The sequence below is a fragment of the Hordeum vulgare genome, chromosome 3H, assembly GCF_904849725.1.
Source record: "Hordeum vulgare subsp. vulgare chromosome 3H, MorexV3_pseudomolecules_assembly, whole genome shotgun sequence".
Classification (NCBI taxonomy): domain Eukaryota; kingdom Viridiplantae; phylum Streptophyta; class Magnoliopsida; order Poales; family Poaceae; genus Hordeum; species Hordeum vulgare.
The window spans coordinates 619,335,551-619,407,639 of NC_058520.1; the positions used below are offsets into that span (position 1 = coordinate 619,335,551).

Here is a 72,089-nt window from a genome sequence, read left to right on the forward strand (position 1 = left end):
TTTTTTCTGCCACGCTTCCACAAATGTGATTTCATAATGAAATTTTGCACACAGTTGTTTGTCACCACAAAAATTCACATTTAAAAAAAATTATTTTGAGTTTTTTTGGAATTTACTTTCATCTGAGCTCGGGCTAAGAACCACACTTTTCTAGTTAATCGACCATCCATCAGGTCCTTCCTTCTTCGAGGTGCGATCTCCCACACACATGATTGCTCTGCCGCAGTCATTTTCGACCACACCTATCATCTGATGTTGTCTTGTCTCGATCCCTTTATTGTCCAGACCCCACTCTGCTGCTGTCTCTCTACCCAGTCATCACGAATGCCTCACCATGAACCAAGTGAGCCTTTTGAAACCGGAGTAACCTTTCCTCCCCTTGTCGCATCTACTCTCCTCCAGATCATCTCGTCTTTCCCTCCTTCACTATGTCCAGCGATGGGAACCAAAGAACCTCCTTTGAAACTGTCTTATACTTTCCTCCCACTATGACATCTACTCTCCTCCAGATCATTTCTCGTAAATCGCGAACCTTTTTTGAAAATACATAACATTTTTAAAAAAGAAAAAACATTTGCTAATTTGAAGAACAATTCTTGAAAATCTAGAACATTTTTCGAAAATCCAAAATATTTTTTTAAAAGAAAATACATTTTTCAATTTTGAAGAACAATTTTGGCAAATCTCGAACATTTCTGAAAATCCAGAACATTTTTGAAAATCCAGAATTTATTTTGAAAAAACAGGACATTTTTTAAAACAGAAAGAGAAAAAACATAAACAGAAAAGAATAAAGAAAAACAAGTTCAGGGAACCTTCTAGAAGTTTGCCAAAACAGAAAAAACCTGGCTGGGCACATTTCTAGAAGTTTCTCAAAATCAGGGCGATGAAACGTTAAACGGGCCGGCGCACGCCTGAAGCATTGCTGGATATCCTATGCAAAGCCCCAACACCGCTTCACAATAAGCGACGAATGGGAGCCACAAGCACTCCTTCGGGAGCCTTCGAGCAAGCACTCTCATGCGTCGTCACTTAACGCGTTCGCAACCGTCTTCACTTGTCGCACTCTGAGCACTTCCTCTAGATTTATTTTTATTTTTCCGCACACCTTTTCAACTTTTTAGATTGATCTTTTTCCGATTTGTTTTTGATGTTTCTTTTTTCACATGTCTTTCTTAGTTTTTGACGAAAAAATTTCATTTTTTTTGCATGAAAAAACACGTTATTTTGGCGAGAGGCACGATTTTACCTTCGCGAGAGGCACGGCCATGCCTCTCGAAAACAAAACAAAAACACGTTTTTTGTTTTTTTGCGAGAGGCACGATTTTTGCTTCCGAGAGATGCATGATTTTGCCTTCGCGAGAGGCACGGCCGTGCCTCTCAGGAAGGAAAAAAAACACGTTTTCTGTTTTTTTTCACACGAAAAGCATGGTTTTGCGTCGGCGAGAGGCACAATTTTACCTTAATGAGACGCACGCCCGTGCCTCTCGGAAGAAAAAAACATTTTTTTTTGCCAGAGGTACATTTTTATTTTTGCGAGAGACATGGTTTTGCTTTTGTGAGAGGCACAACCGTGCCTTTCGGAAAGGGAAAAAACATGTTTTTTCCTATCGTCTTTCTAAAAATATTTAGTACTTCAAAAGTTGTTCATTTTTTAAAAAAATGTTCATAATTTTGAAGCATATTTGCTTTTCCCAAAAAAAGTTTGGAATTTAAAACATTATGCATTATTTAAATAATAATGAAAAAATAAACAATGTTCACATTTTTCAAAAAGTATTCGCGTTTTAAGAAAGATACTAAAGTTTTTTTAAAGGATGTTGGCAATTTATAAAAAAATTCATTTTACCCAGAAAATGTCCGTAATTTTAAATATTTTTCACATGTTCAAAAGTTATATTATCACTTTTACACATTATTTCGGGTTTTCAAAAATTGTTCACGCATTTTAAAAACATGTAAAGTTTAAAGTCTCTTCATATTTTCCCAAAAATAATATTTTTTTACAAAATTATTCAAGGTTTTTGTTTACAACTCTTGAACAATTTTTGAATTCAAAAATATTATTTCAAATCTATGAACATCTTCGAATTCGTGAACATCTTTTCAAATCCTCCAACAATTTTTGAATTAACAAACACTTCTCAAATGCACGACCTTGTCTAAGATTCACAAACATTTTTTGATTTTTTGATTTTAGTTAGAGATTATTAACAATTTTGGTATCCACGAACATTCTTTCAAATCCATGATTTTTTTTGAATTTATTCAAATTTATGAAATGTTTCGAATTAAGTAATATTTACAAATGTACTTTCTATTTTAAAATTCTTATTTCTTTTTAAGTCATGAACATTTTTTAGAAGTTCACGAATTTATTTCTGAATTCATGAACTTTTTTTAATATAGGAACCATTTCTAAAATTCATGATCAATTTTGATTTTGCAATTTCTTTTTGAACGTTTTTGGGTCATTGATGCAGTGAACATAAACATGAGGAAACGCAATGAAAAAAACCCATGATCGGAGCTAATGGGCCAGACCATCCTATGCCAGTGAGCCATCATCGACCACGAGGACGTTAGCATGACGCGAGTCATGGTGGTCGCTGTGAGCGGTGCGACACCTATAATTTAGCCTACAAGTGGTGCAACAGCTGCTAATGGCATCCGGCGTTATGGCGAGGGATCTACATAGGTGTAGGGCGAACCGGTGACCCTTTGGCGAGTTTTTGTTTTACCAAGTCGGATGAAACAAGCACAACATACATATTTTTGGAGATAGAAAGCACTAAACTCTGAGAAGTAGTGATCAATATTCAGATATGCAATCACTAGGTCAAGAGAACATAATTAGTAAGGGGTGTGGTGTGGTGTAGTGGAACTATTTTTAGATGGTAAGCATTTTGCATTATAGGGATCAAAAATGGAAATCAGGGCGTAGCATGCTAGCTAATTGGGGGGTTGGCTAGCTATTGACGATTTCATAGTAGCCCGTCACTACTTGCTAGCTAATTGGTTGGTTGGCAGTGAAGTTGGACTCTGGCGTCGGTTGTTGGCTTCCTCGGCTCCCTTGTCCGGAAACGCAGAACACCAATTCATTTGAAGTCCCTAGAGCACATATGAGAGCAACGATGTCATCGTTTTTGATGGTGGAGGATAGTTAGTCTTCGCCATCGACTGATGTGGAAGTATGTCACTGTGCCACCTAACAACAGTCGATGACTTTTAGGGTTGGCGGGCAAGTGGCGGAGGAACATAGTCGCAACCATGCTTTGGTCTTCCAATCACGTGGCAGTAATATATTGAGCAAGAGAGGTGCAACCAAGTGCTGTTGCAAGTTGGAAGGTCACAAGTGATGTGTGCCGAGGGTTGAACTATAAGTGGAAGTTGTAACTGTTTGACTATGATTTACGGTGTTGCAATCGTGGAGCAGAAGGCAGCTCGGTCTGTTTTGGAGGTGAAATGTTGCTCGGTTATGCCACCAAGGTATGCTTGTATTAGAATTGACACATTATTTTTTGCAAGCCTGATTTTAGATGATGAGAAGGAGAAGGAGAGCATGTTGGTTGGATCTAGTTGAGTTGAGGTGGCGATGATGTTGAGCCGGCCGAGTAATTGGTCATAGAGGTCGAAGCCCATGGTGTCTTTGGCATCGCAGTGGCATCGTATGGTGACATGAGAGGATCATACAACGGAGGGCTCATCGTCGGTGGGCGGTGAGATCGATGGTTGAGTGCGTGGAGGGGGTGGCGGAGGCAGGGTGGCGTGGAGGGTGGGAGAGACATCATCGGCCCCGGGGGCAACTCCTAAATTTGGCAAACTCATATTGGGATTGAAGATATACTAAAATTAAATGTATACCAATTTAAAAATACAACAAATTAAGAGCAGTGATATAGTCAGATCTTTTAGATCATATTTAGTGTGGAAGTAAATGTCTCTAGCTACAAGTCTCTATATAAAGATAGCATCATGTATGCTTGTGGACGCCAAAACAGAAACACCAAGAAGAAGAAGAAGAAGAAGTTTGGGTGTGATCTTATGGAGGGGAAACCTATTCTACTTTGCGTGATGATGCTTTTGCTGCTAGGAAATCCCACCCATGCTGGTACGAAATGTCCCTCTTTATGTTTCCTTTCTCCTGCCGACGGGCTATATATATTTTCTAAACTTCACTTCCATCGATCTATCTCAATTTGAGCTTCTTTTATTGATGTATATTCTTCCCTGCAGTGAATTGTAAATCACATATTGCTTATTCAGGCACATCATGCGATGAATTAAGTTGCCGGCTGGCCTGCCAGCATGACGGGGGAGGTCGCCCCACAAATGGTAATTGTGTGGTTGTCAACGCTTCCGTTCAGGAATGTAACTGTGCCGTATGTGACTAGAGATGATGCACTATTCCATCATGTCAAACAACGGACAATGATTTGATCCATAATAAAATCTTCATGTGACATGCATGTGGGAATGTATATATATACTCCATTACTCCTAGATCACTAATTTTGGCCGAAAGTCAGTTATTAGTGCCACATCACCCCAGCCAATGAGAGGCCACCATCAACCCCGAGAATGTCAGTCGTAAATCCCAAAAGAAGAAGAAAAAAGTATGCAAGCCCCTTCGTAGATTCACGCAACACTAGCGGAACATATATACAGCAGTTGGAAGGTGCCATGGAGGCGGCTTCCGCTCTAGGGTTTGATACCTTTTAACTATTAAGCCTACAATTCTTCAAAATTCAATCCTATAAAAAACAGAGAAACCATCAAATCTAGATTCCCTTCGCTTAAGAAATATTCTGAAATTTGGATAGCGAATACACCTTTTTCGACATTTCCCCTTTAAGGCGTCAACATAAGCACATGAAGCTGTGGAGCAACACGAAAAGGAACCCACAAATAAAAAGGTTAAATGATTATAAGAGTACCTACAACTGAGATGGGCAAATCTGGACCCTCAAATGCCCGCCGACGCTTCCGGAGGTGTCCATGGGCACTAACCGACCAGTCCTCAAACTTCCTCGTCCACATCCAGATACCTCATATCCATACAAAGAAATGCAAAGATAAAAATCCACGTAGTTAGAGATATCAACCATCTCCATGTTCGGCTCCGGATACATGGGCGAGAGTTGCAACTCATGCTTCGACGGCTCCTCCGCGTCGGCCTCCACCTCGAGTTCGGCGGAAAGAGCGTCGGTCGACGCTCGCTTCTGCCGAATGAAGCGTCGGTTGGCCTCTACATAGGCCTCATCCTAGATAGACTCCAAGATGGCCTCCTGCTCCGTCATATCCTTCGCTTGAGCAAAGATGAACCCCGCCTCCGCCTGCTTCATGTAGAAGCCTGGAGCCGGCGCCAACTCCTGCTCCGGCTCCATCGGAGTGAGATGCAACTCCTCTCCCTCCTCTCCGTCCGCTTGCTCATCCTCCACCGGAGCGGGCAACATCTCCTCTCCATCCTCCTCCTCCTTCGGCTCCAGCGAGTCCGGTGGCAGCCCGACAACGATGCGAGCGGCGTGCCTCGCCCATATCTCCTGCTCGATCGGGTACCGGCGCTCTGGCCTGAGCATGGCGTAGGTGGTGATCTTCATCATGACTATGGGGCCGCCGGAGAGCGTGGGAAGAGCGTCGGAGCGCGAGAGAGGAGATGTATGGGCTCGGGCTAGCGGGGCAGAGAGGGAGGAGTGATACGTCCAGTTTGCATAGTGATTTTCTATTGATATTTATGTTATTATTGTCCATTATTTCACATTATGATACAATTCTCATGTCTTTTCTCTCTGAATTTACAAGGTACATCAAAAAGAGGGAAATTGTCGGAAACTGGATTTCTGGACCTGAAAACCAAGAAAAAGGCTGAAAAAAATCAATGGTCTCTAAATGACCTAAAACTTCACAGAGAATATTTGTGGAATATATCTGAATTATTGGGTCAAAACTATACGAGAGGGGTCCACCTGCTCGCCAAAGCCAATAGGGCGCGCCCACCCCCCGGGCGCATCCTGGTAGCTTGTAGGTCTCTCGCAGGTGCCCCAGCCTCCCTCTTCTGCCATAAGGTGTGTGTTGACCTAGAAAAAAAAATAAGAAAAGACTTTCGGAATGAAGCACCGCTATCTCGAGGCAGAAACCTGGGTAGAGGCCCTTTTGCTCTTCAATAGAGTGATTCTGTCGGGGAAACTTCTCATCAGGAGGGGGAGATCGAAGCCATCGTCGTCACCAACGGTTCCTCCTACACGGAAGGACCCAATGTGCATCAACATCTTCACCAACACCATCCCATCTCAAACCCTAGTTCATCTCTTGTATTCAATCTTTGTCTCAAAACCTCAGATTGGTACCTATGAGTTACTAGTAGTGTTGATTACATCTCGTAATTGATGCTTGTTGGTTTACTTGGTGGAAGATATTATGTTGAAATCCTTAATCATCATTATTATACCTCTGATCTTGAACATGTTGATGATGTGTGAGTAGTTACTTTTGTTCCCGAGAACATGGGAGAAGTCTTGTTATAAGTAATCATGTGAAGTTGATATTCGTTCGATATTTTGGTGATATGTATGTTGTTGCTTCTCTTAGTGGTGTCGCGTGAACGTCGAGTCGTCGACTACACGATACTTCACCATGCTATGGGCCTAAGGGAAGGCATTATGGAGCAACAAGTAGATTATGGGTTGCTAGAGTGATGGAAGCTTAAATCCTAATTTATACTTTATTTCATAAGGGGCTGATTTGGATCCATATGCATGTTTCTTGCTATGGTTAGATTTATCTTAATTCCTCTTTCGTAGTTGCATCTGCTTGCGAGAGGGGGTAATCATAAGTGGGTTGCTTGTTCAAGTAAGAAAACCACCTTAGACCGGTTCACCCACATATCAAATTATCAAAGTAACGAACACGAATCAACGCAACATGATGGACATGACTAGCCAGAAATTCTCGTGTGTCCTCTGGAGCGCTTGCTTCATATAAGAGTACTTTCAGGCCTGTCCTTTGGTAAAAAAGGTTGGGCTATCTTGTTGAACACTTGATACTATCATTACTTGTCACTTGCTACGAATTATCTTGTTACAAAATTATCTATCATTGTTACTCTCAGCTCTTACAGAGAATACCTTGCTGAAACTGCTTATCATTTCATTCTGCTCCTCGTTGGGTTCGACACTCTTACTTGTTGAAAGGACTACAATTGACCCCCTGTACTTGTGGGTCATCAAGACTCTTTTCTGGTGCCGTTGTCGGGGGTGAAGCGCCTTTGGTAAGTGGAATTCGATAAGGAAACATTTTTCGTACATGCTAAAATTTACCGTTGGTTGTTACTATGGATAATCACTTCACATCAATGCATCATATAAATGATAAACAAGAACAAAAGATAATGCAGTAGCATGGTTATGTATAGCGGCTTAGCAGGCCAAATGACTCCAAATTTAGCGCTATAGCAGGAAATAGCGCGCTATTAGCCTCATTTTTAATTTAGCACTAAAAGTGCATAGCTTTAGCGGGAGAGCTCTCAAAGGCTATAGCGGGGCTATAGCTCGTCGCGAGGGGACGACGCCGGCCAGCGGCGGTCCTCTCCAGCTGTAGTGCCATACAGGCGTAACCGCTACTGCCCAGACCCGCGTCACAGACTTGCACTGCCGCACAGAACTACTCTTCCGCCGCCGCCAAGACCTGTGCTGCCGCCCAGGACTGCTTTGCCACCGCTGTCACCTAGAACTGCTCTCCCGCATGTCCTCGAGCTCCCGCTGCTGCTTCTCCCCGAGCTCCCGCTACCGCTTCTCCTCGAGCTCCTACTGGTGGAGCTCTGTTGTCTCCCTTGCTTCTCCCGTCGCCTGCTTCTCCCGTGACCGTGTTGCTTCTGCTGGTGCTCCTCCTCTTGTGACATCCTCGACTTTTGCTACAGTAGTGATTGTAATTAAGCTACAGTGATCAACCGCTAATGATGCCACGTCATCGAATTCCCATCTCAGAACCGCGTGGATTCGCGTCTGTCCGGATCGATGATTTGAAAGCAAAGGGAAGCACTTTATCGGTTCATTACAAGTGTTAAAGGGATATATATGTAAGGGGAAAGTATTAAAGAAATAATAATAAAAGAAAGAAAAGAAAACTGAAAGAAAGGATTAATAAAAAGAAAAGGGAAAAGGTAAAACAAAATAAATAAATAAAAAAACAGGAAGAAAGCCCCCCCCCCAGCCGGCCCAAACTGGGCCAAGTGGCCCAGCCGGCCCCCCCCCCAAACCCTAACGCCCTCCTGGGCGCCACCCTCCCCTCGCTGCTCCCTCCCCTCCCCTGTGCGCCGCCGCCGCCAGCCCCCCCCTCGTGGGGGGCCCCACCCCACGTCGCCAGACCTCCCCCCACGGCCTCCTCCCTACCCCGGTGGCCCCTCCCCTCGCCCCGCCGGCCGAGCCCCTCCTCCCCGCCGGCCGAGCCCCTCCTCCCCGCCGGCCGAACCCCATCCTCTCCCGGCGGCCCCCCCACCTCTCGGCCTCCACCCCGCCGGCAGGGGCGCCGGCCACCTCGGCCCCCACATCTCGGCGGCCGGCCCCTTCCGGGGGGTCCCTCTCCGGCGGCCCTCTCTACGGTGGCCGCCCCTCACCGTCGGCGGCTCCATCTCCGGGGGGGCCTCCTCACCGGCTCCTCCTCGCCGACACACCCGTCACCACCATCGTCACCGTCACCGTCACCGCCTCCACGTCCGTCTCCACCGTCATCTACGTGCGAACTCCGGCTTCACCGGGCCGTCACGTCACCGTCGGTGAGCCCCTCCTCGGGCTTCTCCCACCTTGTCGTTCCCCTCGACGTCACGGTTCCGTTCCGGCAAACGGGGCCTCGATCCGTCGACGGTGGACTCCGGTAGAAGGATTCGAAGTTTGTGTTCTTATAGGTGGAGTAGCAAAAGAACTTCTCTGTCTCTGTTAACACAGAGATGAGAGATGAGAGTTTTTGAGAAAAAAAAAGAAATAAAAACAAAGGTTGTATTCCGTATGTATGTATGAGATGTGATGTATGTATTTGTGTATTTGGATATTTAGAGGAATACGGTATTTGCACGGATAGGTATCTAATAAAAATAAATGAGGAAATAACCTTAGGCCACTTACCGGTGGGGCCAATGCACCGTTGTCAATGACAGGGAGGCCCCACGCGATAATTAAAAATAATGTTTTTCTTAAATAAATAAATAAATAGATATATTAGTTAAAATAATTAATTAACATAATTAGAGTATGACACGTGGGTCCCTCGTTGAATTAATCTGATTAATAAATAGTTAATCTTAAATAAAACTTGTGCCTATGACGTTCGGGACCCGCTGGTCAGTTGACCAGTCAAATGTGATGTCAGCATGACATCGCGATGATGTCATAATAGGATTTTACTAAATCTTTTAAATCTGTTTTTAATTCCTAAATAATTAATAAAACTTTAAAAATTAATATTAAATTATCCGTAAGTCAGATCAAAATAATTTCAACATGAAAGTTGATCAGCAAAGCGAGACGAACCCGGATGCACGGCCCGTTCGTCTGTCACGCGTCCCTAGCATAGCAAACATGGAACTTTTCCATCGTATCCAGTGTAATCGGTAATAGCCCGAGACCGGGAAAATATCGTCAGATATTCTTCCGACCCGTCTATGACGGATGTTGCTGCGTTAGCTCATGTCTAGCCTGCATATTTCCATGTCATGCTTTGTGTTGCATCGGTGCTATTATTTATTGTTTCTTCCCCCTCTTCTTACCGGTAGACCCCGAGACTGACGCTGCTGCCGGGTACATCTACGACCCTGCCGATCAGTCCTTTGCCGCAGAGCAGCAAGGCAAGCAAATTCCCCTTGATCATTCCTATATCGCCTATGTCTTTCTTCCTACTGCTTGCATTAGTATTTTGCTACTGTTGTAGTTAGCTCCTATATCTGATGCATAGCTTGTTTTTGAAGAACTGCTACTTTCAGTCCTGTACCTTTAATCTGCTTAGTATAGGTGGAGCAGTCATCCCCTCTGACCCCGTAGATCAGTTGCCCCGCTTGTTTTCAAATCTCGATCTCTGATCGACGAGCCAGACCCGACACAGCACGTTCACCCCCCCTTCGTTGTACGACGCTACAGGGATACTGTCGGGTACCGAGGGTGACACCTCGCTAAGTACTCCTGATGATATCTCTGTAGTATAGCTAGTCGGTCGTGGTTATCGAGGGTGATTCCTCTTTCACCATTCCCGATGACGTCTCTGTCGTGCCACCCCGCGAGTGTGGGACCCCCGAGGGTGATTCCTCTAAGCCCACCTTGACGGGTACATCGTTCGGAATCCAACGAGGGTGATACCTCGGATTCCCCCGATGATACAACCACACAGTTACTCGACCATGTTACTGGGATCTTTGGTGATTAGTTGTAAGCCGGGTGGATTCCCGTGAGGCTGTGTTGCTGGCCTAATTAAAATGCTAATGGATTTGGGTATTTGATCTGGGTTGGTCGGGGACCTTTTCGCACTAACCGGCTACGCGGGAAGAATTATGGGTACTCGACGTCGCGGTATCAGCCGAAGCTTTTCAGATGCCAGCAGTGTAGCGGCGCGCGCCCGAGTGGTCCCGAGATGCATCGCGCTTGTGATTAAGGGATGCTAGGACTGACGTCGGCCGCCCACGCCACGTGCAGGAGCGTGAAGGAGAACTGGGCCCATGAACCCTTTGTGCTTAGGATTTAGACCGGCGGGCTGGCCTCTCTGATTAGTCTTAGGTGGGGCTGCGACGTGTCGATATTCCGAGGCCGGGCAGGACCCAGAAAAGTATGTCCGGCCAGAGTGTTATCGAGCGTGACGGGACATGTGGTGCACCCCTGCAGGGATGAAAATTAACTATTCGGATAGCCGTGTCCACGGTTACAGGACGACTTGGAGTTGTGCCCCGATCTTATACAACTACAATTGTTACTTAACTGGAATTAGTTTGCCTCGGGATTGCTTCCTCGCAGGGAGTCGAGGGAGGATCCTTAGGCGTGACCTCACTTTAATATTGCTGCAACAATATGACTATTAATGTGTTACCCCTGTTCTACTCTCGTCTATTGCTGCAAGACCCTGAAGATGCTAGTCTTCGATAGGACTAGGCCTTCTCCCTCTATTCTCGCATTGCTGCAGTCAGTCCACATATAACCCCCCCCTTCTTTGATACTGATGCATAATTAGAATAGTTCTGATGTAAGACTTGCGAGTACTTTGGATGAGTACTCACCGCTGCTTTGCTCCCCCCTTGTTCCCTTGATCCGTTTGATGCGACCAGATGATGAAGCCCAGGAGATGGAGGTCCCCGCCGCCGACGACTGCTACCTCGACGGTGCCTACTACTACGTGGAGGCCGCTGATGATCAGGAGTAGTTAGGAGGTTCCCAGGCAGGAGGCCTCGCCTCGTTCGATCGTTGTATCTTTTGTGCTAGCCTTCTCTAAGGCACCCCATGTTTTATGTCTGTACTCAGATATTTGTTGCTTCCGCTGACTCGTGTGTTTATCGAGCTTTCGTATTCTAGCCCTCGAGGCCCCTGGCTTGTAATATGAAGCTGATGTTATTTTATTTGTGTCTAGAGTTGTGTTGTGATATCTCCCCGTGAGTCCTTGGGTTTGATCGTACGCATTTGCGTGTACGATTAGCGTACGATTAAGCCGAGGGCGTCACAAGTTGGTATCAGAGCCAACTGCCTGTAGGTAGCCCCCTTTCCAACTCCTTGGCCGAAGTTGAGTCTAGTGTTTGAAAAACTTACTAACACTGATGTTGTGGCTTACGGGCCCACATCTCAATTGGGTGGTATTAGTATCTTTTACTCCTTTTCTATACTCTGGGCTCTACTTTCTCTTCTCTTTCGGGTCAAAGATTTTACTAACTCTAACATTAGGTTCTCGAATCACATCAATCCGGAGCGCTGGACTATCTACTCTTTTTCTCCTGAATATGTATTACACACACTGTCATTGACATCCGTCAATCTTATTTTCAGATGCGTCCCGCAAGGCAGCACGTGTGCCTGACACAGGCCACTGAGACGACTGGGTTCCCGGCCATTTTGGTCGATCTCCTGACCAGGCTGGGATATCGCTGGTACCCCGAGTACACTGTGTTCGAGGATTTCCGCGAGTACAACCAGTACCAGTACCAGGCTGAGGTTCGCATCTTCGACCAGAGGGGCGGCGAGACCCTCGAGCGCCACGTGTTCTGTGGTATTGGAGTGTCGGTCGAGATGGCCGTCCATGATGCGGCCTACATCGCCATCACCCGTCTCCGTGGAGCGTACCCTCACCTGGAGGAGAGCCCTTTCAGATACATCCCGCATGCTCCTGCTGGGGATGAGACTGGATCTGATCTCACTGCCTACGCTTCTGACGTTCGGGAGCGCAACGACCGTTCCTACGTCGCTGTCTGCGCCCCCTACGTGACGCGTCGCTACGACGCGCGGATTCTGGTGCAGTACACTGAGGCAATGGATCGTGCTTTCCGAGCTCTGACTGTGGAGCTGTATGCTACGCGCACTCGTCTTTACGACACATTGACAGAGCTGCAGCCATCACACTGTCCGAGGGTTCCCCCTTTGCGCATCCGCGAGCCGAGCAGGACAGAGCTACCATCAGCTCTCGAGTGGACAGATGTTGGGGGTAGAACCCCTGCACTTGGACCTCAGCTCCTCGACTGGATGCGGTACCGTCACCAGAGTCACAACGGGACACAGGGTCCTGTCCCTACCTTCTATCACCGCCAGCTACCAGGATTCGTTCGTCCTCTCCGACGTTGATGTAGCCTTATCGCTACATCTCGTTGTGGTACTCTTCCACCGCGTGCCTGCGCGCCGCCTAGTGAGTCCAGGGTATCGTCAAATGCGTCCGGGCTATCGCCAAATTTCGAGGTTTTAATCGTTAGTCTGTAATCGAACTTATGTATGGGTCTGTATGTCGAACTCAACTACTATGGAGTATCTATCGCATTTCCCTTTCATTATGCTTGATTACTTCATGAATGCGTGCGATGCCTTTCGATTACTTTAAGCTAAACTACCCCTGCTAAATATTTAACAGGATGGTTAGACCAGCTGGCCGCCCGCGTGGCCGTGCCAACGATGCACCACCCCCGCCTCCTGAGTATATGGCGGGGATGATCCAACAGTTTGAGCTGAACCGCCAGTTTATGCAAGGGCTCATGGATCAGTTCCAAAGGCCGAACATGAACCAACCACAAGGCGTGACACTGCAAGACTTCTGCCGTCTCAACCCTGCGATCTACCGCAGCTCAACTCAGCCTCTTGATGCTGATGACTGGCTCCGTGACATTTCTTATGAGCTAGAGTCTGCCAATGTGCCCCTGGCGAGCTATGTCAACTTTGCCGCCTACTTTCTGAAGGGTCCCGCTGCTCAATGGTGGGACAGCCACAGGCGCTCTCAGCCCGATGGAACTATCATCACTTGGGCAGAGTTCAAGGCTGCTTTCCGTGCTCGATACATTCCCCAGGGAATCATGGACCGGAAGAAGCGTGAGTTCCGCAACTTGGTCCAGGGCAACAAGACTGTGGATGCTTATCAGCGGGAATTTCTGGAATTATCTCGCTATGCTGAAGAAGACATTGCGACTGATGCACGCAGGCAGGAGAAGTTCCGTGAAGGCCTCCACCCTGATATCAAGCTGACACTCCTCGTTCAGGACTATGCTGATTTCGCCACCCTCGTGAACAAGGCTATTCAGGTTGAGACTGGTCTGCAGGAATACAAAGATAGCAGCAAGCGCAACAGTGACATGGGCTCATCTTCGGGCTCATCTGCACAGAAGCGGAAGATCTGGATTCCCAACAACATGTACCATGCACCTGCTCCTACTCCGAGGCCGTCCTATGCTGCACCTCGCCTGCCTCCTCCACCACCTAGGCAGCCGAGGCTTCCAGCTCCACCGCCTCGAGTTCCTCCTTCCCGTCCCGAGGACGGGCTGTGCTTCAAGTGTGGCCGTCCAGGTCACCGTGCTAGAGACTGCAGGCAGAATCAGAATCAGCTGGCACTTCCCGCAACTGGCCGTGGCAACAACCAGAACCGCAACTTCAACACTAAGCCTGCTTATGTTCGTGGTCAGGCCAACAACATTGATATGGGTCAAGCTCAAGACCAGCCTGCTACCGTGATGGGTACACTTCTCGTTAACTCAGTACCTGCTTCTGTATTGTTTGATACAGGAGCATCGCATTCCTTTATGTCGGAAAATTTTGCATACATGCATGACATTAGGAGCGAAGAGATGAACATCCCGATAGTGGTAAACACCCCTGGGGGCGAATGCCGAACCTCTGTGGTTTGCCCCCATGTTCCAGTTGAAATTGAAGGATTAGAATTCCTTGCCAACCCCATCCTACTAAAGTCATCCAACATTGATCTCATATTGGGGATGGACTGGTTGAAAGCTCATACGGCATCGATCGTTTGTGCCACCAAAACCGTCCACCTCCTACACCCTTCAGATGAACTCGTAAGCTACCATGCTCATCTCGTCCGTAATGCTGAGGCACGGCTGTATGCCTTGAATGCATTAAATGCGTCGCCTCTTGAAGGGATTGAAAACATTCCAGTGGTCCGAGAGTTCCAAGATGTCTTTCCAGAAGAACTTCCGGGGATTCCCCCTGCTCGAGCTGTCGAGTTTGTCATTGACTTGGTACCCGGTACCACTCCTATTGCCAAGCGTCCTTATAAAATGCCACCACATGAACTCCTTGAACTTAAGCAAGAAATTGACAACTCGCTCCGTCTGGGTTTCATCCGTCCGAGTTCCTCTGCTTGGGGAGCACCTTCTCTCTTTGTTAAGAAGAAGGATGGGACAAATCGATTGGTTCAAGACTATCGTCCTATCAACCAGGCCACTATTCAAAACAAATATCCTCTCCCGCGGATAAATGATTTGTATGATCAACTTGCTGGTTGCACCGTTTTCTCTAAGCTCGACTTGAGATTGGGATACCACCAGATCCGTGTTCGCAAGGAGGATATTCCAAAGACCGCCTTTGTTACTCGATATGGATCATACGAGTACACCGTCATGTCTTTCGGCTTAACCAATGCACCGGCAACTTTCTCTCGATTGATGAATTATATATTCATGGACTACCTCGACAAATTTGTCGTGGTATATCTGGATGATATTCTGGTGTTTTCAAAGAACAAAGAAGAGCATGCTGAACATCTTCGTCTTGTGCTGGATAAGCTTCGGGAGCATAAACTCTATGCGAAGTATTCCAAATGTGAGTTTTGGCTAGACGAAGTGACTTACCTTGGTCATGTGATTTCCAAGGATGGTATTGCGGTCAACCCCGAACGAATTCAAGCTATTCTTGACTGGACTCCCCCGAAGAATGTCAAGCAAGTCAGAAGTTTTCTCGGACTCGCCAGCTATTGCCGTCGATTCGTCGAGAACTTCTCCAAGATTGCGAAGCCCTTAACCAACCTGCTTCACAAAGGTGTTAAGTATGAATGGACTGATAAATGTCAGGAAAGTTTCCAGGCGCTCAAGGACAAACTGACGTCCGCTCCAGTACTTGCTCCTCCAGATACGAAAAGGGATTTCGTCATATACTGTGATGCTTCTCGTCAAGGAATAGGTTGCGTCCTAATGCAGGATCGCAAGGTGATCGCTTATGCTTCACGTCAACTGCGTGCTCATGAAGAGAACTACCCAGTTCATGATCTCGAGCTTGCCGCAGTCATTCATGCGTTGAAGGAATGGCGACAATACCTTGTCGGTAATCGCTGTGAAATCTACACCGACCATCAAAGTCTGAAGTACTTGTTCACTCAACCGGAGCTGAACCTGCGTCAACAAAGATGGATGGAGCGTATAGCAGATTTTGACTGTAGTATATCATATACCCCTGGCAAGGCTAATGTAATGGCTGATGCCTTAAGTCGCAAGTCATACTGCAACCACCTCCAGGTTCATCAGGTTCACGATCGTCTGCAAGAGGAATTCCGTAAGCTGAACCTCCACATTGTTCCTCAGGGTTACCTTGTTCCTCCCCCTGAAGAGTATCAAAAGATGAACCTTCGTGTTGTTAATCAGGGTTCCCTCAGTAACCTAGTGGTTGAACCAGATCTTGTGAGATCCATAAAGAATATACAGAACTTTGACGATGATGTCGACAGGATTAAGAGCTATATTGCAAAGGGTAAACCCTCCTTTTTCACTGTTGATGAAGGTGGCGCCTTGTATTTCAAGGGTCGCCTATTCGTCCCAAATAAGAAGGAAAATCTCAGGATGACTGGGAAGGTGATGGAAGAAGCTCATGACACACCATTGTCTATTCACCCGGGTAGTACCAAGATGTACCAAGACATCCGGCAAAGATTCTGGTGGCCCAATATGAAACAAGACATTGCACGCTATGTGGCAGAATGTGATATATGCCGGCGTATCAAAGCAGAACACCAAAAGCCTGCTGGAACTCTGCAACCTATCTCTATTCCCGAGTGGAAATGGGACCACGTTGAGATGGACTTCGTCACTGGTTTTCCCAGATCTCAGAAAGGTAATGATGCTATCCTTGTCGTCATTGATCGACTGTCCAAAGTTGCACATTTCCTAGCCGTCAAAGAAACGATTAATGCTAGTCAACTGGCAGATCTTTATATGTCAAGAGTTGTTTCACTTCACGGTATTCCGTTGGTAATCAGTTCGGACCATGGCAGCTTGTTTACTTCAAAATTCTGGGAAAGTTTTCAGAAGGCTATGGGGACTCATCTGTCCTTCAGCACTGCATTTCATCCTCAATCCCAGGGACAAGTTGAACGAGTCAATCAAATTCTCGAGGACATGCTTCGAGCTTGTGTCATTTCTTTCGGTAAGAAATGGGAGGAATCTCTCCCGTATGCCGAGTTCTCGTACAACAATAGCTATCAAGCTAGTCTGAAGATGGCCCCTTTCGAAGTATTGTATGGGCGAAGGTGTCGAACTCCTCTGAATTGGTCAGAAACTGGGGAACGATCACTCTTCGGTCCGGATATTATTCAACATGCCGAAGATCAAGTCCGCATTATTAATGAGAATCTGAAGGCTGCTCAGTCTCGTCAGAAGAGTCAGTATGACCGTCATCATCAAGATATGGTCTATCAACCTGGCGAAAAGGCTTATCTTCGTGTTACACCAATGAGAGGTGCACACCGTTTCGGAATCAAGGGCAAGTTAGCTCCTCGTTATATTGGTCCTTTCACTGTTCTCGAAAGGCGTGGAAGAGTGGCTTACCAATTGGAACTGCCGGCGAACCTTTCTCAGGTTCACGATGTCTTCCATGTTTCTCAGCTCCGTCGCTGCTTCAAGGACCCTATTCGAGCAGTGGATCACGATATGCTAGAGCTACAACAAGACCTCTCTTATAAAGAGCATCCGGTCCGCATTCTCGACCAAGCTGAACGTAAGACTCGTCGCAAGGTCACTAAGTTCCTTAAGGTGCAGTGGTCAAATCACTCTGAAGATGAAGCCACTTGGGAACGCGAGGATCATCTTCGTGATGAATACCCCGGGCTCTTTCCCTCTACCTCTTAATTCTCGGGACGAGAATTCTTGTTAGTAGAGGAGAATTGTGACATCCTCGACTTTTGCTACAGTAGTGATTGTAATTAAGCTACAGTGATCAACCGCTAATGATGCCACGTCATCGAATTCCCATCTCAGACCCGCGTGGATTCGCGTCTGTCCGGATCGATGATTTGAAAGCAAAGGGAAGCACTTTATCGGTTCATTACAAGTGTTAAAGGGATATATATGTAAGGGGAAAGTATTAAAGAAATAATAATAAAAGAAAGAAAAGAAAACTGAAAGAAAGGATTAATAAAAAGAAAAGGGAAAAGGTAAAACAAAATAATAAAAAAAAAAACAGGAAGAAAGCCCCCCCCCCAGCCGGCCCAAACTGGGCCAAGTGGCCCAGCCGCCCCCCCCCCAAACCCTAACGCCCTCCTGGGCGCCACCCTCCCCTCGCTGCTCCCTCCCCTCCCCTGTGCGCCACCGCCGCCAGCCCCCCCCTCGTGGGGGGCCCCACCCCACGTCGCCAGACCTCCCCCCACGGCCTCCTCCCTACCCCGGTGGCCCCTCCCCTCGCCCCGCCGGCCGAGCCCCTCCTCCCCGCCGGCCGAGCCCCTCCTCCCCGCCGGCCGAACCCCATCCTCTCCCGGCGGCCCCCCCACCTCTCGGCCTCCACCCCGCCGGCAGGGGCGCCGGCCATCTCGGCCCCCACATCTCGGCGGCCGGCCCCTTCCGGGGGGTCCCTCTCCGGCGGCCCTCTCTACGGTGGCCGCCCCTCACCGTCGGCGGCTCCATCTCCGGGGGGCCCTCCTCACCGGCTCCTCCTCGCCGACACACCCGTCACCACCATCGTCACCGTCACCGTCACCGCCTCCACGTCCGTCTCCACCGTCATCTACGTGCGAACTCCGGCTTCACCGGGCCGTCACGTCATCGTCGGTGAGCCCCTCCTCGGGCTTCTCCCACCTTGTCGTTCCCCTCGACGTCACGGTTCCGTTCCGACAAACGGGGCCTCGATCCGTCGACGGTGGACTCCGGTAGAAGGATTCGAAGTTTGTGTTCTTATAGGTGGAGTAGCAAAAGAACTTCTCTGTCTCTGTTAACACAGAGATGAGAGATGAGAGTTTTTGAGAAAAAAAAAGAAATAAAAACAAAGGTTGTATTCCGTATGTATGTATGAGATGTGATGTATGTATTTGTGTATTTGGATATTTAGAGGAATACGGTATTTGCACGGATAGGTATCTAATAAAAATAAATGAGGAAATAACCTTAGGCCACTTACCGGTGGGGCCAATGCACCGTTGTCAATGACAGGGAGGCCCCACGCGATAATTAAAAATAATGTTTTTCTTAAATAAATAAATAAATAGATATATTAGTTAAAATAATTAATTAACATAATTAGAGTATGACACGTGGGTCCCTCGTTGAATTAATCTGATTAATAAATAGTTAATCTTAAATAAAACTTGTGCCTATGACGTTCGGGACCCGCTGGTCAGTTGACCAGTCAAATGTGATGTCAGCATGACATCGCGATGATGTCATAATAGGATTTTACTAAATCTTTTAAATCTGTTTTTAATTCCTAAATAATTAATAAAACTTTGAAAATTAATATTAAATTATCCGTAAGTCAGATCAAAATAATTTCAACATGAAAGTTGATCAGCAAAGCGAGACGAACCCGGATGCACGGCCCGTTCGTCTGTCACGCGTCCCTAGCATAGCAAACATGGAACTTTTCCATCGTATCCAGTGTAACCGGTAATAGCCCGAGACCGGGAAAATATCGTCAGATATTCTTCCGACCCGTCTATGACGGATGTTGCTGCGTTAGCTCATGTCTAGCCTGCATATTTCCATGTCATGCTTTGTGTTGCATCGGTGCTATTATTTATTGTTTCTTCCCCCTCTTCTTACCGGTAGACCCCGAGACTGACGCTGCTGCCGGGTACATCTACGACCCTGCCGATCAGTCCTTTGCCGCAGAGCAGCAAGGCAAGCAAATTCCCCTTGATCATTCCTATATCGCCTATGTCTTTCTTCCTACTGCTTGCATTAGTATTTTGCTACTGTTGTAGTTAGCTCCTATATCTGATGCATAGCTTGTTTTTGAAGAACTGCTACTTTCAGTCCTGTACCTTTAATCTGCTTAGTATAGGTGGAGCAGTCATCCCCTCTGACCCCGTAGATCAGTTGCCCCGCTTGTTTTCAAATCTCGATCTCTGATCGACGAGCCAGACCCGACACAGCACGTTCACCCCCCCTTCGTTGTACGACGCTACAGGGATACTGTCGGGTACCGAGGGTGACACCTCGCTAAGTACTCCTGATGATATCTCTGTAGTATAGCTAGTCGGTCGTGGTTATCGAGGGTGATTCCTCTTTCACCATTCCCGATGACGTCTCTGTCGTGCCACCCCGCGAGTGTGGGACCCCCGAGGGTGATTCCTCTAAGCCCACCTTGACGGGTACATCGTTCGGAATCCAACGAGGGTGATACCTCGGATTCCCCCGATGATACAACCACACAGTTACTCGACCATGTTACTGGGATCTTTGGTGATTAGTTGTAAGCCGGGTGGATTCCCGTGAGGCTGTGTTGCTGGCCTAATTAAAATGCTAATGGATTTGGGTATTTGATCTGGGTTGGTCGGGGACCTTTTCGCACTAACCGGCTACGCGGGAAGAATTATGGGTACTCGACGTCGCGGTATCAGCCGAAGCTTTTCAGATGCCAGCAGTGTAGCGGCGCGCGCCCGAGTGGTCCCGAGATGCATCGCGCTTGTGATTAAGGGATGCTAGGACTGACGTCGGCCGCCCACGCCACGTGCAGGAGCGTGAAGGGGAACTGGGCCCATGAACCCTTTGTGCTTAGGATTTAGACCGGCGGGCTGGCCTCTCTGATTAGTCTTAGGTGGGGCTGCGACGTGTCGATATTCCGAGGCCGGGCAGGACCCAGAAAAGTATGTCCGGCCAGAGTGTTATCGAGCGTGACGGGACATGTGGTGCACCCCTGCAGGGATGAAAATTAACTATTCGGATAGCCGTGTCCACGGTTACAGGACGACTTGGAGTTGTGCCCCGATCTTATACAACTACAATTGTTACTTAACTGGAATTAGTTTGCCTCGGGATTGCTTCCTCGCAGGGAGTCGAGGGAGGATCCTTAGGCGTGACCTCACTTTAATATTGCTGCAACAATATGACTATTAATGTGTTACCCCTGTTCTACTCTCGTCTATTGCTGCAAGACCCTGAAGATGCTAGTCTTCGATAGGACTAGGCCTTCTCCCTCTATTCTCGCATTGCTGCAGTCAGTCCACATATAACCCCCCCCTTCTTTGATACTGATGCATAATTAGAATAGTTCTGATGTAAGACTTGCGAGTACTTTGGATGAGTACTCACCGCTGCTTTGCTCCCCCCTTGTTCCCTTGATCCGTTTGATGCGACCAGATGATGAAGCCCAGGAGATGGAGGTCCCCGCCGCCGACGACTGCTACCTCGACGGTGCCTACTACTACGTGGAGGCCGCTGATGATCAGGAGTAGTTAGGAGGTTCCCAGGCAGGAGGCCTCGCCTCGTTCGATCGTTGTATCTTTTGTGCTAGCCTTCTCTAAGGCACCCCATGTTTTATGTCTGTACTCAGATATTTGTTGCTTCCGCTGACTCGTGTGTTTATCGAGCTTTCGTATTCTAGCCCTCGAGGCCCCTGGCTTGTAATATGAAGCTGATGTTATTTTATTTGTGTCTAGAGTTGTGTTGTGATATCTCCCCGTGAGTCCTTGGGTTTGATCGTACGCATTTGCGTGTACGATTAGCGTACGATTAAGCCGAGGGCGTCACACCTCTGCACTCTGGAATTCAATCAAATTAACTGTTAATTTTGGAGCAGATCAAAATCAGACAAGATTTTCTTATTTTATTCCCAGAAAACCATCAAATAATTTTCTAGGAATGCACTTGATAATTTTCGAGTTGATGTCCTGCTAATTGCAGTTAGAAAAAGATCCAATCACTTCCAACTTAACTAGAGATTATTCAGTGTCCTTGGCAGCACAAGATTGCTGGGATGTTTGCTCACTTCGGCCTTCGAGTTAAGGAGCTTCGTGCTCAAATCTCATCCGGCAAGCAGAGTTACTCCATTTCCTCGTAGGCATCAACATTTCTGACAATTTTAAGATACCACCATTCTCAACAGTGAACACTGAAGGAGGTGTTTATCTTTAACAAACAAAACAATATGCTCTTTTCTGCTATGAAATGGACTAGTAATGGGACTAATAGTAGGCGATTACATTGATCTTGAGTTTGGGACAACCAAATAACCATCAGTTGGCCATCAAATGTGCATATCTATCTATATCTATATCTATACTTATACTAATTAGAGACTCTCAAAGAATTACCACGTTAATCAGAAAATACGAGCCATTCATCTGGTAGGACCGAGTTATTACGGTGTAGATTAACCCAGGTTAAGAAAAAATATGGGCCGTTCTTTGTTTCGAGAGAAAAAAAATCAGGTGGGACCTACGGGACAACAAATCTAATAGCCTCATGTAGGATAGATGGACGTCATTTTTATTTATAAATAAAATGAACATGGCCTAAAAAGCTATAGTACCATGGAACAACATTTTTTTCTTTGGGAGTCCCCACACGGTTGTAAGAATAGATAGACCACAGGTTGCAACCAATTCAAAAATACTTTCCTGGTATGACTAATCTTTCTCTCTCTTACGTGAAAAAAAAGACAGAAAATATCTGTGGGTATTCAAGCATAGTCGTCATTAGTCCTGGTCTCTCACGCAAGAAAAATAGGAAACAATGAACACGTTCTATGCGAGAGTACCACCAAAGGAATCGAAAAAAAATCAATGCGGAGGAAGCTGGCTGGCGAAAACCAAGACTGACGGTTGTTCGTGGGAAGGCTAACAGTGTGGAGGCACAGGCAGCCCGTGGACAGTGCATGCACTTGCTGGTGGATGGCCGCCATGGAGAGGATGCATGTGCCGGCAAGGCGGCGGCGTGAGTTCAGATTTAGTCAGGTAGGTATTGCTTGCATGCAGTTGTATATTCTGATTTTTTTAACGATTCGAAAATTGAACCATTACATAAGTTCATGGGTGACCTTTCGCTTATCACAAGTTGCTGGCGTTGATGCAACGGCGGTTGACCGAAAAAGATCTGCAGCTGTACATACATAGATAATATATGTACACAAGCAGTTATATACGCTTGAGTGATAGATGGATGGTCAAAAGGGAAGTATAGGGCGATGCACACGATTTCGTGGGTGTGGCTGTAGTTGTTTAAGCCGTACAAATTCTCATTGCTAGCTCTTAACTATTACAACATCCATACAAATTTTCATTTCAAAATTCCCTACCAAAAGGAGTTCAGCATCCAAAAGCAATGTCATACAGAGCCTATGACATAGAATGCACATGCAGGACCAACAATTATTTAGTTAATTATTATTTAACTATTTTCCAAATGTACGATGAAAACTTATTTTCCAAATGCATGTCTATTCCAATTATGAGTAGAAGGTATAGGTTCAACAATTATTTAGTTAATTATTATTTGTTCTTTTATTATGCCATCCCAAATTTTGAATTACTGAAAAAATCAAGATAGAAACGACAAGGCTCTCTGAATTTTTCCTCTTTAGTTGAGTAAATATATTATCATTCCACAACAAAAATATTTGGTGAACAACATATACTTCTATACTTATACTAATTAGAAACTCTCCAAGAATTACCATGTTCATCTGGTAGGGCCGAGTTATTACGGTGTAGATTAACCGAGGTTAAGAAAAAATATGTGTCGTTCTTTGTTTCGCCAGAGAAAAAAATCAGGTGGTACCTATAGGACAACAAGTCCAATAGCCTCACGTAGGATAGATGGACGTCATTCTATAAATAAAACGAACATGGCCTAAAAAGCTACACTACCATGGAACAACATTTTTTTTCTTTGGAAAGCCCCACACGGTTGTAGGAATAGATAGACCACAGGTTGCAACCGATTCAAAAATACTTTTCCTGTTATTACTAATCTTTCTCTCTCTTACGTGAAAAAATTTGACAGAAAATATCTTACTATACTATCTACAATAAAATGTGTATATAGACACATCCATATCTTAATATGTATAATGTCGTATTATTTAATTATATGTTTTTGCCTCAATGTACAACATAATCATCCTCTAAGTTGTGGAACTTATTTGATTTTTCATATGTTTGATATTTTTGAATTCGAATTTATCTTTCATAATACAATTTATTTTGTCATGTCATTTGATAATTGCCAATTATTCACTCACTTGACTAAGATGCAATTCTAAGCAACTTAATTTTCTATCAACTAATTGGAAGTATACCATGTGCATGCATGATATTATTTTTTTTGTTTCTGATAGAATTGCATTATTTACCAAAGAAAACAAAAAATATATTGATGAAGGAAAGAAAAGGTTAGCACATATGGCATTTTAAAATGTAGTACTCGCAGCACATCACACATAATGATGCTTTCCAAATGCCTTCGGTAAACCTTAGAAAACTTTGAAATGAAGACTAATATAATTACTACAAAATAATGCGTAGGTTTTGTCTAAAAATATTTGTATAGTCATGAAAATTTACTGGATTCCATGGACATACTAGAACAATAATTGGTGCTCGAAGAACTAACAACTACAATTGTGTGAATCAAATTGGTATATGCATAAATAGGCATAAGCAATGTATTCAACAACTCCACATGATTTTGATACGGGACAAACAAATGTACTCTTAAGTTGACAATTCATGCATCAAATAGTCCTCTAAGATCTATTTGCTTTGTATATATAATGGAAACATAAACAATATAAGGTGTGATAGCACGGTATCTTTCTATCCATGATTTAAATAATTGTTCATCCGATGTATCCAAAACTTATTCGTAGAAATGCATTCCATTAATTATTAAAGCTATCGGTTCATACCTATAGATTCAGATGGTACATCTCACAAGCTTTTGTAATATGGTTTCGGTATAGTGTTATGAAACTATCCCGTGCGAAGCACGGGTTCACGACTAGTAAATGATAATTCCTTTCAATTTTAAATTTAGTAGCATAAGCATAACCTCTACAGACGATGATAAAAACAATTGGTGTGCCGAAAAATACAGTAAACATACCATCAACAGAGCAGTTCTGAATACCATTGATGTGGCTACTTGATTCACTCAAAGGAAAATTTCACAAAACAAAGCCAAAAAGGCAACATGACTAGATATCAACACTAGTTCAAGTGAACATTAGAAGATCAGTAGATCAACAAGAGTACATCAATAGATCAGTAGAAGTTCAACAATAGACGCTACAAATTGACATAAAAACCACAAGTTCAGCAGTGGTTCAACAGTACTAAGCTGACAAACAAGAACAACTAGTCGTCGTAGGGTATGCCATCTTAACAATAATTTGGTACATTATCAAACAAATGTTGTGATCTTCTATTTCTATAATTGTTGAACAAAAACTAACTAAACTCACACCACATGACCCTCTCACCTAAGTGCCAACACAAATCGCAGATATAGAAACACACAAGCACTAGAATAGCAAGAGACCCTCTCACCTTTGTTCAAGATGTACACATGATCACTGAAGGGCCAATCCTTGAACTGCCACTCCTTTCCGAGTACAAACACAGCCACCACACTCGCACAATCGTCAGCATTCATCATCTCACACAATCCATCCATCTATCCATACATACTTGATGGACACCTGAAATTGTCACAGGGATTTATCATACCTGACCCTGCCTAACCATTGAGTGCAGGAACAACAAACTATTTTTTCCAAAAAGAGGAACAACAAACTTAAGGGTTCTTCCATCCATCTCAGAACTATTTATCGAATCCTGCAACAGAAAATGCTGACTCTCCAACAAGTATGAAAATGGGAATGCTTCTTCTCTCCACATCCATCAGTTTTAGTTTAGATTCAGTTCAAACATCTGCTAAAACATCTTTTAGAGGGACAACTTCAATTCAAGTTCATGCAAGAGGACATCTTATAATTGAAATTGTTTGGTGTAATTTCAGTTAACTGAAAGCACCAATTCCGCAAGTTGATGTTTAACATGGTGCATGCCCTCCTAGAGAATAAAGATAGATCAACCTGCTCGCTTGTCCCTAACGTCGAAAGCCACCATGCAACAATATATTGCTCTGTTTAGCTCTGTTCTATTTCCAGTAGACCAATCAAAGAAGATGAAGAAGAAACTGCAAGAGACCAAAGGGAGGAAAAAATGGGAAAATGAGACCTTTAACTGTGGCTCCTTAGTGCAGCCGCATAGTGCTCGAGCGAGATGAAATCGATTTTGGTAAAGCCACGTAGTGCTCCGGCAAGCTCAGCGGTGGGCTCCTCCACCTTGGGAGTGGAAAAGGGGCACCCGTGCTTCTCAGCGCTCGGGTCGACGGCGTCCATGGAGGGGGCTACCTTCATGGTCAACGACGAGGAGGTGATCGACGACAGGCACATGCGGAAGGACAGCGGGCTTTGGGCGTTAGTTGTTGGGCGGTCGTCTCCAAAAACCTGAACCATCAGGTTCCTCTGCGGGCGGCAGGCGGAGGAGAACGGGGCTGCATGGGGGCGCCGCGTGGGGGAGGGGAGGGGGGAGCAAGGCGGCGGTGGCGTGGGGCGGTGGGGGCTGGGGGGAGGTGGCAAGAAAACCGGCCGGCATCGGAGGAGAATGAGCAAAACGACGAGGACCACGAGTTTGGTCGTGAAAAGGACGAGTACTAAATTGCAAAATGCCAGCATGGCAAGAATTTCGGGACGGAGGAAGTACAAATATTTAGGTATAGAAGGAGTATGAAAGATCGAAGGGAAACACAACTTCATCAAAGACCACATGGCGAGACAAGGAGACCCATTTTGTGACTAGATCACGGTATTAATAGCCTTTGTGATCGGTAGGATAGTCGACAAAAACGCAGGATAGGATGAAGCAGCGGCAGGAAAACACAAGCAACCAAAAAACCCTTAGGTTGTCGTAGGAAGGAGGTGTGGAGAAAAGGACCTCGTGTGGGGTTAAGGGAGCAAGGGTGGGTTTTGGTAGGACGTATGTTAAGTACATGGGTGGCGACGCTTAGGGCTTCAGCCCAACACCAACAAGGTATAGACGCCTGGAAAAATAGTGTACGCAGGACGTCATTAGTGGATCAAATAACTCATTCTACTGTCCCATTTTGTTTAAACGTGCAGGGGCAGAAGAAGTGAAAGGGGAGACGGAAGTCACGATTGCTAGCTTTGTCGAATTCCCGGTCATTGTCGCCTTGAAAAGTCCCTATCGTTTCATGAAAATGGGTGCAAAAAAGTGTGAAATGAATAAAAAAAACAATACATGTCAGATCGAGTTCAGCACATCTATAGAGATCATAGTATCTACTCCGTACACGTAAAACTAATTTGACGTAACGTAGAATTAACGACTTTGAATCGTGCATATTATAGCGATAGACTGCAGATATAGTAGGAGATATCGATTCACTTTAATTGGTATAGATAATGATTTTCAAATCCTTTTATATTTAATTTTGTGATGGGAATAATATTTGCGCTCCTCATGACGGATATGAAACGTCAGGTCACAATCATTTATTACTATGTATCTTTTTTTATAAAAAATACAAAGTAGGAGAAATCTATTCACTACAATATGTATATATATTTTGATTTGCAAATCCTTTTATTTAATTGGTGCAGAACTAATATTTGCTCTCCTCGTGAAAGGTTGAAATATTTTCAAGTGGTTAGGCTGCCCGTAATGAAAGTATCATGCATGCCAAGTAAGCAATTTTAATGAGGTGACATAGAATTAAATAAAGAAGTATCATAGGTAGTATCATATTATGATGACGTATCATATTAAATGATATGCTACTATGTGTCTTGCATGACAATAAATGAATTATCCTATGATACTAACATATGATACTATGGCTGCATGCATCACTCGATGCAGAGGCCGGGGCTCAGCCTCCTTTTCTAAAAAAACTAACATATGATACTATGCATCACAGATGTGATATCATACATTAGTATCATATGCATGATACTAGTATATGATACTATCCATTACAACCAGGCTGAGGTCACAACCATTTATTATTGCATATCTTTTCACAAAATTTTAACTTTCAATTCTATTTATGACTGCGTATCGTCTTTTCACAAACGTGTGTGCCTTGACGATCTCACATTTATGATTCTCCATTATGTAGGGGCATTTGCTGTGTATATAAATACTTGTGAGTCATATGCTATGCTAGAACACAACACAACCAAAAGCAAGAACAAGAGCAAATTAATCTCTCTATCAATAGAAATGGTGGCCCTGTTAGCTAATTCCACCCTCATAGCCATTATCCTCATGGTTTTCGTTCCCTCCTCCCTCGCGGGTATCAACTTCATCTCCTTTGTATGCAAGGGCATTAGTGATCATCCCGAGTGCATGGATGTGCTTAGGTCTGACCCACGGAGCATGAATGCGACCACCAGGGTAGAGCTTCAAAGCATCTCATTGGACATCTGCACTGCTGCTGCCAGGGAAGGTGAAAAGACCGGTAAGGAAGAGCAGGCCAAGAACGAGCAGAAGCGTGATGAGAAACTGGGGTTCGTACTGGACATGTGCATCAACAGATACAACGATGCCGTCCGCACCCTCGAGCACGCACGCACGGACTTTGGCAACCACGCTTATGATGAAGCGGCACGAAAGATTGGGGAGGCCCACGTCGCCGCAGATTATTGCGAGAAATGGTTCTACGATCAGGGGGCAATTAACGTCATGAAACAAATGAACAAGAAGATGGATGATCGGTGCGGCATCTGCTGGCAGCTTATATTTTGATGCCGATGACAATATATATGTATATATATATATATAGGGGACTAATCATGCATATTTGTTAAGTATATCATAGGTTTTTAGTCCCTTTTGAAGTACACATGTGCGTGTATCATGGACCCACCTTATTTGATATTGCTCAAGACCGAAGAAATAAAGATATGAAGCATATAATTTTTGTTCTGTTCTTGCATGCATATGCATCTGGATCCCACACTATACACTATTAAGAGGGGATCATTGTGAACGATTTGTTCGAACCCACAATTCCTTGTAAATATTCTCCACTCACATCATTCACCATCACAACATACACCACTCCTATCGTACACATACATATGGAACGACAAAAGAGCCTTGGAGTTCCACTGCATTCACTGCCATACCGGATGTTTAGTACCCACCGGTTGTCCGGGCCCTCATCTGACACTGGATGTCCAGCATACACAGGACACGTCCGGTAATCCTATACAAAATACTAGGAAACAACCGCATTAACGGACTTTTGGTGGTTGCCGGATGTCCTGTGGCTCACCATGCCACCATATGTCCGGTGACTACAGAATGTTCGGTATACTTGTCGACAGCCAAAACCAACGGACTTCGGATGTCCGGTACTTAGTGCGCACACAACTCCAATGACCAGATTTGGGGTTTCCTATATGTAGCCCTCTCCCACTCCATGAGAGAATTGACCACTTCATTACACCCTAGATTTTGTCTATTTCTTTTTTCTTTTGATTTTAGTCTGAATTTGCTTTTCTATGGCTTGGTAGTTTTGGAACCTAAAAGGATCACCCTTGATTTCTCTTTCCTACCTAGTGATTTACCAACCTCTGATGCACCGCGTTGACAAGACCTGAAAGTGGCTGGATGCCGCGGACGCGTGGTGCCAGTGGTGACCACGACTCTAGTTGGCAGCCACGGTGCTATGTGCACTGGCTTCGTCGGAGGCCATCTCCGGCCAACCCCAGCTTGTCCGCGAGCGCCGGAGAACTCCCCACCACACACGTGTGCCCTCTGAAGCTTTCTCCCACTCGTCCCATAGCCTGTGGTCGGCCCCGTCGTCCTGTTGCGACGCGGTCGCGGCGCCGCCGTCAACGGAGCTTCGGCCACCATCGCGAGACCCCTCCACTCCTCTGCGAAGGCTCCCGATGCCACAAACGGCCATCCACGTCGTTCCGTAGCTCCAGTGCGTGGCTAAGGGCGCCACAAGGGTCGGACTTATCCGCTCGCCCCGCCCGGCTATAAATAGCCATGACCGGAGCCTCCCGATAACCCACACCTCTCCCAGTCCCCTTCCCCCTCTCTTTGGATCACCCCTGCACCCTCGCCCGGTCGATTCCGTCAACGGAGCCCTCCAATCGACCAGAGCATCTGCTCGCAGCCTCGGCTCGCCACCGCATCTTCGACCACCCCCGAGGCCCACGCTGCTCACCTCTGTATGCGGCGGTCACCGTTGATCCCATCCACGCCTTCGCCCCTGTCCTTGGATCACCGGAGCGCTGGAGGCCCGCCGGAGCCGAGCCTCTGCTGCGGCATCGGGGAGAAGAAGGGAGGAGGAAGAAGAGGAGGGAAGGAGGAGAGAGAGGGACCTGACAGGTGGGCCCTGACCCCACCTGTCGGTGAGAGAAGGCTCGGCCAGCTGGAATAAGTGGAGACGCTTCGACCGGGAATTCGTCTTCCCCATCGGAAGGCGTATTCCATGTAAGTGCGCGACCGGCCGTGCTGTCAAGGGCCTCTTTGTGATTATTTTTCTTACAGATTAGTCCTTGATAGAGAAACCCTTGTATCTCCTTCCTCATGACTCCGATCGAGGTGATTCCAAAGCCCACGTCTTCGTCCCGTAGAGCCCGTCATGATGGTATCATTTTCATTATGTGTTTGCATTCTGAAAATGACCATTTTCCCCTTGCCTCTGAACAGCCCCTCCGAGAGAGAACTGTTTCCGGCAATTAATTCCGCGGACTCTCCGCACCTCCTCCTACATGGTTCCATCACCCCCAGGCAAGCCACAACCCTCATTTGTATAATTTCATTGCAATATCATAGTTTAACCAATTACTGAACACCTGGGATGAACACGAGGCAAATGCATTGTTCCGTGGGTTGAGGGGTTTAAGGACTGGAATGACTCTTAAAAAGTCGTTCGAGAAAGAAGAATCTGGAGGCAACCAAGAAGAATCATGATGCTGACCGGCTTGAGGAGTTGGAACGCAAATACTTGCGACAACAGGAGCAGATCGACACACTTAGCCAGCAAAGGGCGTCTCAGCGGTTGGAGCAATCAGATCCAACATTGGATAGCACCATCCCAGCGATGTAGAAAAGCAGTGTGGGTTCTACAGGGGTCATTGCCGACGATGCATTGTTAGCTCGTTACCCCGTGGATGAAATCACAGAGGCAAAAAGTTGTGAGCTACACATGAAACTCAAGAACATATCCATGAAGGTAGCGGACGGCTATACTTTAACAAACCCCCTGATGCAACCTTCCATTCCAATCCGATTCCAGCTAGCTATGCTCGTGTCAGGGTGGACGAAGTGATGGAGGGATATCAGTCACTAGAGCTCGACATTCCTCGAGGTGAAGGGCAGTAGATGTTGGAAATATGCCCTAGAGGCAATAATAAATTAGTTATTATTATATTTCCTTGTTCACAATAATCTTTTATTATCCATGCTAGAATTGTATTGATTGGAAACTCAAATACATGTGTGGATACATAGACAACACACTGTCCCTAGTGAGCCTCTAGTTCACTAGTTCATTGATCGAAGATGGTCAAGGTTTCCTGGCCATAGACAAGTGTTGTCACTTGATAACGGGATCACATAATTAGGAGAATCATGTGATGGACAAGACCCAAATTATATACATAGCATATTGATCGTGTCATTTTATTGCTATTGTTTTCTGCGTGTCAAGTATTTATTCCTATGACCATGAGATCATATAACTCACTGGCACCGGAGGAATACCTTGTGTGCATCAAACGTCACAACGTATCTGGGTGACTGTATAGGTTCTCTACATGTATCTCCGAAGGTGTCTGTTGAGTTAGTATGGATCAAGACTGGGATTTGTCACTCCGTGTGACGGAGAGGTATCTCGGGGTCCACTCGATAATACAACATCACACACAAGCCTTGCAAGCAATGTGACTAAGTGTAAGTCACGGGATCTTGTATTACAGAACGAGTATAGAGACTTGCCGGTGAAGAGATTGAAATAGGCATGCGGATACCGACGATCAAATGTCGGGCAAGTAACATACGAAGGACAAAGGGAATGACATACGAGATTATATGAATCCTTGACACTGAGGTTCAACCGATAAGATCTTCGGAGAATATGTAGGATCGAATATGGGCATCCAGGTCCCGCTATTGGATATTGACCGAGGAGTACCTCAGACATAGTTCTCGAACCCGCAGGGTCTGCACACTTAAGGTTCGATGATGTTTTAGTATAGTTGAGTTATATGTGTGGTTACCGAATGTTGTTCGGAGTCCCGGATGAGATCACGAACGTCACGAGGGTTTTCAGAATGGTCCGAAACGAAGATTGATATGTAGGATGACTTCATTTGGTTACTGGAAGGTTTTTGGACATTATCGGGATTATACCGGGAGTAACGAATGGGTTCCGGAAGTTCGCGGGGAGGGGGGCAACCCACCCGGGGGAAGCCCAATGGTCCTAGGGGTGGCGCACCAGCCCTTAGTTGGTAGGTGGGACAGCCCAAGAGGGCCTTGGCGCCATAAAAAGAAAACCAAAGAAAGAAAGAAAAAAAGGGGAGGTGGGAAGGAAGAGAAGGACTCCACTTTCCAATCCTAATTGGAGTAGGATTGGAGTAGGAATCCTCCTCTCCTCCTGGCCGGCGCCCCCTTGGGGACTTGGTCCTCAAGGGAAGCCTCCGCCCCCTCCCTCCTATATATAGTGGTGATTTAGGGCTTATTTGAGACAACTTTTGCCACGTGCAACTCAAATATAGATACCATAGTTCTTCCTCTAGATCGTATTTCTGCGGAGCTTGGGCGGAGCCCTGCAGGAGTAGATCGTCACCACCACCGGAGCGCCGTCACGCTGCCGAAAAACTCATCTACTTCTCCGTCTTGCTTGCTGGATCAAGAAGGCTGAGATCATCGTCGAACTGTACGTGTGCTGAACGCGGAGGTGCCGTCCGTTCGGCACTAGATCGGAACGGATCGCAGGACGGTTCGTGGACGGTTCGTGGGGCTGATCGAGGGACGTGAAGATGTTCCACTACATCAACCGCGTTTCTTAACGCTTCCTGATGTGCGATCTACATGGGTACGTAGATCCAAATCTCCTCTCGTAGATGGACATGCCATGACAGGTCTTCGTGTACGTAGGAAATTTTTTGTTTCCCATGCAACGTTCCCCAACAGCAGACACTGCAAGTAGTCTTACGTGGCCTCTAATTATGAAGAAAGGAGTGCATCGTCTTTCCAAGGCCACCGACACCTCCTCCAAGTCAGACGCGTTAGCCGACTCCACCCCACCACCCCGACACGGAGCGCGGCGCTAGTCCGCCACCGCGTGAGCCAACTCCATCCCACCCCAACATGGAGCCCAACGTGAGTCCACCACCGCGTTCATTTAATTTTTTGATGAAGAACCAGAGTCCAAAGCAGAAGAGAGCGCCAAGGAAGAAACCCTCCCCTCCTGCCAAAAAGAAGTTGGCTTACAAGAAGAACACGGAGGAAAGAGATGCCACAACGGCTGCTGAATTGCAGGCCCATTTTGAACCGAAACTACACCCGCCGCCAAAGGATATAGTACCTCTGGAAACCGTACAACGCGTTTTGTCCAATCTTGGTAAACCGCCTCCGAAGAAAAGTCAATCAGACTATGAACGCTCTATTAGCAAGTCATATCAAAAAGGGCTAACGGAGGAGTTGGTCTGTAGTAAAGAAAAAGCAGGAAAACCATTCCCCAGCTGGGAGAACAGTCAGTGCAATCGATCCCGTCGCTCAAGGTGGGTACCGAGGTCATAGTCGATCCCTGTGCTGTTGAAGAAATGGCTAGAGAGGCCAGTGTCACTATCTAACAACTCCTAAACGACGAGGAAATGCCCACGGTGGAAGGGGATAAACTAACATGGGCATTTGCCCCCGGGAAACCTCTCATCAGGTCTCATCTTGTCGAGGATCTACCAACGCAAATGTACAGATTGCATACCTGGTACACGAGGAAAACAAAACTCGGGCGACACAGCCTCATGGTGAAAGTCAAGGCAGAGTATTTCTTCAATGAAAAAGATTTGTGGATTGATAATCCAAAATTGTGGCAGTTATTCAATTAAGACGCACTTGACAAATCTCTGGTCAGTTGCTATTGTGTGTAAGTGATTTATTTATGTAATTTAAGTCTCTAGCTCATCAGCTCGTTCATTTGCCTCTAATTATCCTCACTATATTCTTTTGTGCGGTGTTATGCAAAATGAAAATGTTTTAAATGAAAAGAGATGGAGTCTTTTGCATTGGCTTCATTGACCCAAATACCACTTGTGATGAGACGTTAATAAAGCACAAAGATGAAACAGAGGAGAACTTGTTCCGGTTTTTGAAGATACTAAATACCCAACCAAAAGTATTATTTCCTTACAACTTCAGGTTAGTGTTACTGTCTTGTAATATAAATTCTATTTTGCTTACTCTATGTTTTAGTTGTAAATGTAGTATTTGATGAGTTATGCATGGCCGCTTATACAACGTTGTGTCCACTGGATCTTGCTAATCATTAAGGTTGACGAGGGAAAAGTTCAAGTAGTAGACTCACTAAGAAAAGACCCTAAATAGTACATGAACCCGAGGTTGATGCTCGACACGTAATTTCAATCATTATCGCACTATGTCGGCCTCTTTAGTTCATTTCTTGATATCAAGTAATCAATGATTCCTTTATTATTTTTCTTTTTTAGACAGGGTTTGGACACAGTTTATCAAGAAGTTTCGCGGTGAATGGAAACCAAAGCTGGAAGGGTCAACGTTCAAGGTAATTAAGTAGTACTAGCTACGTCTGCGCATCTCTTTTGTTCTAGTTTCGTTACCATTATAATGTTTGATTATTATCTGATTGAATTCTATTCTCGTAAAGTGGTGCATGCGGCAGGCACAGGGACTAATCTATGTGCATACTATGTTTGCGAGAACATTCGCTTTATGACCGAACGAAGGAGCAAAGATGCAAGAACTCTTGGGGTACGTAAACACTATTCACATTTTTTTATCATGGCCTAATATATACACACACAGTTAATATATTCATATCGGTCTCCTTCTTTAAAGATGCATGAGATGCGGGATAGGCACCTACCAAGGGAACGCGTACGAGCACTTCAAGAGGAAATTTCGAGACATAGATCTCAAAAGAGAACACCATTTCACCAATTAATGCATGCATGTAATGATCTACAAGTTGTAGGAGAAATTGTATATACCAAATTGGCAAATATATATATATATATATATATATATATATATATATATATATATATATATATATATATTTTGTTCATACGAAAAATTCTATGATATATGATTGGTCCTACACGGTATGTAGTAGCGTAAGATATGTTTGAAATGAAAAAGAATTAAATAAAAAAAAGAATATGAAAAGGAAAAATAAACAATAAACCCCAAACCTCCAAATCCCCGAATCCTTTAGTCCCGGTTGGTGTTACCAACCGGGACTAAAGGTCTCCGCCCCCCACCCCCGCACGCGCTGCCAACCACGTGGAAGGGAATTAGTCCCGGGTCGTGGCAAACCGGGACTAGGGGGGGGGGGCTTTAGTTCCAAGTTATTAGTCTCTGTTGGTGAACCGGGACGAAAGACCCTTACCAACCGGGACTATAGCCCTATTTTCTACTAGTGTGAAGTCATCCTCTTTTAAGCAACATGTCAATTATAATATGGTTTGTCTTCAGCTACACGAGTTTGGGTGGTTGGCTATGCATCTTATCGATGGAATTTTTTTGTTGGTCTCCATTTTCTGAGCGCACCCTTGAGGCTGGAGTATGCTGATCTAGGTAACATTCATCACCAAGAGACTTTGCAGGAAACAATGCAAATCAGGAGCATGTCCGTTCATTGGCAAAATTTGAGTCAAGAAGGGTATCTTGTGTCGTGGGTTGTAGCTTCATTGGGCCCGATCCACAGTCCTTGGCCCATTGTATTTTCGACCGTTCTTTTGATGGTCTTTGGTCTTAGGATGAGCCATATCTATGTATGGACCTATCTCTTGGGTATAACACCATCAAGTGGCTATTAATAAACAAAACAATTGCATGTTTGCAATGATTATTTGTAATTTGGTTTATATAGATAAGTAAATAAAGACACTTATGCGATAGCATCACACAAAGAGCCTAAGGATGTATGATGAACATGATGCAATGAAATGGCACTAGGCTATACTACATTATACATAGCACTGTCGTAACGATTTTTTTTTCCTTTGCCAACCTATACCGAAAATTTAGTATCCATCTCTCCAAATACTTATATATTTACACTTCAGTGATAAACTACAATCCAGGACAAAAAAAGTACTACGCCAGTGAGCAGTTGGTGGGATGCCCATCTAGTAGTAGTTATTGTTGATACACGAACACGTCACGTGTACCCTCGACGCCGGTTGTCTTGCGTATCGCGCTGTCTGTCGGGTCTCCTTCGACGTGAGTTATGGTGCATCACCCCCCGCGTCGAGGGTACACGTGACGTGTTCTCACCCCTAGAGCCTCGGGATTCACATCTCTCAAACTCGAGAAACAACGAAGAACGAGAGATAAAAATGAAGTAGAGATGAAACGTAGATGAAAAAGTAGTATATTGATTTGTTCGATTGTGGTTGTTCAATCGGCCGTCACCCCCAACATATATAAGAGGCGTCTGAACTTCCCGTACAAGCAAAGGATTCATCCAGTCTTTCCTTACAAGAAAACTTCAGCAAATCACGTCCTAGAATCCTACTTCCAGTCTAACTCGGATTCAGCCCAAATCTGGCCCAATCTTCTGTCTTGCTCCTTGCGTGGACCACAAAATCTGCATACGACCTCCAATTGAAACGATTTATATATCAAAATTGACCGTCTCAACGATACGAACAACTCTTCTGTTGACAACGTTTCCAAATAAGGTCATATTGAGTACTCCACGAGATCATCTTTAACTCCCAGTTGGATTCGGCTACTCGGCTGACTGTATTGTCCGAATCTTGTATCATTTCTACGGGCCGTAGACTCCAAATGCAAATTTAACCGTCTTGATGATACCCACAACTATCATGTTAAACACTTTTCCATACAAAGTCATCTAGACAACTCTTTGCGCTCATCTTTCATCTTCCGATTAAATATTGACCAACTTCACTCGGTTTCAAACCTTTTCAATCGGATGTTTAGGATTCTTCACTCGGATGGTAAACTTTCCACTCGGATGACACTTCACTCGGCTGGCAAATTCCACTCGGATGGCAAACTCCTCTCCGATGGCAAATTTTACTTGGATGGTAAATTTCACTCGGATGGCACTCCACTCGGATGGAAATTCCACTCGGATGGCACTCCACTCGGATGGCAAATTTCCACTCGGATGGCAAACTTTTCACTCGGGTTCCTGAGTGGAACTTTAGCCTGATCTTGTTTTGTCCCTTCAGGTCGCACACGAACTCGGATTGAGACAAAAAATATATATAAATTGATCGCCTCGACGAGGCGAACACAATTCCTGTTGAACATTTTTCCATATGAGCAAAGTTGTCAGAATTGCGACTCGGATCTTAAAATCGTAAGACTTTACGATCCTACACGTAAGAAACGACCCAAAACGCAAGCATAGTTGTTTTTTGTTGAGTCACTGTGGAGTCTAGCTACAAGTCGTAGGATCGTGTAAAATCGCATGCTGAGTCGCTACCATGAACGACTCTACCTCAAGCTCTAATCGTGCCTTTGTACTAAAGATGGACGGTAGATATCCAATACGCTAAGCCCTATATAAGTTGTCTCTTTTCCTTCCTGGATCGTTATCCTTTCGTGGCCGCCCCGCTGTGCCTCCGTTTCTTCGTCTTTCGATATTCTCATCTAAATATGCCCTAGGAATTTCTGAGATCTAATCCGAGCTGGTAAGCATATGGATGAAGAAAGGGATTGACGAGAATATCACAAAGGTTCTCCACTTCGTAGGTAATACACGAGCTTGATACTACTTTTTAAATTAAAAAGTCTCAGATCTGGGTGGGGTGAATGGTTGTGCTTGCGCATGTATACAACAAGTCTGCTACTACTACTCGTGAAGTCGTGATAGTAGAATTCTAGTAATTATACGGCTAATGGCTGATCACTGTTTCTAGTATTCAATCCGATCCATCCATTGTCTCTGTACTGTATTCTATCCGATCCATCCATTGTCTCTGTACTGTATTCTATCCGATCCATCCATTGTCTCTGTACTATAATTTCTAGCCGATCACTACAAGCCGATTAATAGAATATCTAGCTGGTCACTAATTGCTAGACTTGTTGTTAATGATCGGCTAGAAAGTCTAGTGATTAGACTGCTATCTTACTTATGTGCTTTACTTTCTAAGTAGCACTACTCTTATTTTTTTGTTTTTATTTATTTTAGGGCAATATGTCGACTACAACTGCTAGCCAAGGTAAAACGAAAAGGAAAAATGCTCCTGGAAATCGGTCTGACATTGGATGGGGTCATGGAGAGGAAGTTGATTCTAAAAAGAAGACTGTAAGATGCAAGTATTGCTCTGTTGTTAGAGGAGGAGGGATTTACAGACTGAAGCATCATTTGGCAGGCACTCGGTTTAATTCGGAGCCTTGTTCGAAAGTACCCGATGATGTCCGAGCAATGTTCCTGAAGCTGTTACAATGTCAGGAAGAACAGAGTGATGCAAAGAAGAGGAAGTTAGAACAGATAGCAACTGATTCTCATGAAGTAAATGCCATAGAAGAGAATGACCAAGATCATGTTGGAGATCAGCTGGCAAACAAGAGTAAAACCCAGACAACTGTGAATCAATTCTACAAAAAACAAGAGAGGGAGGAAGTTTGTATTCAGATTTGTCGTTTCTTCTATACGTCCGCAATTTCATTCAATGCGGTCAAGAATCCTGAATTTACAAAGATGGTTCAAATGATAGGCAAATATGGTAAAAATCTGAAGCCTCCATCATATCATGAAATACGAGTAAAATATCTCAAGCTAGAAGTTGAGAGAACAATGAATCTGGTTGTTGAATTTAAACAAGAGTGGAAAAAGACAGGTTGTACAATTATGTCGGATGGCTGGACCGACAGAAAGAGAAGATCCATTTGCAACTTTTTGGTGAACAGCCCGAAAGGTACTGTGTTTTTGGCATCCGTTGATACTTCTGAAATTTCCAAAACAGCCAACAAGATTTTTGAAATGATAGATGATATTGTTGAGATAGTAGGAGAGGACAATGTTGTGCAGGTTGTGACCGACAATGCGGCTAACTACAAGGCAGCGGGTGAACTTTTGGTGGAAAAGAGGAAAAAGTTATTCTGGACACCATGTGCTGCACATTGCATTGATCTAATTCTTGAAGCTTTCGAGAAAAAGATGAAGATGCACAATGTAACTATTGCAAAAGGTCGGAAAATATGCACATATATTTATTCGAGAACAGTACCACTCTCTTGGCTGAGGGAGTTCACTAAAGGAAGAGAGTTAGTTAGGCCAGCGATCACAAGATTTGCTACTGCATATTTGATATTGGGATGTCTACATGAACTGAAAGGTGCACCGGTCAACATGTTTAGTTCAAACAAGTGGAGGGGTAGCAAATTTTCTGCTACAAGAGAAGGCAAGGAAGTTCAGCAAATTGTATTGGATAGCCGTGGGTTTTGGCCTAATGTTGCCCTTTGTCTTAAGGCTGCGTTGCCACTTATAAGAGTTCTTCGATTGGTTGATTCAGATGAGAACCCCGCTATGCCTTTTATTTATGATGAGATGAGCTCTGCAAAACAAAAGATAAAGCTAAATTTTGGCAATGTGAAGAAGAGGTACATATATACATCGTTGATTTATGCTTTATGTTAAATATGTTATAGATCCTGGTCTTAATATTTTTCTGTATATTTAATATTCTACATTATCTCTTCATAGGTATAAGCAAATATTCGAGATTATTGATGAAAGATGGGAAACACAGCTCCATAGGCCTTTGCATGCTGCTGCATACTACCTAAATCCACATTGCCATTACAGTGACAATTTTAGGGCCGCGGAAGTGAAACGTGGCCTTTACACATGTCTTGAGAAAATGGTTCCTAATCTAGCTGAAAGAGTGAAGATAGACTTACAACTAGATGCATTTAAAAATGGATTAGGTCTTTTTGGAATGGATTCGGCTGTCATGACTAGAACAAAGAAATCTCCAGGTTAGTTTCTTTATAAAAGTGTGTACTAACTCTATAACCATGTTATTGTTCTGTGTAAGTAATATGTCTTGATTTCTTGCACCAGCCGATTGGTGGGATTCATATGGGGATGATGTTCCAGAGTTGCAAATTTTTTCTATTAAAATCTTGAGCTTAACTAGTAGTTCTTCAGGTTGCGAGCGGAATTTTAGCGCCTTTGAGCAAGTAAGAACTTTATTTGTTAATATATTTCTTTGGAAAGTTACATAGTATGTATGATGATCTAAGGCTAGCTATTATTCTGAAACTCATGTAGGTACACTCTAAAAAAAGAAATCGCTTGCATCAAGAGAAGATGAATGATCTAGTCTTTGTCATGTACAATCTAAAGTTGTTTGATAGGCAAGCTAGAAGAATAAGACAAGCAAAGGTGACCTATGATCTAGAAGATGTATCTTCTGATGATGAATGGATAACTGAAAAGGAGGATCCTGTTCTGCCTCCACAAAAGAATTGGTTGCGTGCTCTAGATAGAATTGCCCATTGGGAAGCACAGAAAGAACAAGAGGCTGATTCTGAAATGAAAGTTGAGAATATGGTCAATAATTTAACTGAAGCATGTACGCACAGTCGTTTTACTCAGATATGTTACATATTGTTTTATTCCTTGTTTTTAGAAATCACCGTTAATTTCGTTTCTTATCAGGTGGTGATGATCTTGGATTGGACCAATATCTTCATGGGTATGACTTTGAGGACAACAATCAAGAAGTTGGTGAAGATGGAAACAATCAAGTACACTCTACATCTGAGAGAGGCGCTACTAGTGCTGCACCATCAAGAGACAACGAGGATGATCATCTAAATTTGCACGACTTGTACTAATTGAGTGGTTGTTATTTTTCAACAACTTAGTGAACTATTTACTATTGTCCGCTCAGGCTGAACCAACATATTTGTTACTATGCCCTTTAATGAACATATATGTCGGAGACCTATGGTTTATGCTGAATTCTACTTCTTCTTATGAGCTTATCCTATATAATTTTACCATGTTAATTTTTTACATATGTACACTACCTCTCGACATAATTTCACGATGAATTTTTTTTGGTGTGAGTTGTACCAAAAAACATATATTTTAAGCACATGCACGCTCACTACAAAAACTCCTCCGTTTTGATTTTGTGCAGCTCACAAAACATATTTGTTCATGAAATTTTACACGGAAATGTCTAAAAGTATTGTACTGGTAGGATCGCGTAGAATCTTAGATTCTACGACTTGATTCTACGACTCGATTCTACCGAAGACTTTCCGATCCGATTCAGAATCACAATTGTGACAACTTTGCATATGAGGCTGTCTTGTTGGCTTAATAGTTCGAATAGTACTCTGAATATGAAATCTCAGCACTTCGAACACAGTTTCGGCCTTCAATATCAGATTGGACAGCGATGACCCAAACTCCAAAAATATTCATGTCAACACCACAAAACTTTTTATGTGGAGCACTTCTTCCTTTGAATCCATCTTAATAAGATTTTCTTCCGTGCCAAAATCTGGTGTCAACAGTTGTACTCATCAATTTATAGGACATTTGTTTTTTGGGAAGGGCTATTTTTTGTTTACTGCTATAGGTATGATTGTATCACATTCAATTGTGTACAATTTGGAGTATCTCCAAAATTTATATCACATAGATATAAACAAATATAATAACATTAGATGGACATACCAAATTGTACAAATTAAGGACAGACAGTGATACGGTGATTTTTTTATCTTATTCACATGAATAGGGAAATTATCTTCAAAATTAATATCACAGGGTAGATCTAGAGAGATATAATAACATTATAAATGGGTATCATATTAAATATACAACCAATTTGTACAAATTAAGGATGGGGTGGGGATACGTTGAAATCTTCTTTATCTTATTGCGTGAATTGGGAGTAAATGTGCTCTAGATATAGGGCTAGCCTACAAAAGAACGCAAGCACCATGTATGTTTCAGACACTGAGATAGAAGCGAGAAGAATAAGTTTGTGTATAATCTCATGGAGGGGAAAACTATTCTTCTTTGCTTTATGGTGATTGTGCTAATGGAAAATTTCAGTCTAACTGGTACAAAATCAGTGCTCTCCTATACACATATATATATATATATATATGTATATGTTTCCTTTCTCCTGCCAACATGAGTAGAATAGCATTGTCAAATGAACTGCATGAATTTCTTTGGAACTTTCTTAATTTAGAATTGTTTAATTGGTGTATGTTCTTGTCTACAGAGAGTTGCAAAGGATACATGGGTTTTATTGCCCCTGTATGTGGAGAACCAAAATGTCGGGAGGCCTGTTGGTTGGAATGGGGAGACCGTGTCAAGAAAGCTTATTGTATGAATGCCAAGGAGTGTTACTGTCTAGTCTGTGATTAGAGTTGCAATTTTCCATCATGTATGTAAAACAATGGAACATGATGTGATCTTTTAATAAATTCTTCTTGTAACATGCATGTGACAGTACATGTTGATCGCCATTTTTTTGAGAAACACAAGATACATCAGAAATTGCACGCATGCGCAATCACGTAACCCTTATTGACTTAAAATTGACGAAGTAACACGAACGCCTCGGTATTGACGAGAGCACCTCCTTGCATAAATGCGCACACACGCACTCACATGACGCCTATTGACTTAAAATTGACGGACTAACCACGAGAGCCTCGCTATTGACGAGAACGCCACCTCACACTTAAAAGATAATAAGCATTCATTAGACTTTGATCTTTGTCATTCCTACGAGATACTCTTGCTTTGCCATTATCACAAGGTACCTTGGGTTACTTTTGAATAAGTCCAACATCCTTCAGATTGAGCACTAGATGAAGCAGCGGATCTGCATGGTAAAAGAAAATAAATTTGTACACCTGCACAAGCCTAAACATGAAGAATATGCAACACCTTAGGGTGGGCAGAAAAAAGGGCGACCGAATATCGAACCCAAAAAAACCGAGACCGAGCTGAAAAACTGAGAATCAAAACTTCGGTTGTTACACCAGTCAGCATATGTGGAAAACCAAACTAAGGTCGGTGATTTCCGTGCGCTACCTCGGTTGGCCGATGAAACGAACTATTCTTATGCTATATATAAAGCCCAACAAATCTTGGCCCAATACTCTATTTACTCTTCACGTGAATTCCCAATTTATCCTTGAACACAAAGCTAGCCCAGCTGGGCCAACCCAGCCCCAACTTGCTGATTACCCTGCCTCCTGCGAAGTATATGTGGAGGGTCGCCGCCCCGACCTCACGGCATCGCAGGTCGCAACTGCCACTGCCGCCTCCCGTGGCTTATGAATGGAGGCCGGCGTGTGACGATATCAGGACACATATCTTATGTGATGTCCTTCCCTTCTATATAGTATATGTTCCTTTCCCAGCCATATCTTGGTATATTTTGATGGATGCCATTGATCGAATTTTGCTTGAGATTTGATGCTTGTTCGGTTTACACCGGGTTGATTGAAATATTTGGAAGTGTCATTCCTTCTATTCCTTTGCGGATTTGATGCAAACCTTACACCTAACTGATTTCATCTATTTGTATTCGTTTTTATTTAAATTCTTCTACCTCGATATGATGTGGTGGATTACATCAGTTGATTCGGTGTTTTAAATAGTAGTTGTAATAATAGCTTTCGGGCAGTAGTTGACAACATGGGTGTTTCAAATAGTTAACTTACCTAGGAGGGTGTTTTTTCTACACGCAATCACGCTGCACCCCGTCAAGAAAACATAATAGAACATTTTAAAAAACCCTGAAAATTTGTGGGAATGATTACCAACAAATTTTATGTGTGGTTGCAAAGTTTGTTAGTCAAAAAACATTCGAGGAGCTCTGTAGAAAAAGTCACTCAAAGTTACTCAAAATAATGTGCACTGATTGAGCAGATTTTGCAATTTTCCCCTTTTTGGATAGAGCTCCTCGAATGTTTTTTGAACAGTAAACTTTGCAACCACCCATAAATTCGTTTTCATATCATGATCATCAGAATAAGAAGACATCACAGAATCATGATAAACATGGCCACCCCGCGAATAATTCACTTAACTTTAGAATCATCAGAATCACAGAATCACAGAATCACACAAAGAGCCTAAGGATGTATGATGAACATGATGCAATGAAATGGCACTAGGCTATACTACATTATACATAGCACATTCATAACGATTTTTTTTCCTTTGCCAACCTATACCGAAAATTTAGTATCCATCTCTCCAAATACTTATATATTTACACTTCAGTGATAAACTACAATCCAGGACAAAAAAGTACTACACCAGTGAGCAGTTGGTGGGACGCCTAGCTAGTAGTAGGTGTACTCATCAAATTATAGGACTTTTTTTTTTGGAAGGGCTATTTGTTTGTTTACTGCTACAAGTCTAATTGGATCACATTCAATAGTGTACAATTTGGAGTATTTGCAAAATTTATATCACATAGATATAAACAAATATAATAACATTAGATGGACATACCAAATTGTACAAATTAAGGACAATGATACGGTGATATTTTTTATCTTATTCGCATGAATCGGGAGGTATCTCCAAAATAAACATCACAGGGAAGATCTAGACAGATATAATAATATTATAAATGGGTATCATCTTAAGGATACAACCAATTTGTACAAATTAAGGACATGGATACGCTGAAATCTTCTTTATCTTCCGTGAATTGGGAGTAAATGCGCTCTAGATATAGGGCTATCCTATAAAAGAAAGCAATCACGATGTATGTTGCTAGACGCCGAGATAGGAGCGAGAAGAATAAGTTTGTGTTTGATGTCATGGAGGGGAAAACTATTCTTCTTTGCTTTATGGTGATTGTTTTAATAGCAAATTTCACTCTTACTGGTACAAAATTGGTGCTCTCCTATACATATCTATATGTTTCCTTTCTCCTGCCAATGTGAGTAGAATAGCATTGTCAAGTGAACTGCATGAATTTCTTTGGAACTTTCTTAATTTAGAATTGTTTAATTGTTGTATGTTCTTGTCTACAGAGAGTTGTAAAGGGTACATGGGTTTTGTCCCAGTATGTGGAGAACCAGAACGTCGGGAGATCTGTCGGTTCGACTGGGGAGAACGTGTCAAGAAAGCTTATTGTATGAATGTCAAGGAGTGTTACTGTCTAGTCTGTGATTAGAGTTGCACTTTGCCATCTCGTATGTAAAACAATGGGCAATGATGTAATCCTGTAATAAATTCTTCTTGTAACATGCATGTGACAGTGTACGTTGATCGTCATTTTTTTTCAGAAACACAAATACAACACAAATGCACGCACTCGCACTCACGTAACCCCTATTGACTTCAAATTGACAAAGTAACCAATAGCGCCTCACTATTGACGAGAACACCACCTCGCATAAATGCACACACGCGCACTCACATAGCGCCTATTGACTTAAAATTGACAAAGTAACCACGAGAGCCTCTCTATTGATGAGAACACCACCTCACACTTAAAAGATAATTAGCATTCATTAGACTTTGATCTTTGTCATTCCTACCAGATACTCTTGATTTTCCATTATCACCAGCTTCCTTGGGTTACTTTTGTATATATTAGTACTCCTCCACAAGCTTAAACATGAATAATATGCAACACCTCAAGGTGGGAAGAAAAAAGGGCGACCGAACACCGAACCAAGAAAAACTGAGACCGAACCGAAAAAATGAGAACAAAAACTTCGGTTGTTATGTCAGTCATCATATGTGGAAAACCAAACTAAGCTCGATGAGTTCCTGCGCTACCTCGGTTGGCCGATGAACTGAACTATCCTTATGCTATATATACAACCCAACAAATCTTGGCGAAATACTCTATTTACTCTTCATGTGAATTCCCGATTTATCCTTGAACACAAAGCTGCCCCAGCTGGGCCAACTTAGCCCCAACTTGCTGATGACCCTGCCTCATGCGAAGTATATGCTGGAGGGTCGCCGCCCTGACCTCATGGCATTGTAGGTCACAGCTGCCACTGCCGCCTCCCATGTCTTATGAATGGAGGCCGGCGTGTGACATATCAGGACGCATGTCTTACGTGATGTCGTTCCATTCTATATAGTATATGTTCCTTTCCCCAGCCATATCTTGGTATATTTTGATGGATGCCATTGATCGAGTTTTGCTTGAGATTTGATGCTTGTTCGGTTTACACCTAGTTGATTGAAATATTTGGAAGTGACATTCCTCCCATTTCTTTGTGGATTTGATGCAAAGCTTACACCTAACTGATTTCATCTATTTGTATTCATTTTTATTTCAATTATTCTACCTCGATATGATGTGGTGGATTACATCGATTGATTAGGTGTTTCAAATAGTAGTTGTAAAAATAGCTTCCGGACAGTAGTTGACAACATGGGTGTTTCAAATAGTAAACTTACCTAGGAGAGTGGTTTTTCTACACCCAACCATGCTGCACACCCTCAAGAAAACATAATAAAACATTTAAAAAAATCTGAAATTTTGTGGGAATGATTATGAACAAATGTTATGGATGGTTGCAAAGTTTGGTAGTCAAAAAACATTCGAGGAGCCTTATACAAAAAAAGACACTCAAAGTTACTCAAAATGTATGTGCACTGATTGAGCATATTTTGCAATTTTCTCTTTTTTGTATAGAGCTCCTCGAATGTTTTTTGACCACTAAACTTTGAAACCACCCATAACATTTATTTTCATATCACGATCATCACAATAAGAAGGCATCACAGAATCATGATCAACAGGGCCACCGCGCGAATAATTCACATAACTTTCGAGTTGCAGTTCGTCTGCGGTCTCTTGAAATAGTTTTCTTGACTTCCATTTTAGTTCCTCATAGTCTTCTTAACTACCACATTGTAGCTGGTTCATGCGCCAATAGGAGGAAAAGTATAAATTCGTGTGTATAAAAACCGTCATTCCTGGGGAAGCTAAATATCATGGGTATTGATGGGCCAGATTGACCCTCAAAAACCAAGGGCCCTGTGGCTAGCTCCTCTTTAGTGCATTCTGCTGCAAATAGGCCTTTCTTCGCACGGAGCGCGTGCAACTGGGCCTGCCCGTTCGGATAGAACTCTTAACAATCATCGGGCGCCAAAAATTCCTAAAAAGTAAATACATGGAACAATGTTTGAATATTTAGAACCGCAACATTTTATTAAATTCAATTTATTGTGCCTTTGGAATAATCATCAAATGTTTTCAATCTGCAAACAAACTGCACCAGCTTAATTCAACATTACTCAATGTTTGAATATTTAGAACCGTAAAATTTTATTAAATTCAGTTTATTTTCAAAATGCGAACAATGTTTTGAAAACCTGGAAACTGAGCTAAATTGCGAAGATCAATTGAAAAATCAGAGCAAAAAAATCGATTATTTTTGTTTTGAAGATCAATTTATTTTTATTTTAGCAAAAAAATCAGAGCTAGAATGTCATACATAAAACGTTCGTGTTTCAGAAAATATACAGAAATTTCAAAATGTGTAGTCATTTTTTTTCATAATTTCATAAATATGTTTGTGTTTCAAACAAATGTTCTGGAATTCCCGAAAATGTTTCTTGTTTTCGAATAAATTCATAAAATTTGCGTTTTGAATTTTTTTGGGAGCTTTCAAAATGTTCCCATTTCCAAAATATTTTTGTGATTTTAATATTTCTCACAAGTTTCAAAAAATGTTCCTGTTGTCAAATAATATTATAGTTTTTTTTATTTTTATTTTAGTTTTAGAAGAATAAATGTTTTTCATCTGTTTCAAGAATTGTTTAAGTTTTGTTCATTTTTTAAAGATTTGTTCATGTGTTTCAAGAATTGTTCATATTTGTTTATGTTTTTGCGAGTTTAAAAATGTCAATGTTCTTCAAAAAAATGATCATGTTTTCACAATTTTCTCTGAATTTCATAAAATGCTCCTAATTTTTTTTTCGATAAAAAACCGTAAAAACGTTTGTCCCTTTGAATTTATTTAGAGTTTCGAAAAATATTCCTGTTTTCAAACTTGGTTGGATTTTCGAAAAATGTTCCTGTTTCTCAAGAACATAAAGTGATTACAATGTAAATTTTGTTAAAAAGTTATCCTGATTTGTCAAAAACTGTTTTCTGTTTTAGAAAATTATCGTGTTTTTCAAAGTAATTCGCAGTGTTGAAAATATTTGCTCTTAAATTGTTTTGTGCCTTCGGAATACTCATCAAATGTTTTCAATCTGCAAACAGAATTTGAAATTAGGAACATTTTTCCTAATTATGTTTATTTAAAGGAAAGGACAACATTTTTTGCAAATAAGAGAACATTTGTTCAAAAATCCAGAACATATTTTGAAATTGTGAAAAAAATCTACAAATGATTATGTTTTCTTTTATGAACTTGTTTACCTTTTTCGTAAGGATAATTTCAACATACAATCATTTTTTGGACATTCTGAAGAATTTTCTGAAATGTCAAAACTAAATAAATTAGGAAAAGTAGAAAATATAAACAAAACAGAGAAGAAAAAGGAATTAAAGTTGCTAAAAGAATTACAATTTTTTAACATTTTATATATATCTGATAATATTTTTAAAACAAGGACATTTCTTAAAACTATTGAACAAAATTTGTTATATTATTTTTATAAATATATTTTAAAAAAGAACTTGAAAAAAGCAAGAAAAAAAGAAAAAACTCAGTTCACGGAATTTGACGCACTATGTATTCCTGCCATAGAAAAAGCTCGAACTGGGCGAATCCCCGACATAGTTCATACCTCTTCACGGAATTTGACGCACTATGTATTCCTGCCGTAGTTCATACCTCTTCGCTAGTATTCCTGCTTGTGCGAATCCCCGACAATTTGACGCAATTTGTAAAGCTGCAAGGTTGGTATATTTGGGATCCGATTGGGCCGCCCAGTTTTTTTTGTCTCAAAAAATAAAATAAGTTCTTTTTTTCTTTTATTTCTGTTTTCTTCCTTTTCTCCTAATTTCCTTTCCTTTTCTTTTTGGTTGGTATTTTCTTTCCTTTTTCATTTTATTTTCTAACCTGAAGCAAAAATGTTTTTTGAATTTGAAGAACAATTTTCGAAAATACAGAATATTTTCTGAATGTACGAAAATGTTTTATAAACGAGACCATTTTAGAAATGTGGATTTTTTTGAAAAGCAACTTACATTTTCAGAAATTGAAGAACAGTTTTTCAACATGAACTTAGTTTATAAATTGCATAAAATTTTGATATTTCTAACACCTTTTAAAATACCGAACATTTTGATAAATAATGGACAATTTTCTCAAAATACGAATATTATTAGAAAATGCCGAACATTTCTTGCATTTATTAATTTTATAAATGGCAAATGTTTTAAATTTATAACATTTTTTGAAGAAGCAAAAGCATTTTTCGAATTTGAAGATCAATTTTTGAAAATCCAGACATTTTCTGAACTTATGAAGTGACATTTGTTTGAAATTTGGAACAATTTTTGAAAGCAACAACTGTTTTAGAAATTTATGGAGAATTATCGAACAAAAACTTTGTTTTAAAATGGAAATTGTTTTTATATTTCAAATCTTTTCGGAAAATACTGTACATTTTATGAAAATACTGAACATTTTTTGAAAATACCTAACGTTTCTTGAAGTTATGAATATTTTTGAAAAACAGCAAGTAGTTAAATTTAGAATATTTTCAAAAAAATCAAAACATTTTTTGAAATTGAAGAATTAATTTTGAAAATCCATGGCACTTTTTGATAATCTAGAACATTCTTCGACCTTACAAACAATTTCAGAAAAAAAATCATTTTTTTGAAATTTGGAACATTTGTTTACAAACGAGAACATTTTTCAAAATTTAAGAACAAATTTTGAACACGAACTTAGTTTAAAAATAGAATAAAATTTTGTTATCAAACATTTTTAAAAATCCCAAACTTTTTCATAAAATGCCGAACATATTTTTGAAATACCGAATATTTTTCTAAAATTCTGAAATTTCATTGAATTTGTAGAGTTTTGTAAAAAAAGGCAACTATTTGAAGTTTTGAACATTTGTTTAAAAACCAGAAATATTTTTCTAATTTGAAGAATGTTTTTGCAACGTGAACTTATTTTAGAAAATATAAAACAACCATACTAATTGTGGAAAATATAAAAGAACCATATTTTAGAAAACAACGGCAAAAAAGGAACCAGAAAAAAACAAAAAGGAAAAAGGGTAATAAACCAAAAAGAAAGGTTGCGGGAACCTTTCAAAAGATTTCCAAACCCGGTGGCTCTAGAATGCGAGCGCTAGACGGGCCGACCAAATCTCCTAGTCAGTTTTTACAATTTTTCTTCTGCATTTTGGTTCGGGCAACGCTCTGCGTCGGCATGCCGGCGCAAACATTTCGACCGGTCAACGCTCCATCGTAGGATACATGCACATGTAACCATCTGATCTAGAAAAAAAATTCCCCTCCTCGCTCACCGCCTCCCGCTAGCTTGCTTGTCGGCGTGCTCGCCAGCACGCTCGTCGGAGCCGCTCTCTGGAGCTGCTCGTCGGCGTGCAAGCCAGCATTCTCGTCGGAGCCGCTCTCTGGAGCTGCTCGTTGGCGCACTTGTCAGAGCCGCTCGATGGAGCTGCCCGTCGGCTTGCTCGTCGGAGCTGCTCGTCCTTGCCGGAGCCGCTCATCGACGCGCTCGCCAGCGTGCTCTTCGGTGCTTGTGTTGTTGTCAAGCTCGTTGTTTGTAGCAGAGGGTGCGGCGGTCAAAACTTTTTCCCCTGGTCGCCGTTCGTTGAAGCTTTTCACACATACGATTGAAGCTTTCTCTAGAACAGTTGCAACTTTTCTGATTGTGCAGTGTATGGTTGTAGCTTTCTCTCCCAATGGTTGGAACTTTTTCCCTCTAAGGTCGAAGCTTTTCTGTAAAGGGTTGCAACTATTATCTTTTAGCAGCGCTCGATTGATGCGCTCTCTATTGTTTCAGTTGCAGCTTTTTTATCAACTGTTGAAGCATTTTATGTCAATGGTTGTAGCATTCCACCATGGCAATGACCGCTTGCAATTTTTTATATGTCTGGTTGCAGCTTTTTTCATTAACGGTTGTAGCATTTTATGTCAACAGTTGCAGCATTCCGCCATGGCAATGACCGCTTGTAGCTTTTTATATGTATGGTTGCAGCTTTATTCATCAATGGTTGTAGCATTTTATGTCAATGGTTGCAGCATCGTGGGTCACGGTCTGCGGGGGTGCATCTCACGGTCGAACTGGTCGGACATGGTCGTGGACATGAAGCTTTTTCAAACCAACAGTCGAAGCTTTTTCAAGGGTTGAAGCTTTTTCTGATGGATTGAAGCTTTTCATTCCATGCTCGTCGAAGCTTTTTCAATGGTCAGGAGAAGAGCTGGAGAAAGAAGAAGAGCGGTTGGTGGATGGATAAGGTACTGGATGTGTGGCTAGGAAAGAGTCTGTTGCACATGGGCTTGGACGGGTGAACCAGGACCACTCGTTTAAAAGCGAATGGCACGTCCCGCGCGCGAACGGCGAAAGACTCGGCCGGCGCGCCGGGTGTAAACATTTACCTTTTGGTTTTGTGTATTCCTTTTACGGTTTTCTTTGTGTTTGTCTTTCTACTTTTATCAAATACCTGTAGTATATTTTTTTATAAATTTGGACCTTACTTTTATACATACTGACCATTTTCAAATACACCGTTAACCTTTTTTAAATACATTTTCTGAATATTATTATTTTTCAAATACACGGCGAATACGTTTGGTATACATAAGGAACATTCATTTATACATATTGAACATTTTTAATACATGCTTTTATCTTTCTGAACATGTGTTAAAAACGTATGTAAACACATGTTGTACATTCTACAAACACACTTTCAAAAAGATACTCCTAAAATAATTGTCTCAACTTTGTACTAACTCTAGTACATAGTTGAACTAAGCTTCAGACACTTATTTTAAGACCGAGGGAGTACATCATTAATGATCTTTCAAATCATTATTCTGGATTTGGTTGAATACTTGCTAAACATTCTACAAACACACGTTGTATATATTTCAAATATTATGGAACATATTTTTCGAACTATTCTAATATTTGCTTACATTTTACAAACACTTTATCAATTACGAACATATTTCTCCTAATGTGTGATAACTGTTTGAATGCCACGCCAATTATATTCATGTCTGAAATACTTTACCAAATTACTCAAACAATTTAAAACTTTTGTATACATTTTTTTAAATATCAAGAATATTTCATTGGATGGTACAAACATTTCTATACGTTGGCTGATCATTTTTACACAGAAATAAATTTCCAGAATTGATGTTTTTTTTTTTCAAAATTGTGATTTTTTTCAAAACCCTTGAATACTTTTGAATCCATGATTTGAGTTTCCAGCATCAGAATCAGTGGAAATCGATGAACTTTTATGAAAATGTTAAATGTTTCTTCAAAATCGACGAATTTTTATTCCAAATTAGTGACCTTTTTGAAAATCGATGAACTTTTTTCAAATTTGTGAACTTTTCTTCAAAATTGATGAAATGTTTTCCAAAATCGTTGGACTTTTCTTTGAGTTCCATGAGCGTTTTAAAAAATTTGAGTTGTTTTCCATGCTAGTGAATTTTTTATTGCAAGTCTATGGAGAAGATACACGTCGCATCTGACTGTGTGAGAGTCGTCCAGGAACTCGAAACACCGTGAAACCTTGGAGTGCATTGCGTGGTATTCAACGGGATTACGGAGCGAAGCAATGCTTTTATGGACTGTAACTTCGTTTTTGAACAGCACAATTGCAATGGGTAAGCACATAGGCTAGCCCGTATGGCTACATCTTTGGATATGGGCCGTCATTTGTGGTTTGATTTGCCACCTGAGCATTTGTGTATCCTTGGATACATTGAGTCTATGTAATAAATATGTTTTTCTTAAAAAAATAGTTTACTACTACATCTATTTCAAAATATATGTCGATTTGATAGGATATAGAATAACTAGTAGAACGTTTGCTACAGGCAACAATGGGTATAATAAATAAATAAAAATGATTGAGATGGTCTCTCAGGTCAAATCTCATTTCTCCCTCGTACGTCTGGACATGTTCCCAAAATTGAACCGTCCAAACAGTTTGGGCTCCCCTAAATGCAGACCGTGGTTGCAAAACATAAGGAATTACAAATAGTGCAAGAAGAGGGTCGTGAAAGCGGTGTGCTAGAGTGTGATGACCAAGCTTGTTGGCTTGGGATTAATCACGTTTGTCATGAATAATTAATGATGAGGACGTACTGGAGAAGTGCAACATGGATGCATTCCTAGGGGGTGAGTGAGGGTTTGTTTGTCCAGTTGCAATGCACATACACTTTGCTAGTCTGAGATAAAAGCAAACAAATAGCAAAGGAAAAGGAAAGGTATTACTGAAACATCCAGACAGCATTATGTTACTCCACATTCCTAAGGTCATGATCAACAAAATAAAAGAGCAACACACACTAGTGGAAAACGGGCCTTTGGCCGGGACCCTTTAGTCCCGGCCTGCCTCTGGGCCGGGACTAAAGGCCCGGCCACGTCGCCCCAATTCTCAATGCCTTCATCGATGCTTTAGTCCCGGCCCGTAAGGAGCCTTTAGTCCCGGTTCGTGTCCCAAACCGGGACTAAAGGGCTACGCGGCGGGCCGTGGTGGTGGCAACCGTTCGTATCCCCCTTTAGTCCCGGTTGCTGGCTCAATCCGGGACTAAAGGCCTAACACGTGGCCTGTCGTAGTGGTGGCAACCGTTGGTATACCTCTTTAGTCCTGGTTGGTGGCTCAAACCGGGACTAAAGGCCCAAACGGTTTGCATCCCGCGTCGTTTCGGGCGATGAAAAGCACGAACCGAAGCACAATCGCCATTTCTCTGTTTCTTCTTCTCTCTCGCTCTCCCTCTCTGTTCTTCTCCTCTCTTCTTCCCTTCTCTTCTTCCACCATGCCAGTGATCTCTCTAGGTTCCATTGGATAGCAATATGATATGTCATAGTCATGAAAATTGCATATAGCTAGTGGTCTCTCTAGGTTCCATTGGATAGCTATAGTGATCTCTCTAGGTTCCATTGCATATGTTCTATTTGAATCCTAAAGATAATTTTCTCTTTAGTTGTAGTGAAACATGTTTCCTTATTGCAGTAGTATGTAACATTCGTTCCATTTTAATTTGTTTCTGTTGCAGAAGTGACAAGCATTGTCCAGAACTCATGGACTTCCTTCGCAGCAGCATACCTGGCAGGTTCTTCGGGGATCTCACTGGAGCTATGATCCTGTGATGGTTCCTTCTCTTTGGGTGTCCACCGCCTGCGCCGATACCCGTCGGGCGCTACGGTTCTAGATGTATCAGTGGTGCTATATGTATGATAGTATTCGAGGAGTATTAGTGATAATATTCGACGATGTACGGACAAAAGAGATGATGTATTTGCTTATAATTGAATGCATGCTAATTTGAATACTACTTTATTTTACGATTTGGTTTTGCCACGACCCGGGACTAAAGTTGTTTTGGAACGGAGTTCCTGATAGAATAATTCTTTTTTGGTACAACGGTTAAGAGAATCCGTTTTTTGCAGAACTATGGATCCACATATCAGGAACCTCGAAGAGGAAGAACTTCTCGAAGATATAATCAAAGACGGCCCCGACATTGAACCAGCTGAATCTCCGTCGTCATATCTAAACCACGATGTTGGAATGGAGGTCGAGCGACACGAAGATGAAGCCGATGGTGCAGGATATAGGTCCAATGACGGAGAAGGTGATAGCTCCACCGATGGAGAAGCCGGTGAAGAAATAATAAAGTCCGGCGAGGTATACATATGAAGTTCGACAATCACTTGTAATATGTGAAAAATATTGGAGATAGCTCTATATTGTATACATATACATTCATTTGACGAATGTTTCTCCCTCTTAGGCCTCCACATCGAGCAAAACTACGAAACGAGGCCCGACTAGAAAGTTGGATGCACGGAAGCATTACACCTTTGAGGTGATATTGCCTACGGGCGAACCCAAGCTTCCTAAGAATGCTGCTGACACATTCAAGAAGCAATGCGGAGTTCTCGTTAGGGATCACGTCCCGATCAGCGTTCGGGAGTGGAATAAGCGCAAAGGGGCAGCCGATAGTGACTATGTCGCCGAAAGGTACAAAGATAATCTTTGGAATGATCTCATGTCACATTTCAACCTGCCAGAATGTGAGAATGAAGACGCCGCAGACAAACTGAGGGCCAAAGTCAAGCAGTGGACTCTAAAGAAGATGGCCGAACTGTTCCGTAGCTGGAAGAAGAAGCTATGGAAAAACTATCTGAAGACAAAGAAAGTGCCAGTATTCGAGGGGTATCTAGCCAAGCAGGCGAATCACTGGAAGGCATTTCAAGAGTACAAGGAGTCAGAAGATGCCCAGGCATTATCAGAAAAGAACAAGATAAATGCCGACAAGAAGAAATATCACCACAAGCTGGGGCCAGGGGGCTATGAGACTGCCATCCCAAAGTGGGATAAGAAAGAGCAAGATCTGTTAGATAAAGGCATCGTACCTGAACCACTCCGTGATGAGTGGGAATTGAGAGCAAGAAATTGGTTCCTTGCGCATGGTGGGTCGTACGACGAAAAAACAGGGGACCTCATCTGCAATGACGGTCTTAGGATACCCAGGAAGAATTGGAAAAGGATAGTGAAAGAAATTAAGGAGGGAAAAAGAAAGTTCACTGCAGATAGAGATAAAGATTTGCTCACACTGGTCCTCGGCAATGACGAACATGGAGGACGAACGCGAGGCTTCGGTCCTTCTTACCCGTGGTGGCTTGGGTTTGCCAGAGACCAAGACACTTACAGAAGCCAAGAGAGGGCAAAGAAGCGGCAGAAGGATGAGGAGAATGACAAGTTCAACCAGTTGCTTGCCAGGATTTACGAGCAACAGAAGCAGATTGATGAGCTTAGAGGAGTACCGCGCCAGGAAGATCCTGCACTTGATATTACCGGCAACCCATCTAAGCGGAAAAGCAGCGTGGCTGAATCTGAGGCCCCACCCGACGATGCACAAAGAATGATAGAGGGCGGTCCCGGCTACCCCGTGGATGGAATCAAGGAGTCAACATCATGTGAACTCCATCAGAAATTCAAGAACATATCCATGAAGGTGGCCGTGAGACAAGCTTTACCTTCTGGCCCTGATGCACGCTGGCATGGCCGTGAGATTCCAGCTGGCTTTGCTAAAGTCGGGGTGGATGAAATCATGACGGGGTTTCATGATATGGAGCTCGACATAGCTGGACCCGAAGATGAGAGGACACTCGGAGAAGTACTGGGTGGAGTCATCCTATGGGACAAGAACTACATCAAGCTTCCAGGCTCGGCCCCAAGGACAACACCGCCTCCGAGTCGTCGCAGGTCACCTACACCTCCATTAGCTCCAAGCCCTCCACATGACGTCGGCCAGCACAACACGAGTCCATCTAGATCACCGCCGCCGGACTTGGGTCGTCCGTCTCCGCCGCCGCCCGCACAGGATACTATGCGGAAGCGTGCCACCAAGAACGCTCCGCCGACGATTCCTAAGCGACGGAGCCCCCCCAAAGCGCAAACGGTCACCCCTCCCAAAGGTACCTCATGCTAATCTTCCTATCAGACCTTATGATTGTACCCCCCGAGGAAAACGCCAGGATAGCAAAGGAACATCATGATGCGCAGATGAAAAAGAAGGAACCCGAGCCCCGCCCGGAATACACCGAGAAGCAAATAGCATGGGCAAAAGACTTCATAACCCTTCCATCACAGTATGACTTACACTATAAGCCTGATGACTATACACGCACATTGCAGAAGGAAGTGAAAAAGAGCAGCTCACGTGCAAGTGCAAGTGGGAGCAAATCAAGTTCAACTACAAGCAAGAAAAAATCAGACGTTCCTCAGCTTGGACAACAGGCCAAACAGTCGATCCCACCCCTCAAGGTGTTAACCGAGAATGTTCCCCCTCCGATGCAGGGGCAAGCTTTTGAAAGAGCAAAGGAGTTGTCGGCTGAATGTGGTATCTCGGTTGAAGATTTGCTGGCTTCCCAAGACGACAGGATACCCAAGGCTGTGGTAGCCCCTAAGCCACAGTTTGTCATGGAAGAGCCTTTGGTCAGCAAAGATGATCTCCCAACAAATATGCGTTACTTGCATCAATGGTACTTAAGTGAATCAAAGAATGGGAGAACGATGATCGTGCTGAGTGTCCCACGGGAGTACTACGGCCGCTCCGAAGAAATCCATATCGACTTTGATGAACTCTTCCAGATGTACAATGGCGACGCCCTCGACAAATCGCTTATGAGTTGCTATTGTCTGTAAGTTTTTCAATTCGTTGTCTACATATAACTTGTTTAGTTATTTCAATTCATTGTCTACATATAACTTGTACTCTATTATGCAGAATGAAGATTCTGGATTGTAAAAGTAAGACCATCCTAAATATTGGGTTTATTGACCCAGATAAAATACATATAGCGACGCTAACTGATAAACCCAAGGAGACGGAGGAAAATCTTCTAAGGTTTCTAATAGATCAAAATTTCTGTGACCACATACTGTTTCCATACAACTTCAGGTGAGGGTCTTTACTCTGTTGTGTCCATTCACTTATAAGTGTAATTGATAAGTTACTGACACACACACACACACAAACATATATATATATATATATATATATATATATATATATATATATATATATATATATATATATATATATATACATGTGCAGCTTTCATTGGATTCTGTTGGACATTCAAATTGATAAGGGAAGAGTTGATGCCTTCGACCCATTATCGATACCCTTGGAACAGTTCCGAAGCCTGCAGGACATGCTCCAAGGGTAATTTTAATCATTCTTGCGCTCTATCGGTCTCTTTCGATGATTTTCTGATATATCAATTGATGAAAAACTTAGCAAATCATTATCCTTGTCGGGCAGGGTTTGGAAGCGGTTCAAGTGCGTGACTCCCGGTAACTTTCCTGAGAAGCTGACCTTTAGAGCGGCTCAGGTAAGTAGTAGTATGATATAATTCTATTAATTTTCAATACATTTATGATGCTAGACTATTATTTTGATTATATATATTCTATTCTCGTAAAGTGCAACCAGCAGCCACGGGGAATGCATCTATGTGGATACTATGTTTGCGAGACCATTCGCACGTTTACCTCTGAGCTGAAGGATCACAGATTCGACATAAGCAATGAACATTCACACCTCTATGTTTACCCGTCATTCTTTGTTATCATGATTGATATTCATATTCATCTCCTCTTCTTATATAGCACACGGCCATGAGGACGAAGGTCCTACCAGAGCAACGCGCGATTGCTGTTGCAGAGGAGCTTGCAGGATTTCTGAGGACGGAAGCTATAGATGACAAAGGACGATTTAGTGTAACTAGGGGCCATTACTGATGTTCGTCCATGTAATCGAATAGACGGGCTCTAGTCCCGATAATTCAGATCTCCATATAATTGTATATATATGCTCGCTTGTAAGATAAGTTAATCTTATTTATATATGCATAATTATTTCTATTTAAATTATATGAAAACTAATTCCCGAACACCAAACGAGGCATCACGTTAATCTCCCAAACACCTAAACCCTACAACCCTAAAACCCAAAAATAATTTCATTCAAAAAAAACCCAAAAACCAGCAAAATCTGAAAATCTTTAGTCCCGGTCCGTGTAACGAACCGGGACTAAAGGGCCTTCCCTTGGGGCGCTACGAGGCGCCCACGTGGAGCACCTTTAGCCCCGGCTTGTAACAGGGCCGGGACTAAAGGTTAGGGCTTTAGTCCCGCCCCTTTAGTCCCGGTTGGTGAACCGGGACTAAAGCCCCTTACGGGCCGGGGCTAAAGGCCCCGTCCCCACTAGTGACATCAATATTAAGGTAAACTAAGCCCGTATTTAACATTGCAATACATGAGTTGTTGGTGTTGGAAATATGAGAAATTTACCATAGGATTTTATTAACAGAAAAGGTAGGAAAAACATGACTATCATAATAGAGATGAAACAAGGCAGGCAATATAGAGATGAGACGGCAAAAGACATGTGCAAATATGATCTAGAAGAGAACATATATAGAGCCGTTCTATATACATAAGGCATCGTATGAAGGATGAGCAGAAACGGAACATATCTAGAAGTGAAACTAGAGCAAGAAGTTGCGGCAGGAACTGAATGAGAAAGAACACGAGCACGTACTGAGTTGCAGCAATAGTAGGGTTGGTGTTGGTGTTGTCGTTGACCATGTTACCGAAGAAGTGGTCGACGTCGGGGAAGAAGTCGTCGTCTGGGAAGTGGTCGTCGGTGTCCGTGATGAAAGCCAGTAGTCACACTAAGCGCTCCCCAAAAACCTTATCGCCCTTCTCCCGTAGAGGACTCGAAGAGATGGAGTTTCGGAGGCCTACTATCCCGACCTACAGTGCACACCGCAAGTCGGGATGGGGAAGAACGTAGTGATAACCCACAAGTGTAGGGGATCGCAATAGTTTTCAAGGGTAGAGTATTCGACCCAAATTTATTGATTCGCTCACAAGGGGAAACGAAAGAATATTCTCAAGTATTAGCAGCTGAGTTTGTCAGATTCAACCACACCTGAAAGATTAGTGTCTGCAAGCAAAGTATCAGTAGCAAAGTGGTATGATAGCAACGGTGCCAGAAACAAATCTGTTGACGGCAGACTATTCCTAACTGTTGTATCAATGGCGCCAGTAGGTTGCACGTGGACGGGGAACTATTCTTCCCCGGCAACGGAGACGAAAAAAGATCTTGCAACAAGTAACAGTGAAGTAGCAAGGAACAACAGTAGCAGCAGAGTAACGGCAGTAGCAACAATAGTAGCAAAGTGGCCCAATCCCTCTTGTAGCAAAGGACAAGCCTGGACAAAGTAACGTAGCAAGGACTAGTAGTAAAAGACTTGTAGGCAGTGGATCGGTGATGGATGAGTATGCCGGATGTGATTCATCATTTAACAGCTATAACACGGAGAGATAAGTAACTAGCTCCCGTTCGTCAATCTAATGTAGGCATGTATTCCGTATGTAGTCATACGTGCTTAGGGAAAAGAACTTGCATGACATCTATTGTCCATCCCTCCCGTGGCAGCGGGGTCCTAATGGAAACTACGGGATATTAAGGTTCTCCTTTTAATAAATAACCGAACCAACACATTAACACTTGGTGAATACATGAACTCCTCATACTATGGTCATCTCCGGGAGTGGTTCCGGCTATTGTCACTCCGGGGTTGACGGGTCATAACACATAGTAGGTGACTACAACTTGCAAGATAGGATCTAAAACACACATATATTGGCGACAACATAATATGTTTAAATCTGAAATCATGGCACTCGGGCCCTAGTGACAAGCATTAAGCATAGCCAAGTAGTAGCAACATCAATCTAGAACATAGTGGATACTAGGGATCAATCCTCGTCAAAACTAACTCGATTACATGATAGATCTCATCCAACCCATCACCGTCCAACAAGCCTACGATGAGATTACTCACGAACGGTGAAGAGCATCATGGAATTGTCGATGGAGGAAGGTTGATGATGACGATGGCGATGATTTCCCCTCTCCGGAGCCCCGAACGAACTCCAGACCTGTCCTCCAGATGAAGAACAGGAGGTGGCGGCGCCTCCGTATCGTAAAATGCGATGAATCCTTCTTTCTGATTTTTTTCCGGGTGAGACGGAAGATATAAAGCTGAGTTTGCGCGCGGTGGTGCCACGTGGGCCCCACAAGCCCTCACGACGCGGCCTAGGGGGGTGGCCGCGGCCCAGGGGCTTGTGGCCCACTGGCACGCCCCCTCCGGTGGATCTTTGCGCAGGTATTTTTCTTTTATTCCGGAAAAATTCTCCGTAAATTTTCAGGACATTCCGAGAACTTTTATTTCTGCACAAAAACAACACCATGGCAATTCTGCCGAAAACAGCGTTAGTCCGGGTTAGTTCCATTCAAATCATGCAAATTAGAGTCCAAAACAAGGGCAAAAGAGTTCGGAAAAGTAGATACGACGAAGACGTATCAACTCCCCCAAGCTTAAAGCCTTGCTTGTCCTCAAGCAATTCAGTTGACAAACTGAAAGAGACAAAAGAAAAAATTTGACGAACTCTGTTTGATCTTGTTGTTGCAACTATATATGTCTAACTCATAACCAGAATTTCAGCAAGATCACAAGCTAACCACATAAGCAAACGACATCTAGGTCTCACGTAAACTCATATCAATGGCATAATCAGCTAGCGAGCAAATAATAATAAGCCTCAAACGTCAACACTTCAATCAAAACAACATGAAGCAGTACGAATAGATGGTATCTCGCTAGCTCTTTCTGAGACCGCAAAACATAAATGCAGAGCACCTTCAAAGACCAAGGGCTGACTAAACATTGTAATTCAAGGCAATGAAGATCCATTCATAGTCATACTCAACATAGTTAAAAGCAAAGCATAAAAATGACAGTTGTGCTCTCTAATTGGTGCTTTTGTAAGAGGAGGATGACTCAACAGGAACATAAATAGACAGGACCTTCGCAGAGGGAAGCATTGATTTGCAGAGGTGCCAGAGCTCAAGCTTTGAAAACAGAGATAATAATTTTGGGTGGCATGCTTTCATTGTCAATGCAATGACTAAGAGTTCTCAACATCTTCCACGCTAGACATGCTATAGGCGGTTCCCAAACAGAAAAGTAAAGTTTTGACTCCCCCACCACCAATCAATCACACTCCACGGCTAGCCGAATCCTCGGGTACCGTCCATACCAACATCAATCCTGGGGGAGTTTTGTTTGCAATTATCTTTTCGATTTGAGCATGGAACTGGGAATTCCAATTACCGACCCCTTTCTCGTGAATGATAGTGAATAAACACATATCGAGGATAACACGCCTAGCATGGAAGATGCTAATAGCCTCCTGTCACTACATGAGTGGTTCGGGCATGCAAAACAGATTATTTCTTGAAGGTTTAGAGAGTGGCACATGCAAATTTACTTGGAACGGCAGGTAGATACCGCATATAGGTAGGTATGGTGGACTCATATGGCACAACATTGGGTTTATGGGAGTGGATGGACAAGCAGTATTCCCGCTTAGTACAAGTGAAGGCTAGCAAAAGACTGGAAAGCGGCCAACTAGAGAGCGACAACAGTCATCAAAATGCATTGAGATTAACTAACATTGAGTGCAAGCATGAGTAGGACATAAATCACCATGAACATGAATATCATAGTGGCTATGTTGATTTTGTTTCAACTACATGCGTGAACATGCGCCAAGTGAAGCCACTTGAATCATTCAAAGGAGGATACCATCCTATCATACTACATCATAGTCATCTCAACATTCATGTTGGCAACCAAGGCAAACCATTATAAGCTCCTAGCTAAGTAAGCATGACATAAGCAACTATGATCTCTAAGTTTTCATTGCAAACATGTTTCTCTCACAACAAAGCTGAACTAGGAACAGTGAGCTAGTCATATTTACAAAAACAAAATAGATCGAGTTCATACCAGCTTTTCCAGGCTCAGTCACTTCATCATATATCGTCATTATTGCCTTTCACTTGCACGAACGAACGATGCGAACAATAATAAGAGTGCTCGTGCATTGGACTATGCTGGAATCTACAGGAAAACACAAAGGAGAAGACAAAGTAATATGGCTCTTTGAAAGCTAAACAGGTATGCATGCAAGAGCCACTAAACATTGTAACCAATATCTTCTACCTTGACCCAAAGAAAAAGAAAACTATTTACACGGGAAAGCTCCCAACAAGCAAAAAGAAGAAAAAATAAATCTTTTTGGTTTTTTTTCAAACTAGACAGACACACGAAAAGAAAACGAGAAAAAGAAAATAAACTAGCATGGATGATACAGTGGCAAAGTGTGAACACCGGCTAACAAAGTGAAAGCATAAGCAAGAATGTAAAGTCGGTGAGAACACGTACTCCCCCAAGCTTAGGCTTTTGGCCTAAGTTGGTCTACTCCCAAGGAGGGAAATAACCATCTCCAGGGTACTCCGGAGTGGACTGAGAGTGCCACTGCTGTGTGAGCTGTAGAATAAATTTTTCTGGAGGTAGGAGAACCAGATGAGAGCAAGAATGAGTGGAGGGGTTGCCTGTGGGCCCCACAAGCCTGGGTGGCGCGACCAGGGGGGTGCCTGCGCCGTCAAGGCATGTGACCCACTGGTGTAGCCCCCAGACAAACTCTTTGTTTCAGAATTTTTCAAAAATTCCAGAAAAAATCATACTTGATTTTCAGGACGTTCGGAGAACTTTTATTTTCGGGGTACTTTTCTACAGGACGCAAAAACAGAAAACAGGGAACACTAAACTAAATCTATAATTTTTCTTCTAAGCAACCGAAGGTGAAAGCTTGGAACAGAGGTTTGTGACTCCTCGATTCATCCATCTCATGGTCATCGAAAGAAATCCGTCAATGGGGTTGATCATGTCTCTCGACAAACCTTTTCGAATCGCGAAAGAGAATGGAGAATTTTCGAACAGTCACTAGGTCACCTCAATGGGGATGTGTATCTCCCCAACAAGCAAATCATACTTCATCTTGACATGAGGAATAGTGGATTCAAAGCTCCCAATAAGAATCGATGAAGTTTTTTCGATAGCATTGATGCAATGTACTCGATATTGTTTCTTCGGAAAGTGCACCATATGCTCATTACTGTTGACATGGAAAGTGACATTGCCTTTGTTGCAATCTATAACAGCCCCTGCAGTGTTTAAAAAGGGTCTTCCGAGGATGACCGCCATGGCATCGTCCTCAGGAATATCCAAGATAACAAAGTCTGTTAAGATAGTGACATTGGCAACCACAACAGGCACATCCTCGCAAATGCCGATAGGGAAAGCACTTGATTTGTCGGCCATTTGCACAGATATTTTAGTGGGTGTCAACTTATCCAGTTCAAGTCTACGATAAAGAGAGAGAGACATAACACTAACACCAGCTCCAAGGTCGCATAACGCAGTTCTAACGTAGTTAACTTTAATGGAGCAAGGTATAGTGGGCATACCGGGATCACCTAGTTTCTTAGGAGTTCCACCCTTGAAGGTATAATTAGCAAGCATGGTGGAAATCTCAACCTCAGGTATCCTCCTCTTATTAGTCACAATATATTTCATGTACTTAGCATACGGAGACATTTTGAGCATATCTGTCAAACGCATTTGCAGAAAGACAGGTCTAATCATTTCAATGAATCTCTCAAAATCCTCATCATCCTTTTTCTTGGATGGTTTGGGAGGAAAGGGCATAGGTTTCTGAACCCATGGTTCCCTTTCTTTACCATGCTTCCTAGCAGCGAAGTCATTCTTATCGTATCTTCTATTCTTAGGCTGTGGGTTATCAAGATCAACACTAGGTTCAATCTCCACATCCTTTTCATTGCTAGGTTGAGCATCATCATGAACATCACTATTGATATTATCATTAGGCTCATGTTCATCACCAGATTGTGTATCAGCATGAGAGACAGAGACATCGTTTGGACTCTCAGGGGTAGTAGCAACAGGGTTGCTAGCGCTAACTCCTTGAGAATCTTGTTCAATTCTCTTTGGATGACCCTCAGGATACAAAGGTTCCTGGGTCATTCTACCGCCTCTAGTGACGACTCTGACAGAGTTGTCGTTCAACTCATTGAGCAAGTCATTCTGAGCCTTAAGTACTTGTTCTACCTGAGTAGTAACCATAGAAGCATGCTTACTCAGGAGCTTAAGATCATTGACATTTCTGTCCACACAAGCACTTAAATGACTAAGCATACGAGCATTTTGTTCCAATTGTCTGCTAACATAATCATTGAAACTCTGTTGTTTGGCAACAGAGTTATCAAATTCATCCAGGCATAGGCTAGCAGGTTTATAAAAAGGAATATCACTTTCATCAAACCTACGCAGAGAATTTACTTCTACTACCTGTATCGGGTTATCGAGACCATGGATCTCTTCGATAGGTGGTAGATTTTTGACATCTTCAGATTTAATGCCTTTCTCTCGCATAGATTTCTTGGCTTCTTGCATATCTTCAGGACTGAGGAATAGAATACCTCTTTTCTTCGGAGTTGGCTTAGGAGGTGGTTCGGGAATAGTCCAAGCATTCTCATTGCACAAGATGTTATTCAGTAGAATCCTAGCTTGTTCTACGGTTCGTTCCCTAAAAACACAACCGACACAACTATCTAGGTGGTCTTTGGAAGCATCGGTAAGTCCATTATAGAAGATATCAAGTATTTCATTCTTCTCAAGAGGGTGATCAGGCGAAGCATTCAGTAGCTGGATGAGCCTCCCCCAAGCTTGTGGGAGACTCTCTTCCTCAGCTTGAGCAAAGTTGTATATTTCCCGCAAGGCAGCTTGCTTCTTATGGGCAGGGAAATATTTTTCAGAGAAGTAGTAGACCATATCGTGGGGGCTACGCACACATCCAGCAGCAAGAGAAGTGAACCAAGTCTTAGCATCATCCTTTAGCGAGAAAGGAAACAACTTGAGGATATAGTAGTGGCGGATCTTTTCCTCACTAGTGAATAGGGTGGCTATATCGTGCAGTTTGGTAAGATGGGCTACAACCGTTTCAGACTCATAACCGTGAAAAGGATCAGATTCGACCAGAGTGATTAACTCAAGGTCGACAGAGAATTCATAATCCTTATCGGTCACAAAGATAGGCGAAGTAGCAAACTTCGGGTCGTATTTCATCCTAGCGTTCAGAGATTTTTATTTCCACTTGCCCAGTAAATTCTCAACATCATAGCTATCCTTACACGCAAGAAAGTCCTCAACTATCTCTCCCTCCATAACATAGCGCGTATCAGGCATAACAGGCAATTCAGGCATAGTAGCAAGTTCTACTTCAATAGTATCAACAGTTTCAGAAGTATCATCACATCTAGCAGCAACTCTAGCAATTTGTGCATCAAGGAATGCACCTAGTGGCAAAACAATATCAAGCATAGCATCATCAGGCATAGTATCAAGCATAGCATCATCAGGCATAGTATCAAGCATAGCATCATGGACAGCAGAAGTAGCATCATCAAGCACAGGCGACATATCAAGATTTCTAGCAGGAGGTGATGTCGCAAACTTACTCAAAACTGAAGGTGAATCAAGTGCAGAACTAGATGGCAGTTCCTTACCTCTCCTCGTAGTGGAAGGCAAGATTTTAGTTCGTGGATCTTTCGGATTCCTCATAGTGATCAGCAGACGTTAATCCCAAGTGACTCAGAGAATATAGCTGTGCCTCCCCGGCAACGGCGCCAGAAAAAGGTCTTTATAACCCACAAGTGTAGGGGATCGCAACAGTTTTCGAGGGTAGAGTATTCGACCCAAATTTATTGATTCGCTCACAAGGGGAAACGAAAGAATATTCTCAAGTATTAGCAGCTGAGTTTGTCAGATTCAACCACACCTGAATGATTTGTGTCTGCAAGCAAAGTATCAATAGCAAAGTGGTATGATAGCAACGGTGCCAGAAACAAATCTGTTGACGGCAGACTATTCCTAACTGTTGTATCAATGGCGCCAGTAGGTTGCACGTGGATGGGGAACTATTCTTCCCCGACAACGGAGACGAAAAAAGATCTTGCAACAAGTAATAGCGAAGTAGCAAGGAACAACAGTAGCAGCAGAGTAACAACAGTAGCAACAATAGTAGCAAAGTGGCCCAATCCCTCTTGTAGCAAAGGACAAGCCTGGACAAAGTAACGTAGCAAGGACTAGTAGTAAAAGACTTGTAGGCAGTGGATCGGTGATGGATGAGTATGCCGGATGTGATTCATCATTTAACAGCTATAACACGGAGAGATAAGTAACTAGCTCCCGTTCGTCAATCTTGTTGGAGTTATGCCCTAGAGGCAATAATAAATATAGTTATTATTATAATTCTTGTATCAAGATAATCGTTTATTATCCATGCTATAATTGTATTGAATGAAGACTCATTTACATGTGTGGATACATAGACAAAACACCGTCCCTAGCAAGCCTCTAGTTGGCTAGCCAGTTGATCAAAGATAGTCAGTGTCTTCTGATTATGAACAAGGTGTTGTTGCTTGATAACTGGATCACGTCATTAGGAGAATCACGGATGGACAAGACCCAAACTAATATACGTAGCATGTTGATCGTGTCATTTTGTTGCTACTGTTTTCTGCGTGTCAAGTATTTATTCCTATGACCATGAGATCATATAACTCACTGACACCGGAGGAATACTTTGTGTGTATCAAACGTCGCAACATAACTGGGTGACTATAAAGATGCTCTACAGGTATCTCCGAAGGTGTTAGTTAAGTTAGTATGGATCAAGACTGGGATTTGTCACTCCGTGTGACGGAGAGGTATCTCGGGGCCCACTCGGTAATACAACATCACACACAAGCCTTGCAAGAAATGTAACTTAGTGTAAGTTGCGGGATCTTGTATTATGGAACGAGTAAAGAGACTTGCCGGTAAACGAGATTGAAATAGGTATACGGATACTAACGATCGAATCTCGGGCAAGTAACATACCGAAGGACAAAGGGAATGACATACGGGATTATATGAATCCTTGGCACTGAGGTTCAAACGATAAGATCTTCGTAGAATATGTAGGATCCAATATGGGCATCCAGGTCCCGCTATTGGATATTGACCGAGGAGTCTCTCGGGTCATGTCTACATAGTTCTCGAACCCGCAGGGTCTGCACACTTAAGGTTCGACGTTGTTTTATGCGTATTTAAGTTATATGGTTGGTTACCGAATGTTGTTCGGAGTCCCGGATGAGATCACGGACGTGACGAGGGTTTCCGGAATAGTCCGGAAATGAAGATTGATATATAGGATGACCTCATTTGATTACCGGAAGGTTTTCGGAGTTACCGGGAATGTACCGGGAATGACGAATGGGTTCTGGGAGTTCACCGGGGGGGGGGGGGGGGCAACCCACCCCGGGGAAGCCCATAGGCCATAAGGGTGGCACACCAGCCCTTAGTGGGCTGGTGGGACAGCCCAAAAGGGCCCTATGCGCCATACAAAGGAAAATCAAAGAGAAAGAAAAAAAAGGGAGTTGGGAAGGAAGGGAAGGACTCCCACCCACCAAACCAAGTCCAACTCGGTTTGGGGGGGGGAGCCTTCCCCCCTTGGACTCGGCCGACCTTGAGCCCCAAGGCAAGGTCCCCTCCCGCCCACCTATATATACGGAGGTATTGGGGCTGATTTGAGACGACTTTTCCACGGCAGCCCGACCACATATCTCCACGGTTTTTCCTCTAGATCGCGTTTCTGCGGAGCTCGGGCGGAGCCCTGCTGAGACAAGGTCATCACCAACCTCCGGAGCGCCGTCACGCTGCCGGAGAACTCTTCTACCTCTCCGTCTCTCTTGCTGGATCAGGAAGGCCGAGATCATCGTCGAGCTGTACGTGTGCTGAACGCGGAGGTGCCGTCCGTTCGGTACTAGATCGTGGGACTGATCACGGGATTGTTCGCGGGGCTGATCGAGGGACGTGAGGACGTTCCACTACATCAACCGAATTCACTAACGCTTCTGCTGTACGATCTACAAGGGTACGTAGATCACTCATCCCCTCTCGTAGATGGACATCACCATGATAGGTCTTCGTGCGCGTAGGAAATTTTTTGTTTCCCATGCGACGTTCCCCAACAAATCTAATGTAGGCATGTATTCCGTATGTAGTCATACGTGCTTGGGGAAAAGAACTTGCATGACATCTATTGTACATCCCTCCCGTGGCAGCGGGGTCCTAATGGAAACTACGGGATATTAAGGTTCTCCTTTTAATAAATAACCGGACCAACACATTAACACTTGGTGAATACATGAACTCCTCATAGTATGGTCATCTCCGGGAGTGGTTCCGGCTATTGTCACTCCGGGGTTGCCGGGTCATAACACATAGTAGGTGACTACAACTTGCAAGATAGGATCTAAAACACACATATATTGGCAACAACATAATAGGTTTAAATCTGAAATCATGGCACTCGGGCCCTAGTGACAAGCATTAAGCATAGCCAAGTAGTAGCAACATCAATCTAGAACATAGTGGATACTAGGGATCAATCCTCGTCAAAACTAACTCGATTACATGATAGATCTCATCCAACTCATCACCGTCCAGCAAGCCTACGATGAGATTACTCACGAACGGTGAAGAGCATCATGGAATTGTCGATGGAGGAAGGTTGATGATGACGATGGCGATGATTTCCCCTCTCCGGAGCTCCGAACGGACTCCAGATCTGTCCTCCAGATGAAGAACAGGAGGTGGCGGCGCCTCCGTATCGTAAAACGCGATGAATCCTTCTGTCTGATTTTTTCCGGGTGAGACGGAAGATATAAAGCTGAGTTTGGGGGCGGTGGTGCCACGTGGGTCCCACAAGCCCTCACGACGCGACCTAGGGGGGTGGTCGCGGCCCAAGGGCTTGTGGCCCACTGGCACGCCCCCTCCGGTGGATCATTGCGCAGGTATTTTTCTTTTATTCTAGAAAAATTCTCCGTAAATTTTCAGGACATTCCGAGAACTTTTATTTCTGCACAAAAACAACACCATGGCAATTCTGCCGAAAACAGCGTTAGTCCGGGTTAGCTCCATTCAAATCATGCAAATTAGAGTCCAAAGCAAGGGCAAAAGAGTTCGGAAAAGTAGATACGACGGAGACGTATCAACTCCCCCAAGCTTAAAGCCTTGCTTGTCCTCAAGCAATTCAGTTGACAAACTGAAAGAGACAAAAGAAAAAAGTTTGACGAACTCTGTTTGATCTTGTTGTTGCAACTATATATGTCTAACTCATAACCAGAATTTCAGCAAGAACACAAGCTAACCACATAAGCAAACGACATCTAGGTCTCACGGTAAACTCATATCAATGGCATAATCAGCTAGCGAGCAAATAATAATAAGCCTCAAACGTCAACACTTCAATCAAAACAACATGAAGCAGTACGAATAGATGGTATCTCGCTAGCTCTTTCTGAGACTGCAAAACATAAATGCAGAGCACCTTCAAAGACCAAGGGCTGACTAAACATTGTAATTCAAGGCAATGAAGATCCAGTCATAGTCATACTCAACACAGTTAAAAGCAAAGCATAAAAATGACAGATGTGCTCTCTAATTGGTGCTTTTGTAAGAGGAGGATGACTCAACAGGAACATAAATAGACAGGACCTTCCCAGAGGGAAGCATTGATTTGCAGAGGTGCCAGAGCTCAAGCTTTGAAAACAGAGATAATAATTTTGGGTGGCATGCTTTCATTGTCAACGCAATGACTAAGAGTTCTCAACATCTTCCACGCTAAACATGCTATAGGCGGTTCCCAAACAGAAAAATAAAGTTTTGACTCCCCCACCACCAATCAATCACACTCCACGGCTAGCCGAATCCTCGGGTACCGTCCATACCAACATCAATCCTGGGGGAGTTTTGTTTGCAATTATCTTTTCGATTTGAGCATGGAACTGGGAATTCCAATTACCAACCCCTTTCTCGTGAATGATAGTGAATAAACACATATCGAGGATAACACGCCTAGCATGGAAGATACTAATAGCCCCCTGTCACTACATGAGCGGTTCGGGCATGCAAAACAGATTATTTCTTGAAGGTTTAGAGAGTGGCACATGCAAATTTACTTGGAATGGCAGGTAGATACCGCATATAGGTAGGTATGGTGGACTCATATGGCACAACTTTGGGTTTATGGGAGTGGATGCACAAGCAGTATTCCCGCTTAGTACAAGTGAAGGCTAGCAAAAGACTAGGAAGCGGCCAACTAGAGAGCGACAACAGTCATCAAAATGCATTGATATTAACTAAAATTGAGTGCAAGCATGAGTAGGACATAAATCACCATGAACATGAATATCATAGTGGCTATGTTGATTTTGTTTCAACTACATGTGTGAACATGCGCCAAGTGAAGCCACTTGAATCATTCAAAGGAGGATACCATCCTATCATACTACATCATAGTCATTTCAACATTCATGTTGGCAACCAAGGCAAACCATTATAAGCTCCTAGCTAAGTAAGCATGACATAAGCAACTATGATCTCTAAGTTGTCATTGCAAACATGTTTCTCTCACAAGAAAGCTGAACTAGGAACAGTGAGCTAGTCATATTTACAAAAACAAAATAGATCGAGTTCATACCAGCTTTTCCAGGCTCAGTCACTTCATCATATATCGTCATTACTGCCTTTCACTTGCACGAACGAACGATGCGAACAATAATAAGAGTGCTCGTGCATTGGACTACGCTGGAATCTACAGGAAAACACAAAGGAGAAGACAAAGTAATATGGCTCTTTGAAAGCTAAAGAGGTATGCATGCAAGAGCCACTAAACATTGTAATCAATATCTTCTACCTTGACCCAAAGAAAAAGAAAACTATTTACACGGGAAAGCTCCCAACAAGCAAAAAGAAGAAAAAATAAATATTTTTGGTTTTTTTTCAAACTAGACAGACACACGAAAAGAAAACGAGAAAAAGAAAATAAACTAGCATAAATGATACAGTGGCAAAGTGTGAACACCGGCTAATAAAGTGAAAGCATAAGCAAGAATGTAAAGTCGGTGAGAACACGTACTCCCCCAAGCTTAGGCTTTTGGCCTAAGTTGGTCTACTCCCAAGGAGGGAAATAACCATCTCCAGGGTACTCCGGAGTGGACTGAGGGTGCCACTGCTGTGTGAGCTGTAGAATGAAATTTTATGGAGGTAGGAGAACCAGATGAGAGCAAGAATGAGTGGAGGGGGTGCCTGTGGGCCCCACAAGCCTGGGTGGCGCGACCGGGGGTGCCAGCGCTGTCAGGGCTTGTGGCCCACTGGTGTGGCCCCCAGACAAACTCTTTGTTTCAGAATTTTTCAAAAATTCCAGAAAAAATCATACTTGATTTTTAGGACGTTCGGAGAACTTTTATTTTCGGGGTACTTTTCTACAGGACGCAAAAACAGAAAACAGGGAACACTAAACTAAATCTATGTTTTTTCTTCTAAGCAACCGAAGGTGAAAGCTTGGAACAGAGGTTTGTGACTCCTC

General features: G+C 43.1%; 1 protein-coding gene and 2 long non-coding RNA genes across 3 annotated transcripts; all 3 read left to right on the forward strand.

The window, feature by feature from the left end:
• Positions 1-3,984: 3,984 nt before the first annotated feature.
• LOC123441220 lies at positions 3,985-4,485 on the forward strand. The gene is made up of 2 exons (XR_006630440.1): positions 3,985-4,111; positions 4,237-4,485. It is a non-coding gene; the product is annotated as an uncharacterized LOC123441220 (long non-coding RNA).
• Positions 4,486-38,131: 33,646 nt separating this feature from the next.
• On the forward strand, positions 38,132-40,782 carry LOC123442316. Its single transcript, XM_045118329.1, has 6 exons — positions 38,132-39,540; positions 39,644-39,918; positions 40,004-40,040; positions 40,083-40,122; positions 40,214-40,517; positions 40,604-40,782. Exons 1-6 carry the CDS (start codon positions 38,132-38,134, stop codon positions 40,780-40,782), a joined length of 2,244 nt encoding a protein of 747 aa, XP_044974264.1.
• A 1,127-nt stretch (positions 40,783-41,909) lies between these two features.
• Positions 41,910-42,399, forward strand: LOC123441221. The gene is made up of 2 exons (XR_006630441.1): positions 41,910-42,027; positions 42,195-42,399. It is a non-coding gene; the product is annotated as an uncharacterized LOC123441221 (long non-coding RNA).
• Positions 42,400-72,089: the final 29,690 nt, after the last annotated feature.

Bases quoted from the DNA above. Each gene is read 5' to 3' on its own strand.
- LOC123442316 (XM_045118329.1), top strand. From the start codon at position 38,132: ATGTCGACTACAACTGCTAGCCAAGGTAAAACGAAAAGGAAAAATGCT. The intron at 39,541-39,643 runs GTACATATATAC...ATCTCTTCATAG, and splicing joins TTTGGCAATGTGAAGAAGAG to GTATAAGCAAATATTCGAGA. The intron at 39,919-40,003 runs GTTAGTTTCTTT...TTCTTGCACCAG, and splicing joins TAGAACAAAGAAATCTCCAG to CCGATTGGTGGGATTCATAT.